General features: G+C 38.2%; 1 long non-coding RNA gene across 1 annotated transcript; it reads right to left on the bottom strand.

The window, feature by feature from the left end:
* Positions 1-32579: 32579 nt before the first annotated feature.
* LOC124168267 lies at positions 32580-35025 on the bottom strand. Its single transcript, XR_006866888.1, has 2 exons — positions 34205-35025; positions 32580-32931 (listed from the first exon to the last, which is right to left on the bottom strand). It is a non-coding gene; the product is annotated as an uncharacterized LOC124168267 (long non-coding RNA).
* Between the last annotated feature and the right edge of the window lie 37064 nt (positions 35026-72089).

Below are 72089 nucleotides of genomic sequence, written 5' to 3'. Positions count from 1 at the left end.
GTCCATCCGTAATCTTTCACGTGCACGGCGCGCGTGCGGCCCGGAATGAGAAATGCGCCTCCTGCCTAAAAAAAATTCTAAAGACGCCTTCAAAGTTTTCTTTCCAGCCCTTTTCCCCCTGACTACGAGGACCGGCTATCTCGGCAGCTACATGCTTTGTTTAGAGATGGAAAATTCGATTTCGATTCAAATCGAAAATCGAGTTTAATCGTCAAATATCGAGGAAATCGACATCGTGCCGTAATCTTCGAGATTCGATCAAAACACGATTTTCTAACTTCGATCTTGACCATTTCTTTTGACCTCAGCTGCGTCACTACCGGCCTATGATAATAAAGCATTCGTCCCGAGTAGAAAACTATAGCTCTTATCTTTTAATTGGTTTAATTGTTATATTTTTATTTAAGATTAGTTAAGACTAGTATTTAAGATTTCTTAGATCGTAGTCTAGAATCACATTTTACACTGTTTATTGCGGAAAAATATGACGTTAATGCCGTTTTACACGGGGCACGTACTCGCACAATCTGACGTGTGTACGAAGGCGCAGTCAAAATAGCGTCGTGTAAAGCGGTGAACTGCTGGAACACATCGAGAATGCGTGGGCGTGAGATGGCAAAATAGCCCCTGTTCTAATTTCGTTCATATTTTCGCACAATTCCGCGCCATTTTAGAAACTAATACAGTTCTAACCTGCACAATTCCGTGCCCAGTGCAAAACGGCCCTTACACTTGCCAGGACCCCCCCTCTCCCTCATGTGGAATTGTGTGAGAATCGGCTGGACCCCCTTTCCCCTAAATGCCTTAAAGAATTAACGGCTGCCCCCAAACAAGATGAAACGGAACTATCCTGTATTCACCTGCGCACATGCACATAATGTTACCATGCGATAAGCGCTTTTAACAGGATATTTACGTTCTGAGGAGTCTCCAGTTAGTTTTCTGTTAGATCAGGTTACTTACTTCCTCACCCCCAGCCGGAAGAAAACCCAAGGGATTGTTACTCGAAAGATTCACCGAGAAAATTGAAACACGTGCATCTCTAAGATCTTTTTCAATGGGAATAAGAAGGCTGGGCACGTATTGCACCGCTGGATGCACCTAAGTTCGGTAGCAGGCCCAGAAGCATCGCAAGGAATTCTACCGCAAATACCGGATTACACCTTAAAGAAAATCATTCACTGTTAAACACTTGACTACGATACGAGGCCCCTCAACCAGAAACAAAGAACTTGGTAAATTTATTTCTTAAAATTTCTTTAATGTACTAATTTTGTGACATAAAATTAAGGAGCTTTAGGTAGCTTATGTGGTTAAAAATTATAGTGTAGAAGCTACCACCTTAAAATTCAACGCAATAATAATCCCACAAAATATTAATTTTTTATGCGTTCTATATTATTAAATATGACACGTTATAAAAACATATCATGCGAAGAAATGCAGATAAAGTAAGAGATAAAGACGAGCATACAAGATTTTTTAGTTACATGTTTATCTCAAGAACTGAAAAATAGACAAAATCTATCTTTTAGATATAAATTTTAATGCGGCTTAACTTTTAGCAAAAAAAAAACTTTTTTTCTTTAGCTGTCGGTGTTTTTTTTTTGGGTGTACTATTTGTTCGATTTTGGCCCGACTTTTTTTACTATAAAAATGTGATTAGAACACAAATCAATTAAAAAAGAATATGACATGACAAATGCCCCTGAAAATGTCGATCTTGTCTTATCCCTAGAGCTGTGAACCTAACTTTCCTTAAATTTCCTCAAAAATAAGTAACTTCAGATATTTTAATGTAACGCTCGGGAAAGCGTACATCCAAAGGCGCGTGGTTCGATTCCCGATTTGAGTAAATTTGTCCTTTAAATAATTTATGGGAATTATCATATATTCTAAACAACTCGACTATTACACCATTACATAAGTGATTATTCTTTGCTTAGTAATTCCCCAAGTTTCCCCAAGTAATATACCCTCATTGAGGCATGATGAAATTTAATTTACGACAAAATGCAGGACAAAAGGACAAAGTTAGCGAAAGTATTCCCTACCCATCACAAAGAATACGAAATGCATTGTAGCTACTGTCCATAGAAATATTTTGGCGATACATCAACTTGTTTCTTTTGAATGACCCGTAGTAATATAGCTACATAATGGTAAGCGTACAGCCTCCAAGTGTCTGAGAAGAGACTGGAAGGGTGCAATATGAAATAATTCCAATAACTTACCATCAAAAATTTCTAAAATATTATTTTAAGATACTTTAGGGAGGGTTATGTTGAAATTATCATTTAAATTATGCTTATGTGATCGATATTTTGGGTATTTAGTTATCCATTTGAGGGATACTACGATATGATCTGTCCTTAAGTGGCCACAGATACCAGGGCGAACGTGAGCCAATTCAAATTAAAAATTAGGTCTAGCGTGCGCCTGAAATAATGTCAAATAAAAAACGCTCTTTGCTTATCTCACGTAAGCATTAATGTGAGAAATGTATCCAAAGTAGCCAGACGTATCTAGCTACACTGGATGGTTACGAAGTCAGAATCTAATGTTGTTCAATTTCCTCGAGTGGACTTGATGAAATGGATGAATCTTTAGCGTTGGCTTATTTTTGGTTGAAGGAAAGTTAAAATAATTTATACATTGCCATTACCTGTTTACTTAAATGATTATTTACTAGTATGTAATTTACATGCGTTAGGCAGCTACATTGAAATTCCGTTTCGCGCCCGTCTCTTTCCGTCATTGGGGTCATTTCAACCGGTTTTCAAAATAAACTTATAACTGGATGAAGTTATTGAAATCTTCAACAGCATATATGTGACAACTTGGAGGCAAAAAGGACTGCTGGTTGTCTTCAAGAGCCGTGTATGCTGAGAATAGTAGGACGTGTCCATAGCTACGGTGGGCGGAAATGGTTTAACCAGTGGATTCCATGCGTTTCGAAATTTCAAGGGAAATAAAATTGGTAATCCGCCGCGGCGAGACGCAAGTGTCACGGTTGGAAGATTCATTAGCAATCGGCAAAAAGACGGAGAGAGGGGCTGTTTCCCATTTTAGAACTCCAGTTCGCCTCCCTGCTCTTTTTATTTCAACTTTCACCGCCACCCCCTGAGTCCAATTCACCCCTGAGGGAGAGCAATAAGAGGAGGCATCTTCTCTGACGACGCGCTTTTTATGACGGAGAGGTTTAAAAAAGAAGTAGACTCTGAATCCAGAGTGTCTTTCCTTTCCACCTCTACTCATTTCTTCGTTCCTCCGAGACTTATGATCGCATTAAGTGCTCCTCATCTACCTCCAATTCCGTCGCCACTTTTCTCGCGAAAGATTAATCTCTCGCCGCCAGCTCGTCTTTTTTTTTATTTTTCTTCGTCCACGACTGTTGTTCAATTACTTTAAAAGGGCGTGGCGTTTTTCGAGTGATACTTCTTTGCGCAGAAAGGCTTCTAGGGATTGAAACAGGGTGACAGGGTCATCGGTGGGTCGTCTTTGATTACCTGCTCCCTCTCTTCTCTACTCTTTGGGGATGGGATTGGTGTGGTGGCTAGAGTGTTGGCTTCCTATCCCGTAGGCTCGCGTACAAATCCCGGCGGTGGCAGAGAATTTTCGGAGACTGCCCTAGCCTTCCGTAAATGTTGTGTGGAGGACATTTCAAGCATAACACTCCGTCCGTCGGATGGGACGTTAAGCCGTGGTCCCCGTGGCGCATTTCGTTTCGATAAGGCTAATGCCGACGCCGGGTTTCTCTACACCCTTCCTTCCTTCTCTTATGGCACAAATGACCTCAACTGTCGATTGCCTCCATTTATTTTACCATCTTAGCTCTTTTTCATCCTTCTTACGATCGGATTCAAGGTATTTCGGACTTTGAAGTCTGTGTTCCTATTGATGTTCAACCAAGGCTAATGAATATCTTAAAATTGAAAATAATATATCGATGGTAAGTTATTTAACAACACTTATCTCAAAAATAGCAACTTTTCAGGAAAGCAAAATAAAATATTTATTTTTTTAATTGTTTAATTGAAATTAAAAACCAGAAATACATTAAACTGAAAAAGAAGCATATATTTGTGAAAAAGTTGTTTTTTGCTTGAATTTTATTTTTTATTAACAGTATTAACTCAGACCGGCCAATTTTGGGATGCGTATTGTTAGAACTAAGCCATCGATGTACGTGATGTAATATTAATCGTTACATTACGAGGTAATGCTTACGAAAATAATGGTTGGTGTCCAATTGAAAATGATGGGACGCGATATAGATTTCCTCCTTGCGCTCGCACGCAAGGAGGAAACCGTAGAACTGTTACGAAAAATTACACCTACGGCCAGTGATATTCCGAGTCGGTGTTTCCTATCGATGTCACGCGCTTTACTCTGGAGACTTTGCCCCATGAGAATTGAAGGAAGGAGTACTGGGACAGGAGGCGGGTTTTACGTTTTGACGACATATTTACGTCCTCCAGGCGCACGAGCATTAAAAAAATCCTTTCATAGATGACTCCTCTCGTCCTATGATGTCATCTTTTGTTTGCTTTTCGATCGGAATCCGTGGAAATTCCAAAGAATATTAATCGTGCGTCAAAATTTCCATCCTTTATTTAACAAACTGTCTGTCATGATCAAATTATAAAGGTTTGATGGATTTTTTCACTTTCTGCATCCTTCTTATCCAGTGAGGACATGCTGGAAAAATTAGAAAGTCTCCTAGAAAGTGGCGGTTAGCCAATGAACGAGCAAATATTCATGAGTCAAGAAGAAATATATCGTGCTTTCCCGGTGAATAGATTTAGTGAAGAATTCTCGGGATCGCCACGGGGACGGCCCTGAGGGCGATGACCGAGTCGGACACCGAAACGTCGGCAGTTAAGCAGTTCCTGACCCGGTGGCGATCCCGAGAACTCTTCACTAAATTCATGAGTCCCTTGCCACTGCTTGCTACGCCATTTCACAAGCGCTCTTCCCTATAAGTAATAATAAATAATTAGCCTTCCTACCCCCTCGTCCCAAATCTATTCTTCCACATCCCATTCCTCCCAACGCGATAGTATACCGGGTTTTTCAAAATGAATAGCGGGGTGTCTGTCGATGTGGACAGGACCCTTTCTAATATTTATCACAGTAATTTTTCAGCTATCAGTCATGCATCAAGTGAAAGAGCAACTCAAACTGTTTTACATAACAGCCTACAAGTGTTCAATGCGAGCACCGTTCGTCACGCGGCGCACGTCAAGGCGTTTCCTATGTTTCAATTGTTTATCATTCCTCAGAGTTTGGGTCGTGAAGAGTTTATGTTATATTGAATCATATGTACCTACGTACATACGTTCATTCCGAAAATTTGTGCCATTAGTACCAACAAAATGAACCCTGGTAATTTAATACGTAAGGGCAACATGAAAGACCCTTTCTGAAGAATTTGAAAGTGCACTTAATTGTTTCTTACAAAAATTCAGTCCTTCTCCTGCCAAAACTCATCACAGTATCGGCAGATTCCGTCAAATAGAGTATTAAAATATTTTAAACGAATTGAAATACATGCGAATGTGTACACCAAATCCAAGAACACAATTTATTCCTACTCTATTACGCTTCTTTAGGAGATATCAACGATGATGAAAATTGACATTGACCTCGGTATGGCTGTCTTTTAATCGATTTGATGGGCGTTGAAGAAGACAGCTTCTGGTCACCCCAATTTTTCACAGTATTGCTATAATTCATTCGTGTATTTAGTTACAGAAAACGAAAATTTGGTCGGAGGTGTGGAAATGAATCATCATTAAAACAGGAATTTAAAAAATATTAATTTCTTTGGTTGGAATACGATGTGATGTGTACGAAAATGATATAGGGTTGAAACTGTGCTAGAAATATTCGAACTAAAAATTATTTAAAGCGATATAGTTACGTATGATTGAGTCGGGAATAAAATACCCATCAGCAAGCAAAAATTCTTACCGTTAGTCGTTCCCTGAATCCATTTTTTCTGATGGTTTCTCGTGCTCTTGCCATCGAGGTATCACCTATGAAGAAGTAAAGGAAGGGAAACTTAGAGATTCGTCACACATCACGGATATACGCCAGATTTCCGTCCACCACACGCGTGAGTACAAAAAATCGTTCGTGGATGGTTACTCTCCTATGGTGTCATCTTATGTTTGCTCTTTGGTCAAAATCCGTGGCTTTCTGTAGTAATGTCAATCGCTTGATTTTCGGTAAAATTTCCCCCAATTTATTGAAAGAATTATCTATTCTGATTAAATTATAGGCTGATGGATTGTCAAAATTTCTGCATTCTTCTAATGATATTGTTTTCTTGTTCCTGGAGCTATTTTAAGTTCTAGAAATTTCTCGTGGGTCAATTTTCGAAACGCTGAGTTCATCATCATCATCATTATTAATCAACAATCACAAGATAGGTTTTACGCAGCTCTCTATTCCTCTCTCCTATCCGCTAACCTTTTCATAGCGACGCATTTCTTCTCTTTTACATTTCAGATCGCGGATCATTTGCACCCGTAGACGGGAGCTGGAACGCGCCCGAAACTGTCGTCCGCCAGAAATGAATCGACGCGGAATCAAACCGGAAACCAATCATCTATTAAACCTAAGGTTTGAGATATTCCGGTGCTTTCTATTCCACGTGATTTTACTCTCGAGCCATCGCTCTAGGAGAATTGAACGAAGAAACTGCTGGACAGGCGTCGGACATCACGTATTGACGTCAGATTTCTGTCCAGCCCTGGATATTAAAAAAAATAAATCCTTACCTGCACGTCTCCTCTTCTCCCATGGTACTATGTCTCCTTTTTGTGTGCCCGATCGAAACTCGCGGACGGGATGCGAGTCATCGCCGCTACGGATTGCCCGTCATCGCCTTCCGTGTCTCTCTATATAGGTACGGATCGACGCCGCGAGCACGGTGGCCTCCTCTTCTCCCTCACCTGTCACCGTCCACAGCGGTGAAATATTTGTGTACCCCGACCGCCTACGTCGTCCCATGTGTTATACTGCGCCGGATAGTAGTACAGGACATGGCCCCGGGATATTTTTTCTCGTGACGTCCAATTCGCTGTAGTCGAAGACTTAAAACTTAAAGTACCCGAAGGATGGACGCTTGGTTGTCACTCTTTGTACGCCTTCCATTATTTTATACCCAGAAAAAGTTAAGTACACGTACAATTGTTGCAGATATTATTAATTTTTTGTCGGAGTTTATCGAAAATCCAAGTGATAGAGTTTATAAATTTTGAATTATATGCTTCCGTTGAAGTTACGTTTGTATTATGATTTGAGATAAATGATAAAGTAAAATTTGTTGGGTTTCATACAGTATTTATTGAAAAAATACTCAACTGGTTTCGTCCCATGTGTTGTACTACGCGAGATAGCACTGGAAGTGGCCGCCGGATATTTTTTCTCGTGACGTCCAATTCGCTGTGGTGGAAGACATAAAATACCTGAGGGGTGGACGTTTGGATGCCACCCTTTGTTCGTCTTCCATTATTTTATACCCAGAAAAGGTTAAGTACTCGTACAATTGTTACAGATATTATTAATTTTCTGTCGGAATTTATCGCAAATCTTAGTGATTGAGTTTAGAAATTTTGAATTATATGCCTCCGTTGAAATTACCTGTGTATAATTATTATTGCAGATGAATGAAAAGTAAATTTTTTTGTTTTCCACGGAGTATTTATTAAAAAAACTCAACTGGTTTCGTTCCATGTGTTGTACTGCACCAGATAGTACCAGAAATGGCCGCCGGATATTTTTCTCGTACGTCCATTTCGCTGTAGCTGAAGACTTAAAACTTGAAGCACCTGAGGGGTTTTATTGTCACTCTTTGTGCGTCTTCCGTTATTTTATACCCAGAAAAATTTGAGTTCACTTACAAATGTTGAAGATATTTCTCATTTTCTGTCGGAATTTATCATTAATCTCAGTGATTGAGTTTAGAAATTTCGGATTGAATGCCTACATTGAAAATTTCCTATGCATTATTTATTTATACACATGCGGATTTTTAAAAAATGTGCAATTTATGACAGCAAAATGAACATTGATATATTAATACCTTATTGAAACATGAAAGACCCTTTTCTGAGCATTTTGCATAGTGTATATAACTGTTTTATACAAATTACTTAGTCCTGCGCTTGACAAATTAGTATATCGTCAGGTTCCGTCAATTGAAGAACTGAATTATATAACATGAATTGAAACACTGGAAATGTATGTACCAAATATTCAATACACAATTTTTCCTAATTTTACTTTTGCTTCTTAAGGAGATATCAAGATGATGACAGTTGACATCCATATTACAGTTATAGGTCCTTTTTACATTGATTTGATGATTCTGAACAAACAGCTGGTCTTGCTAGTTTTACACACACTTCCTTAACCAATGTCTTGGTATGATATAGTCTCGCTGTACCATATGCTTGTGATGCATAATTTGTTCCTTCTACGAACTTGTTTGAATTTCCTTTCCTGAAACCAATCTGATCTTCGTCCAAACTCATTAGCTCTCGTCTCCATTCGTCTATTTATAATCCTCAGTACCACTATCGCCGCGTTCGAGATTAGGCTAATAGTGCTATAGTCTCTGAATTCAACAGCTTTCTTCTTTTTTTGTAAGTGAAATTAAAAATGTTTTCACGAAATTCTTCGGCCAATACCCATCCAAATGACCTCAGCTGTCGGTCGCCTCCTCCAAATACCATAGCATAATCAACAATAGGAGCGAGGGTAGCTAATTTCGTCACTAACTCGAGGTAGAAGCAATCGCTTGTAATAACCGGAGTATACGTTAAAGTTATCTCCTACGTTAGCTTCTATCCTTATTTGCGGATTTATTCCCGTTCCGACTATAAATGCCGGCCGCCTCTCTGGAGGTAACTGCTTTTACTTGGGTTATAATTTTTGAATCTCTCCGTCAAATAGACATAACATTGGATGATCTTTTGCTATAATGTTGGAAACTGTCGCGACGGCTTGTTTTTTTTATATTACCGTACTTTGTGTACCAAACAAAAAATTTGTCAGTCTTAGATGCGTTGTATTCGATAGTCTTTGGTAAAGCTTCGAGCCGGGTGAAGTTTATGTTCATTACGTAAAAACGGAGCTCTGTAAGGATCGTGAAAATTATTTTTGCAATCGGATACCGGGAAAACGTTTGAAAACTTGGAAGTTTTGAAATTTTGGTATTTTTGGGTATTTTTCGGACATAACTGAAGATGATGTCACTCTCGGATTTTTCTACCACTCCGCTGTTTTTTTTACATCGGCTCGTCAGACATTTGTAGCGTGTCACCTCAAAGGCCTTTCACTTTGCGAATTGGTTACCGGGATATCTCACCGAGAGTGAATGCGCGCCACCCCAGGCAGAAATTTTGTGTGTCACGCGGGTTGAATTGGGACATTATTTGTTGATCATTCTCACCCGTCGAAAAACCATAAAATTCTTAATAATACGTAATATATTCACTAGTATCCTGATCAAAGTATCTCCAGCATCTTCAAAAAATATTTTGGGAAAATTAAACAGAAAAATGAAATAGCCAATTATTGTTAAATACCGTACAGGAGTGGAATGAACGATCGATTAGTTGTTGGACTACCAGCTGTGACAGACCCACAGGCTTAAGAATATTTTAGAGAAAAAAATGACAAAATTACCTGTTTTGGGGTTAAAGTTAAGACAAGAATTAGCTCGAGAAAGGTGGATGAATCATTCCTACCTGGAAGAGCACGAAGGAATTTCATTAAAAAAAGCCACATTATCTCCGCACACAAATTGAATGTAGTGGAAATTTCGGCGAACAGATTTTTAATAACCGTCAAAACGACCAGTTTCGGTCTTCTAACGTTGAAGCTGTCGCGGAGGAAGTAATATTTTGCTTCACTAATCTTGCCGTTACATCGCAGTGGAACTAACCGTCAGCGGGCGAGGAAATGGGTTGCACTTGACCCGCGAACAGCCCAGGATTTACGGCGCACGGTGGTTACTCTGAGGGCAGAGTAGAGGCGGGTCCAGTCGTTTTCCATGCTTGTTTTCGTCCCCGTCAATAACGGGATAATTTAAGAGCTTATGGTATTGGATACGTCGGCAGTTAGCGCGCTTCCAGTTTCCTCGCACGGCTAGCTTTAGCATAAAGTGAACGTCGGAATACGTAAAGGCGAGAGGAATGAAATAGCCAAGGGAACTACATAGAGGAGACCCTATTCCATGCCAAAAAAGGCTGGTTTCTGTTGCCACTTCAGTCGCATTTTTATCGGTAAAAAAAAATGTCCGCGGCGCGGTGATGAGTGCGATGCGATCCACTTTTTTCCAATATTTTGCTCTATAATGTTTGAAATTACGAGAAATAACATTGAAAACCTACGGTCAAAGATAACATTGAAGAGTTGTGAATTTGATAAATAACATCATCATGCATACGAATTTCGGTTAAAACCCCAAATTATACTTATTTCCCCGTGAAACTCAGATCACTTTATCCGTCAGCGACGCGAGTGGCGACTTTTGCAAACCCATTTAAATGCGCGGTGGGTGACAACACCTTCAGAGGCCGACTTGAGGGTCCTTTTTTTGTAATATTAGTGGAAATATCCATCGAGCAAGGGGAATTCTTGGGAAAGGGCTCATTTTATTTATTTATTTCTTTCCAACTTCCCCGTAAACAGAAAGTAAAGGCCTGTACAACGGAAGGATTAACATCAAAAACATGCACGCCCTGGATAGGGACCACCTACCCAGGCGGGATTCGAACCCACACCATTTTTTGCCTGACCTGTTTTCGGTTTGGCAGGCGAGAACTTTACCCCACCGCTACCGAAGCCAGAAATTCTATGCTGTAGAAGCCTGGTGTAAGTTGTCTCTTCGGGCACATTTCAATCGGTTTACAGTCCGATCCGTACAGTATTTTATCCGCAGAGTTGCGATGAAAGCATAGCCATCCATTTTTTTCTGCAAAAATATTTGCGCTTGCGGAGATTGACACTGAGATTTTAATGAATTTCATAGATCATTCCGTCACGAATATTAATTTTGGTTAGCGCCGCTAATCATAGCTTATTTCTTTGCGAAAGTTGGATCGCTATCGCTCTACCGTCAGAAAAGCTAGCGGCAAAACTTGTAAATCCATTTAAATGGGCGAAAACATATCTATCAACTGGCTGGCTGCATCTCAAGCTTGAACATTTTTTACTCACCTGCCAAAAAAGGCATAGATTGTTTTTCTTTCGACTGAATCAACAATATGAATGTCCAGTCCTGTAACTTAAGTGGTACTCCTACTTCAATGGACGTAGAATATACTGAAAAAAGCCTCTTTTGATTGCAATTAATGGAATCTCCGTTGTGTGAGACCAACTTTTTATCCACTTTCAGCTTGGAACGATCATTGCTGTGCGATGTTATCACTCTCACGCTCAATTTTATTATCCCATTGCCCTCCTCACTCGTTCAAATCCTTCATGATGGTAATATTTAGGCTCTGATTCCAATAGGTCCTCTCCTCTGAAGATTTTTCCTACTTCTTTCAAGGTCCTCTCGTCTGATGAATTTTAAGCTTAGCATTATTATAATTGTAGTGGTATTATCTTTAGCTTCTTACAAGTTATGTCAATTAATTAATGCCGCAGAGATATTTATGACAGGCGGAAGAATGGATAAAGTTTCTTATTATTCCAATTAAGTTTCTTTTGCGATTCGCATTTTTCTGAAAAATAAGATTTTCAAATGAAGAATGTCATATTTGTCTGCGCCATCTTCAATAGCAAATTTCCATCACAACCAGTCATAATGGTGCCTCTATAATGATAATCAGTGTGATATTTATAAGAAGTGAGTTTCAGATGAGATAGTATTTCTATTCGTTTACCATTTACATTCTTTTTCCGTTGAGTGCTGCATTCTTACAGGAATGACTAAGGGGTCTCCATCAAAGGTGGCCCATGAACATGGCGGTTAAGCGTTATCTCTGTTGTCGTTTCGCGCGCATTTTATTCGGCGGCGCCACTAGGAGCGGTATCTCGTTCAGTGTGACTTTCACCATTAACTGTAGTGTAAGTGGCCTGTTTAAGTTGACAATCGAATCGCATGCTTTAAATGTCAGGTTTGTATGATTCAGTCGCTCAATTCATGCCGTGTATTTCTTCGTGTAAAGTGGATATCGATGACTGGTAGCGCCGCGAGTGGCGATTTTGAATTCCGAATCCGCACGGAGCGACAACAGTTCTAGCAGCGGAATTGAGAATCCTCTATTTGCGGTAATGACTGTTCCTCTTTCAATTTGTATTTTTTGCAGCTATACTGAGGTAAAGAAATACGTTGTGGCAGCACATCACGTGATCCAACCCTTTATGATACTAAGATGGTTATATTTCGCCCCTGATTCCATTCGCTCCTCAACTCTGAAAGGGTCTTCCCGCTTCCCTTTCATTCTAACCCAACTTCTCTATAGAGGGCGCCTTGGCCGTGTCATCTCTCGCCCTGAAACCTCTTCCGTGCCTCAATTTCGCCACTCCAAATCGTTCCTATTTTCGGCCCTTCGTCTCTGTTCAACCGGAACGGGAGCAATTATGCCGTCGGTAATCGCCAAGTCGCCCGTCCATGCATTCAAAAGGAAAGAGGAACTCCATCGCGGGAGAGAGGAAAAGGATTTTCGGCGGGAAACGTCACCCACATCTTTATCAGCGGAGGCCGCCGGATAGGTGCAATGGGCACAGATAGGTTAATGGGTAGAGATACGTGAAAATCGCACTTTCATTTTTATTTTATCGAACTTTCAATAACAGTTTATCGCATTTTGTAGCGTCTATTTTTTATTTTCATAATGAGGTAGATGACGATAAAATGTAGTGAAACACAGTGATATGACAAAATACAGAATATTTTAAATAATTATGTTGTAGAACAATAATAAATTAAGGAGTAAGACATATAGCGGCGGAGACGTAGCTTGCCCGCACCCACTTGTTGTTCGCGGCCACGTAGAGTCCCAGCCAACTAGCAGCTGGCCAGTCGCTCACATGCTTTAAGCGGTGAGTGTCGGCGGAGCATTTAAACTGCGCTCGGCACAAAATGTACGAATTTTGCCGTCGAAAGGGCAAATTTGCGTAAAAATATCATAAAAGTCCAGTCATCGCATCTATGTCGCATTTATTTGCGCTCATCTCATCTATATCGCATTTGCGATTTTCACGCATCTCTATTAATGGGTTGTCATCCACGTCGATTCATCTTTGTGACTATAGGCAGGCGCCTTCAGGTTTGCAGTGTCGGATGCAAGTTTTTGCCCGTCTTATATAGAACTTGGGTTTGACCTAGTGCGTCCTGATCGGTCCGTTTGTGGAAGAATCTCAGTGAATAAAAATATGAACTTGGATCAGTTTTCTATCCTTCAACTTCCATCCATCAACTGATGACACCCGTACTGTACGGTTTCCAAAATAATAAAAAAAATCGAATAGCTTGGAGAGGCGTTGGAGAACGAATTATTAGGCGTAACGATAGCGTTACTCAGATGTTAAGTGTATTAGGCTGGGAGCCGCTAGAGACTCGGAGGCTGCGAGCTAGGCTTATTGTTAGATTGCTTGTGCGAATGAGATTAGATATTACTTTAACCCTTTATAACCCAGAACTGATTATGGGAGAAATCAAATTTCAAGATTTTTCATTTTGAAAACTTGAAAATTTTACACTCAATGACAATTATCGTGGCAGCTAACTATTTCATCATTAAAATTTACACTACAATGGGTAGTTAAGATATTTCCGGAATAGAGCGGAAAGATTAAACATTTTTTATGTTGGTTAGAAGCAACATTGGGTTATATAGGGTTAATATTATAGATAATATTAGATTAAATAGGTAGAGCGACACGGAAAACATCATCTTAGAGCCCCACTACATTTCCAGGTCCGACGGAAGCGATAAATTAAGCGAGATATTTTGCCGAACGGATTGATGTGGGAATTCGCTTTTCCCCCGAATCCTAAAGTACTTTAATAAATGTTTGTCGTAATTTTGTTTGATTATTTTCTTTTTATATGTAAACGACTGGTGTTCTAACACCACCTGCCACACGCCTTTTTAGGCCGTTTGGGGGGTATCATGTAGATGTACATGAATAGCTGTCCCCAGTGGCCGATCCAGGATAGGGACAAGGGGGGCCAAGTTGGCGGTAACTTCCCAGCAGTATTGCGGGTCCGAGAAAAATTATTTTTCTTTACCATTAAGCGTAAATTGTATATTCAAGGGGGGGCTATAACCCCCCCATAGATCTGATACTGGCTAACGTCACTGTTGAAAGATGTAGATGTCTTGGCTACTTCGATAGCCTCTCGTATGATGCTAACGAAAGGCCATAGTCTATATTAGACGGGGAAAAAAACTTTATCCGACACTTTGAACCTGAAGACGCCTGTCTGTAACGCTGGCGAAACTGTCGTCACGCTGATGAATCGACGTGGAGGACAACCTGGAAGTCTAAAAGCGACCTCGCTCACACAAATGCTCGTGTATTGAAATGAGACAAGAAATTTAGGTAGAGCCATGAAGAGAGAAAGAAACGAGGAAATATTTAATCATTTTCATGAGCACAATACTATTTAAGAGTCTCATTTGGGGTTCAGAGCTTTGCGGCGTGGACACTTTGGACGGAGGACGAGATAAGACCGATGGTTTTAGTGATGTGGGTATGGTGAAGAATGGATAATTATGCTATAATATAATAGGGTAATTTCCTTCATCAAAGAAAACGAAAGGAATTGACTGCGATTCGTTACCCACCATTAGTGTATTCATAATATACAAATTATTTCGTTTTAGAAATACCGGTTTAGACGAATGGCAATGGTCCATTTTTATCCTCATTTGAAAAAGGCCAGATTGGCGCCCATGCGATGCCACTCCACGTGACGTCACAGGGACCTAGTTTCTATACAAGAAGATAGGAGTTATACATTGTCTGAGGTTACCAATGCATGCATGAGGCGCAGAGCTCAGGGAAACATGTCTTAATAATCACTTATTAAAACTGGCTAAGGTCGGAAAGTTTTCTTCATTTGATAAGGTATTAATAATCCTATTTAAGCCAAGCGCTACCAGCCAGCAGGGTACTCAGCTACCCGCTAGCAGCCTGCGTCGTATCAGCGCTAAGCCTCGCCTCAAGGTCACCTCACAGGGCGGCAGCGGGAACCAGAAATACGTCACACGGAGAGATTTCCCGGCATTCATATTTACGCGTCGCGTTTTTGCGCGCTTGAAAATTTTCACTTTTCAGTTAATCGCGAAAAATAGATATCGTCATTTAAAAATCTAAAAGCGTGAAATACGTGCTCCAGGAGTAATAATCTTTCGATTTAGGCAATAAAATAATCATAGGAAACCACCCTATTATGGATTATTAGAAGAATTGATATTTTAATGAATAATTCGTCCTTCTTACGGGGAATCATACGTAACTAATCGCGGAAGGTGGGTAATTGCTCGAAATGTGAGGGTGCAGGTTTAGGGGGGTGATAAGCAATAATTGAATGGGTTCGGATAGGTTATGTCATTGAGAAGTTGGTTTCCAAGTTATCTCACGAATTCTTGGGCATTTTATTCAATGTAACTGAAGATAGCCGATAGCCGAAACCGGTTGTTCTGTGTTACATAAGCTGTGGAAGTTACAAAATCTTTATTGTTATGAGACATCAACTGATTATCCATTGTATTCTACTAATTTAGGTAGGTTTATAGGTTTCACTTTGATGACTACCCCGGCTTGTCTCACCTCCAACTTGTACTTCCCTCTTTAGTTCACAGCACTCCTTTAAATTTTATCCATAAATCTTATTGCCTTCCTTCCCCTCCCTTGCTCACCTTACACTGTTTCTAACAACCCCTCCGTACTCGTTACTCGTTCGCTCCTGCTCCTCCTTATCCCATCAAAAACTTCCTCCATTCTCCTCCTCCATTCTTCACCATTCCCACTTCTCGGAAGTCATCGGTCTTATCTCGTCCTCCTTCCGAAGTGTTGTCACCGCAAAAGTCTGAACTCCAAATCAGACTCTTCATTCTTCTAAATATTACTTAAATTACTTCTCATCTTATCATCTCCACTCATAATTATTATCGCCTCCTCATGCCAATTAAAGCTGGAAAAAAATTATCTTCACTGAAACCGATTTTAAAAAATCGACTTTGCTATCATCTACGGGGAGTAGAATAGGCACTGTCATCTACGGGGAGGGGAATAGGGGCTAACCCATCCGAGCTAAGCTAAGAGTGTTAGTGCCTCTTGATCTAGGTAATATCGGGTAAAAATGTAATAAACTCCCTGTTGATGATAAATGCAAATTCAATCAATGGAGCTGTTTCGGGGTAATTATTTTTTCTTACTTTCTAACTAGATCGCGGGTATTCATGTCCCAGGTTCATCCCTTTTAAGAGAACGTAAAATTCCCTCTCGTAGTCTGTTGTCAATTTTCATTAAGAATGGCTCGTCTATAACAGAACTCACCGTATAGAGATTTTCAGGGTGCATGGTGTAAAAAACTTTGTTAACATTTGATTGATCTCTAATATTAAAATTTTACACTGAGAGAATTATCAGATACACTTTTCAAACTTGAGATACAGGAAATTTTTGACTTAGGTCTGCACATTATGGTCTGAAAATTTCAAAATGATAGCCGAAGTTTATAAATGAATTATTCGATGAGAAAGAATAACTTCAAGCGAGAGTAATACGTTCTCCTAAGACAGCTGATTTTCAAAATCGTGGAATTATTAGATAGGACAGAGTAATAGACAGAGTTAATAGATAGATTTGGTAGAATATTTAGATCCTGAAAATGCGAATCACTTACGAAATTCATGCTATATTTACCCTAAATAAATCTACGTAAAGATGATGATTGTTTTACCCTGGATAAAATTGACTACGATGATGTTTAACTGATCTACATGAACATTTGCAAATGTATGTAGTGTTTCTAGATGATGGTTTGAGCGCCAGCTAATTTTTTGGCTCCCTGGGGACCCCTCGTTTGGAGATATTTGAACTGAGCCTTTTATCCAGCGTAGTGGTTTTATCGTTAGCTTCATAAGATTAATTTCAATTAATATAGACAGCATATAAGATGTATACGCACAAGTATCAAATAAATTATGTGACAAATAAAGAAATTAAAGATCCAAATCGTTGGCATGAGCTGTATTTTAATAACTAAAACAAATGAGAAATCTATGCTCCAAGAGTTTATCTTTATGTTCATGTAATTGTACTGAAAAATCGCACAAGTACCGAAACGGTGCAGATATGTACGGAAAAGATGCGCAGTGTGGCGCTGGAGAGCGGACGGAAGAATAAAATTGGAGAGTCGACGGTGCTGCTCGGGGAAATTGTCTAATTTTCAACTGATCCGGAAGATCCGGAATGAACGGCCGAGGATAAGTTGATGGGAAAATTTCTTGCGCCTCGGGGAGAGAGCAAATCGGAAACTCATTTGAAGAAAAATATTAGACAGATGATGGGAAATATCGGCAATATCTCCGGGAGGCGGCGTAGTGAATGAAGTTGTTCGGGAGAAAAATGGCTGGATGGTGTTCAATATGTCAAGAAAGAGAGGGAATTGGAGAGAGGGAAAAAAGATAGGGGATGGAGGAAGTACAGAAGGCAGGAAGGTGAAATATAAATGAGAGTTTGAATTAAGAGTGATGGATTGTTTTCATTACATGCGATCTTGAACGAGGAAATTGATTTTAATCGGGCGGAGAAGAGAATAAATCACTATCCGCTTCGAAGCTAAATGCGTAAAAATATCCCGTTCCACCGGGAGTAGATTATTAAAAAAAGCTATTCGATTTCTTTTATTATTTTGGAAACCGTACAAGACGGGTGTCATCAGTTGATGGATGGAAGTTCAAGGGTTGAAAACTGATCCAAGTTCATATTTTTATTCACTGATAGGAAGACTGATCGGAAGAAAATCGTAAATTTATAGCATTAATTATTTACTCAAGAAATGTAAGGGGTCTCTTAAAACGTTACAATCAATTAATTGGGCAATTTTAAGTCCATGTATTTATTAATCACCCCAATGAAACATGAAATGATTCGTTTCATTATTAATGCTCCACAGGTAGGCTGTAATGCCCCTCCAAGATTATCGTACAATGTTGATATTACGACCTTATTTGCTCAATTTTTTTTCGAAAGGAATTTAATTTCATTTCAATGAGCAATTCATTTTAAATCGAAAAGAAATGCTGGCATTACCACCAAATTCGATATTTGAGCCAAAAGATCGTTTCATCGAAACAATCGACGGCATTAAAAAAAATAATTTTTTTAAAAGACGTTTTTTATTAATTCTAAAAACACTCTTACATACATTTCATTGGTAGAAAAAATCTCAAAAAAATCTACGTACTTGTTTTTTGTAAGAAGTAAAAATTTACATGTGCTCGCACATTTAAGCTTTGGGATCTCCTCTTTGAATACTCTTCACTAAAATTTTTAAGAAAGATGTCGAATAAAATTGTAAAATTGAGATTCTTTATTGATGATCGAAGGGGTGCCTTTCCAAATTTAGCGGCCTTTACCGAATTTTACCTTTTACCGTCGCATGAGAAAAGTCTTTCACATGCGACGATGACGTTTTTATACTACCTACAGTGGTGTTTGCCTGCGCTCTGCTCGCGGCAGGAGCATGGGTGACCACTACCCGCCCTAGCGCTCCGGACACGTCTATTTCCCCTCCTTCTTGCAGTATAAAATGAATTCTGGCTAGTTTGGAGATGGCAGTCTAGCTTGAAAATTGCTTAGGACACGTCGAAACCGGTCGCAAAATATTAAAATTATGTGGAAAGCTCAAAATGGTTTTACTCCATTTTAACGAAGACAGATTTGTAGGGAGCGAGTGCTGAGCGGGGAGGGAGTGTTGAAAACAATGTTGGAGGGTAGAATGTTGGGTAAACGAAGGGGAAGGAAGTGAATAAGGTTTTTTTGAGAGAATATAAGCGAGCAGGCCACATAACTAATTGAAGAAGGAAGTCCATAAAGACTGCCACAATAATTCTTAAATACTCTATGAAAACCTATGGTAATCGCTAGAATATTTTTATAATGATAAAATTTCATAGGAAAGTCCTTTTTGATGAAAATCTGTCTACATTATGGGGAAAATCCCTCCCTGATTGTGAGTGGTAGAAAGTAAAGAAAGGTAAGACGACGTAAACCTGAATGAAATTAACGTAGTATCTGAGGAGCGCCTTCTCCTAGTCGACTTCCTTTTTCTGGGGTCAACGACCTCGTTCAAGTCCCTTATTTCTCTCCGAAACGCGAACTAAGTCCGCATTACGGGAATGAGCTAAGGAAATACTGCTCGCCCGGGGAGCGTGCTCTTGAGTTTTAGAATTATGAACGCTTTGTGGGAGCGTCGTCTGGGAGAATGAGATGGAAGAGGAGGCATTTCCGCAATTTCTGACTGCTTGCAGTTATCCTCGACTCTCTTGAAATTAGTTCTCAGAACACCTGTGACGAGGAATTATTATAATAAATACAATTTCAATTCACCTTAATATTTGCCATAAATATTTTTGAATGGGTTGAATTAGGCACGCCAGATTATCATATTTTTGATTTGGAATTCACATTCTTGGGATAAATTGGCCCAAGTTAATGCCGTCATCTATACTTAATACTTCACTTATAAATATGAATTACATTTTATGGATAAAAAGATTCAGTATTTGATCAAGGTCTCCCTTAAGGACATAGGGTAATTTATTTATTTTATTTTTTATATATTTGGTTTATTTGCTTCAATTACGAAGTTATGATGCGTGTTGTAAGATAGCAATAAAATTCGAATTAGATGCGACTTAATAAATAGTAGAGGAATGACTTGCATATTTTAGTGTCGATAAATGGTGAAAGTAATTTTGTGCTTCTGGAACATTACCAAGTGTACTATAACATATCTCCAAATTATGTAAACTTAAAATTTTCACCGAGAAAGTAATTATGGTTAAGTTGGAGGCTGGTGCGATGGAGGTGACGAGGATTGTTATTTTTTGTGGTAACCCGGAAAACAATTCACTTATTACCTCATATATGTCACTCTTTATTTGTGCGATGATCTTCTGTATTGATAGGAATTGCAACTCTGTAGTTTATAACTGGGAGAGTGCATTTATGTCATAACTGTCACATATGTTGGACCTATAGTCCCAAGGACCAGGTTCTTGAAATAAATACTATCACAAGATGGGGTTAATTTGCCTCACACACTAAAAAGAGATTTAATATTTTCAAGTAGTTTTTTTTTCAGTCTACATATTGTAATAGTGAATACTGTTACCATTAGGCGACTGCACTTACTAGAGATTCCTACGGTTTTCAAGGCTCCAAATTATCAAATAAGTATGAAAGTGTAATATGAGATGCAACCTTACTTATTGGGGTTACATTGACCCATCAGTGTTAAAAACCAACTTCATCATGAAATTTCATGCGAGGGACAAAGTAAACCCCTATTTGGGACATCACTGGTACTACTTGAAAAAAATAATTACAAGGGAATTTCTGCATAATTTCTGCATCTGAAATTCATGCAACATATATTTAGAGTCCCAAAAAGTAATATGGAAAATATTGAACATCGCACAGCAAGAAATTTACTGATTTAAACATTTTTTTTGTTCGTACAATTAGTGAAGCGGGGCCAAGTAACACCGTCTTACGGGACTACTACCAATGAATATTTATTGCGCACAGAGCAGGGTTTTTCTGGCTAATACTTGTTTAAAAACTTTAAAGTTTGGCTGTGGTTAATGAGACCGAGTCCACCTGCCGGAAAAATATCTATGTTCCTTTTGTGCAGTGGAGGTTTTCATGTTTCTACAATTGAGCTATCCTGTGGGACATGTCTAATGTGTATTCTTTTGGAAATGTGTGATTATGTTAACTAATTCCCCTTTATTGCTGTGAGAGGTGGCATTTTTTTGTGTAATGGAACAAATTTTATTGAAATGCTGCTGTAGATTTACTGGGAACAAATCGAAACTCATCGTTAAGTTAATCGTTGATGATTGCATTTTTGTTTTGGCGTGGTATTTTATTTTTTCAATTTGACGTTTTCAGGTAGAGTTTATTATTCATTATTGTGCCGATGCAGTTCTACAGTATATATAGTTCATCACTGCGAATTTATTCAGCCGCGCAACTCATTCGAATTTTTTTTCTAGGTAGCTTCGGAATGATTTATAAGTGTTGGTTGTGGGGGTGGTGAAATTCTTGTCGTCCAAAGTCGGATGTGCTGATGAAATTATTCATGAAAAAGTTTACCACTCTTGGGGTAGAGTTTCAGCGAAAGACACCAAGCCATTGCGGGTACAATTTGAAGATAAGCTCTTCAATTAATTATTCAGTGCTGCCTTTAAACTTTATCGTGATTGCTGATTAAAGTTCCCCCTGCCAGGAGAGGATTTTTAAATGTAAGTAAGCCACTCGATACAAGTGGCGTGATTAAATAAAAAATTAATCCCAGAGTGGAAAAGAGTGGGATGAGGTTGTTTCGCACGAAAGGAAATGATAGACTTGCTGTCCCTTGAAGGAGTCGAGATACCAGAGTTTGAAGTACTGTATAACAGTTTATACTCGATAGGGTATGGTAAAGTAAGTTCCGTACAATTTTGTTTTACGTTTTCTCAACATCATCAAGAACTCGCCGTTACAGTAAATAAAATGCTATCTGTCTTTGTACGAAAAAAGATTTGGTTTGACGCATGGAAATCGTTAGCTCTGGTTTTGAACGCTACTTTTTCGAGAACTGCTGCATTTATTTACTTGAGGCTCGATGCAATGCAGGAGCGGGCTCTTATGCTTACATACCCGAGAGTAGAACATTTACTAATTGTATTATTATCAAAGCATTCTAACGATTATAACGCAGGTTTGCATGGAGTATTTAAAATTTATTCTAGCTGTCTACCCTTTCATCATTAACTTCCCTCTTCATTTCGCAATAAGACCTTTCAATCTATCTAAGAATCCTAGTATCTTCCTTCTTCTCCCTCGTTTACCCAGCATCATACCCTCTAACACTGTTTTCAATATCCATTCCCGGCTAAGTACCCGCTCTATCAACACCAACACCTTCTGTATCCTCCGTATCTCATCTAGAAGCTGTCTCTCCTCACTCACCATGTCCAGCACTTCGTTGTTCCTCTTCCTTTCCGTCCTTTTCCCTCTCACCATTCTTCTCCTCACCCTCTACCAATCTCGAATGTCTTCCTTCGTCCTCTTCCCTAAATATGAAAGAAAACTGTTCTATGTATCCTCAATAGCATCACAGACATCCTTAAATTGATATATTTTTCATTTGGCCTTTTTTTCTCGTTTTTGACGCATGACAAAACGGTAGCTCCAGTTTGAACGCTACTTTTTCGAAAATTTCTCCATTTATTCGTTCGATACAGGGAAAAAACGAGCTCTTAAACATCTGAGAGTAGAATTTGTTGTGATTGTATGAGTAGATTGTACCAGAAACTCTAGAAACTGCTATTTTCATTATTTGAAGGCTGAAAGTAAAATTTATAATAACTATCGGCGCCTCATGAATGCGCAGTGGATATGACTCCAGTATATTTAATTGCAAACGATTAGAAGTTACCGATATACAATACTTCAAAATCAATATCTCGTCTTATTCTAAGGACAGTGGTGGAATGAATGTTTGAGGATGTCTTTAAGGAGGCGAAAATATTTATAGGGGCAATGGGATCAAGAGGAATTATCGTTTCTTTAGACGTAGTCATTCATCTCGTTCCCGTTCACCAGAAAAGAACGGATTCATGGTAGCGTTCATTTATAAGACATGGCTGACGTAATGTGGACGGTTTCACATTACGTCATTCATTCCACTGTTCGTATGGAATTTCGGCTTTGGTATTATTTTCATCAACGATCATAAACAAACGTGATCTTGATGGGAGCAACCTACCTAGATGGACGTCGAACCCGCGATCTTCGGTTTGGCGGGTGAGGACTTTACCCTTACCTTGGGAAAGATGAGTTTCTTTGAGAAAGAAATCATCCTCATCATCGCCCAAGAATAATTTTATTGGCAAAGCCAACGAAGTAAAATAGTTGCAAAATCTTCTGTTGGCCTTCCATTTGCGACAATGAAGATTGTATATCAATACAAACTTTTTGGGCGGATTGAGTATGCTTCAAGAATTAATAGATACCCCGGGGATTGAAAAGAAATACCAGCCGTCCTAATATGAAAATCAATGACCCTTCGGTTTCGTAGACGATGGGAAAAATCTCACGCCATCTTCGAAAAGGCGATGTCTCTCCTCGTGCAGGTCGGAGGTCATCTTTGCAAAATGCAGACTTGAAAATAAAGGGAAGGATAGGTAACCTGTGTATATACCACAACCGAGCGAATCGAGCGATATTTTTATCTCTCCGTGGCCGTTCCGGGCGTAAAAGATGCACTTCCTCGCGCCTCCTCCTTTTGGTAAAAGAAGTAAGTTGTCGAAAAAAGTAAGGGAGAGAAGAAACTCTTTCCTCTTCAGATAAAAATATCCTATGGGAGTTTTGACCTTGGTACAGGACTTGGGCGGGAAGCATTTTACGTTGCCCTTTTTCTAACTTTGCCAATTCTAATACAATTTATTCTTTCGCCACTAAATAGTGAACGAAATAACTGTATCAGATTTACTGTTGAATGCTGAAACCTGGAATTATCCATGAATTATTGTACTTTGGTTGGCTGGACACCCAGAACCTGCTTGAAACCCGATAGAAACTCATGAAAAATATTTGCCGGGAAATCACTGAGTCATATTTCACGAAGTATTTTATTCCGATATGAACATAATTGACTTACACGAAATGGCGAGGCATTGAGGAATCAGTTAGATGGAATAACTTTATCAGGGAACTGTTCTCGGAAAATCATTTTATTTCCGATGAAATTAATTATTCCGCATGGATAAGGCGGTGTATACCCGGAAGGCAGCAAGGGATGAAATCCGAAGCTTTCCTTACTGGAGTAAATCTTACGGGCGGTATAGAGATTTGTCCTCCCTGAGCAAAGACCTGGCTCTGATACCGTTTCATCCCATTTTGCTGAGGAGAGAGGCACCCGCAGGTGTAATTACTGCCCTCCTCAATCATTGAAATTCTAGCCTCGGTCGAAAGCCGGACCGAGAGATATCCCTCGCGCGGCTCAGTTCGTTTGAGGACACGGTCGGAGGAGGTTAATAAACGCCAAGTCCCCTCGGGGGCGCGGCGTTGCTCCATTATGAAGCCGTGGGGGCGGCAGCTCCATTGAATTTTCCCGCTAATGGGTGAGCTTAACACTCCCAGAAAGGACCGAAATCATTCGTAATTTGGTGAATCCATCGGCTTCGATGCTGGGATTTCGATCTCTGTCGTAGAAAGCAACTCAGCAAGCTGCCGAATCCCCCCGGGTGGAATGATCAATGAAATGGAAATGGAGGAATTTATAAAATTTTGCTGGGTATACTTTCCATCTTGTCCGGTAGAGTTTGATTATAAGTTGATGAAGTAAGGGAGATATTCTTGTCAAACGGATCGGAATTCGCGTTGCCCACGAACAATAAAGGGCGTTAACAAATGCTAGGAAGGGCTGAGTATTAAAAAATTAGCAACACGCACGATTTTATTATTTTTTTAACGGCCGTTCCGTTGCCCGGACACGTATCGTCTATAGTATTAGATTGAGTAAACACAGTCATGCCATCTAATAGGTGAAGGCCATAATTCTGTGCCGCACTAACCATCACTGGGAAATACTCACAAAGGAAGTCATCGAGATCAGGCTGGAAAAGAAAAATATCGACCGTGACAACGGCTGCAACTGAAGTACCGTCTTGAGGCCGATTTCGAGGTTGATCAGTGAGGGAAGGGAAAATACAAAGGCGGGTAAATCGGACCAATCAGTAGCCATTTGATATTCACCATCGGCCTATATATTCTGGCCACATTTCTAGTTTGATTAAAAAAGAAGGGGAAAAATGTATAAAAATTAAAATGAAAAAAGTATCTTCGTTTTTATCAAATTTTCATGTGTATTGTCAACTAATAAGTTTTTAAGCTTCCATTTCACACAAACAACATTACAAACGGCAACGGTACATATGCGCTTTGTCATTTTCATTGCTTTTTGTAAACTTAGTGATTGAGGTGAGAAAGGAAAATCGGAACTGTATAAATGTACGCGAACATGTATCGTGAGGTAGTGGCGAGTTTCGTCTGGTGGACGGCCCGAATGCAACTACAAGACATCATTCGCCGGGAAATGAGGAGATCATGAAGTAATTTTTCATACGACACAACACAGTTGAGACTTCCTCGACAGTTTCATCAACAGTCAAATCCGCAGTAGGCCTTTAGCTAGAGGTGTTACAACAAGAGAACAGGCGTTAAAGAAAGAAAGAAAATGGTGCATGTTTTTGATTTTTAACTACTGTGCCCTACTTAGCAATTGTTAAAGTCCCTTTCTTGTTCGTAAGTAAAATGAATTCCTATTCGTTCATCAAAATATCTCACTTATATTTTCATTTCTGTCGGACCTAGAGACATGGCGGGATTATGGGATGAAGTTTCCTCTTTCGATCTCAATGATATCCAATCTTAATAGCTCTAGAAATCTAAGCCTAGCGCATATCCTCCGAGTCTCTAGCTGCTCATAGCCTCGTGTGAAAGTTGTGTCATGCTCTCTGTTCGCTCGTCTCTGTTTTTTGATGAATGGCACAACTTTCCTTCGTATTTTATAAAATTCACTGATTAAGTCTTTCTGCACTGGATCTCATTTACTCTACGCGTATATACTGATTCATCAGTCATAATATTGCCTATAAATTTAAATTAATTTATGTTCGCTCGTAGCAGTTTTTGACGTGTTTCATTTCCTCATCGCCGTTATCTAGAGGATATAACTAACATCGACGTGAAAAGCTCTTTCTCAATTATGTCATGCACCTGAGGGGGAGGTGTGGGGTTGAGTAAGAAGGTGGGGCAAGGGTCTTGACTAATGCTTATTTTCCTTATGGACCAATCCGGAAATGCCTTCGGTGTTCTTTCAGTGGAGTAATCATAGCTTGCCCAATCTCGGGATCGTAAACGTCGCCACATTCCCACCGGGTTTAAAAATCCTAGGGAGGCATTAATTCAACTATTTGTCGCACTCATTCGCCGTATAACTTTCCTGTTTGAGCATGATCGAATTAAATTGTATTTATCCATCATTTATTGTTATCGCTGTCGCTAAAGTTAACGCAAATATTGTAGAATGTATTTTAAAGACTGTGAAGTGTCAATCGGTAAGCGAACTTAATGCATACTTGAACGCAAAAAGTGAACATGAGTGCTCCTAAGTGATACATGGCGATAAGGTTTGGAATTGGTTTGTGTGGTAAATGTTTTAAACATGAGCTTACTTATTCAACACCGAGAGGGTATATTCTTTTATTTTTGCATGAAAATAATCATAGTATAACGGCCCAAGGATAGCGATATAGGTGCCTAGATTACGGTGTAATTTTATTGATATAAATATAAGTAAGGTTAAATTTTTAGTATAATTTTATAATTTTTTAGTATTGATATAAATATAAGTAAGGTTAAAATAAGTTTGGTTAAATTTTTTATCGAGTGACGTTGAAGGCAGTTTACCAAAGACAAACTGAAAATTATGCATATAAAGTTGTTTCATTATTTAACGTTTCTGGAACCACGACAAGCGGATTATGAGGGGTGATAAATAACGCCCGCAATTCTCTTTCAAACAAATATTTGGATAATCCCTGGCTACTCCATTACATTTCTAATGGGACATGTTCTTATCTAACTCCTTATTCAATCTAAAAGGTGTGTTATGTTCCACCGAGATCAATATTTTATTTCCCGCCGTTTTAATGAACATAAAAATGGCCTTTAAAAATATTTAAATGCATGTTATTCAAAGAGTTCAAATTATAATTTCTCGTTTAACAATTCTCTGAAGCTATGCTAGACATAACTCTGCTCACTACTTATCGCAATTCGCGTGAGTTTTCGTTGTAATTTATTTTGAAGATATTCTATCAAGCTTCGGTAGAAATTATTAATTATGTTCTCTCACCAGTATAGCTTCGGGGATCTTTTGAAACGCGTAACCCTCTCTCCCCATCCAGCCCGGCTTATATCACAGAGAGGAAAGGTTTAGTGCTGTGCCGTATCTCGAACTAATTTCACTGATATGAAGACTATATCTCCAACTTCAAACTATAAGCGAGCAAACTGACCCCGAAAAGAAAAAGGGGGTCGCCGTATAATTGCCGGAAAAATTGCTTTTCGTCGCCATGGTAACTCACTGTCGGCGGAGGCCTCAGGGCTTGACTTCAAAAAACCACCCCATCCCCTTAACCCCCCTCTGAACTCTTGCGGCCTTCTAAACCACCCCCTTCCCCCGAACTCATTCTTGGCCCCCTCTTTTCTCATACGCCGTCTTTCCAAAACTTTTACTTCTCGAGCAAGAAGAAGAAAAAAAAGAAAGAGGGGAACGGCCAACGAAGCGGTTTGGTCTAGGGGAAGGATCAAGGCTAAGAATCGGCGGTTTCATCATGAGAGGGAGCTCCCCCATCCCTTTGGCTCTCGGAAGGCAATTCTCTCTTGGACAAAAGAGCATCGCAGACCGCTCCACTCCTCCTCAGACCACCCTCCTTCCCCTCTGTTTAGAATTCCTTTTGGCAAGCCTTTCCGAAGTTCAATTTCCCACCTTTAACGCGTCCTCCGTCACGTCTGTTTCCGTGATGGCTTTACCAAAGTGGCGACGGTTGCAGTTAGTTCTCTCCCGAGGGCGAGGTCTTCAAGGAAAGTGAATTATGCAATGGCCGTTCCCTATTGCGAGCATCTGTTTGCCCTCGCACGTTGTTGCTGCAGTCTGTAGTTCATTGTCGCAGTTTTGCGCGGTTTTTAATTTTTTTGTGACTTTTTTTTTAATCTCTACCATTCGAGTGTACGAAAAATGGTCAATGCAGCATCTTGTGCAGAAATCTTTACAGGAGCGTAGTGCAAAGTAAGGTAAACTCGCCAAATTTCGTCCCCGTGCCTAATTTCGTTCCCCTAAGGTTCTCTGTTCTGACGACAGGGGTGCCGTCGGTGATGTTTGTCGGTAGTTGTGCTCATGGCCACCAGATAGTACTGAAAGTTTCTAGTCGGCTGCGTTCCCCTTTGAGAAAACCTTTTCTAATTTTTGAAAAGTTGAGCCGTCGAAATACAATTTGTAAATGCTCTTTCGGAATTGATTTAATGTGTTTTTTTTAGCTGCATGTTATATATGTGTTTAGGGGACGTAAGCTATAAACTGAATAATTTGAGAGTTTTGCCGTGTTTGGTTCATCTCCCGTAGTGTAGGAAGCCGTCATAATGTCAAGTGTTATGTTCCTATTTTCGTCTATATTATAAGATAAATTTTAATTGGTAAATTCGGAGAAGATTTTTTTCCCACGCGTCGTCAAACATATCTTTCGTTTACTGTCGTACTATGGTAGACGTGATCACGAGAAGAAAATTAAAGAAATAGCCCGGATTATCAACCATTCCCGGATTAACTTAGGGTGCATTAGGGTTACCTGCCTCATTGACCCGCTACTAAGCCTGTTTTGGCAATAAATAGTTATAATTATAGCATTAAAGGTTGTATTGACGCAGTTTAAAGTTTATCTAAAGAATGTTATGGTTTTACGATGGGTGAGAATGGTCAACAATTATTGAGAGTATGCAACTCGTCTTCCGCCTAAAATGTCTGACTGGCATGGCGCGCCCTCACTCTCGGTGCGATATCCCGGAAACCAAAGGGTCGATAGAAATGAAAGATATTTGAGGTGATACACAGCAAATGTCTAACGAGTCATTGTAAAGCACAGGAAAGTGATAGAACAATCCGAGAATGACATAATCTTAAGTTATGTCAGAAAAACACCCAAAAATACCAAAATTTCAAAACTGTAAGTACGATGCGGCACGTTTTCCTGGTATCCTATTGCAAAAATAATTTTCACGATTTATTTTGTCACCGAATAGAACAAACCTGGGGACGTCCCAAAAGAAATTCGAAAACTTTAAAAATAAGGACCACCCTAGTGTGCATGTCTGAACTAGTAAAATGCAAGGGAAGGCTTCAAATACCTATTTTCGCTTGTTAAATTGAATTAGAATTAGTTTAATTATTAAATAATTTTCTTTACAGGGAGTATTAGTGTTCCTAGAAGATCAAAGAATAAGATAATGCTGTGACAAGGATGTTATAATTTGAAGTAAAATTTGAAAATTCATTCATTATGCTTTTCTTGCTTGCATTAAGTTCTAGGTAAATGAATTGGATATTTTCGGACTCCCTTTGGATGTGCGGAGAGTTGAGAGGTGTTTTTCCCGTTTCTGCTTCGGAACCTTAATAATTCTGTGGACGTAATTAATCCTGGAACAGGGTACTATGTTATGCTTAACAAAACATGTATGAGGTGTGATTAGGAAATTATTATTCCGGTGCCTAAGGTGGTAAATAAAGCTCTCCTATTAGGAAAATTGAGGGCAAAAATTTAAGGATTTTTCGCCATGTTCACAGTTAATATTTCCGTGGAATATGCTTTGTAAATGGCGAAAATTGTGAATTTTTGTGAATTCAGTTCCTACTATTCAAATTGAAGAGAAGTTTATTTTCCGACGATATTAATCATATCTAATAGACGCCAACATACTACGATGGATCAGGTCATAAAGATAAAATAAGAGACATAATCTGTGTATGTATTCCTCAATGCATGTTTTTGAATTTTCATATTATTCCCAACACCTTGTTTTGTATGTTGCAGCTTCATAAGCAGATTGCCTTCGTAAGTAGGATATAGATTAATCCAATCCTTGTGTGTCATATGTAGCGTACGTGTTGCATGGTGCATGATAATGAAAGTGGAATTTTAATGTGGTTGATGGTCATGATGTTGTGATGATGGCTCATCTCCTACCAAAAACCTCTGCAGGTGGCTTACAGGGTGATATGTGAATGAATTGCAAAATTTTAATTTCATTTGACTCTCATTTTATTTATCATCATGCAAACATCGGTGTTTTCCGCTCGTTTTGCTTAAAAAATGATTATATAACATTGAGTTCATATACATTGTTTGTCGTCCATTGTTTATGCTTACAAATAGTTAACTACTCCGTATTCACTGCTTCTGGCCGGTATTAAACAACGCCTATAAAATGATTCATGTAATATTTTGTCCTGAAAAAAATTAACAACTCTTGTAATATTGATAAAATGGTTGGTTTTTTAAGGTCAAATCGTTTTACTTCTAATTTTTGAGGCAAGAACGTTCAGTCCCCGCATTTGAATTTTTTAAAATTCTCATTCTAAATATAGTGAGTGAAATATTTATTAGCATATACAAAAAAATGAAAAGTGTGTGAAAAATATATTACCATCAAATAGTAAAATAATATATTATAAAAAAGAATCGATGAGGAATGTGTACACAATTTTAGATATATTCAATTTCATGAAATAATCTCCAGGGGGGTTGTGTTTGAATCGCTCGTAATAATTCCACTCACTCACCATCACGAGCGGTCCATTACGAGTGCTCACCAACACGAAGGGTAATTGGTGTGTTTGAAACTTTTCGTCTCGAAGTCGTATTGGAGCCTTCGTAATGAGATGGATCACGAGTGGTGGTTGTGGCAACGTTGTAATTTCCTTCATTTGTTTACGAATTCGTCAGTAGCGCGGTGTAAATTAAAGTAAACAAAGGCGTAAATATGAAGTTATCGCTGAGCAGAAATATATGCTTCGGCAATTCATTCTGAAGGTACACTATATAAAATGAAACGTATTGCGACATTAATGATTAATTCATTATTAATGAACCATTAAGCGTATTAGTTATTTATATTTACGTTACATTAGCCTCTTATTCTTCCATATCAGATCCATATTTTTCGGTAAATGATCGTTTTCTTATATAGTAATTATTTTTTACAGAGTGAATAGGTTAAATGAAGCGTAAAAATAAATACTTACTCAATAATAAAAAAATACGTAGCATCGTATATGTTGCTGAGAAACTATGTTTCCATAAATTGCCATTTAAGATTCTCATAACATTTGTTGTGATTAATAAATTTTCCCTCAGCGTTGGCAAGATTTGAAATCTGCCGCTAAAGTAGCGTGTTACAATCGTGAGGGCACCCACACTGGGAGTGGAGCCCTTAAATTTAGTGAGCTTAATCATATTAAAAAACGTATGATAGCACTGATAGGGAAGAATGCGACACACGGGCATGAAGACTTGCAGGAAATACTAATCATTTTCGATATTGAGGTAATACTAACATTAGCGTAGCAGACCCCAAGTGTAGCTAAGTTGAGTATGTCACAAAATAGAATCATTGGTTATTTCAGCAACAGAATTCATCAGATAGCCAGGTAGATAAAGAAAAAATAGTGAATCTGTGGACTCAAGTGATCTTTCTTCCTTTGACCCGACCCCATCAACCTCAAAATCTCCTTTCACATCTACTAAGAGTGTTTCAACACTTATTTCCACTTCTAATCCACTTTCCATAATTATTCAGACCCTCTCAATTACTAATCCCCACTCAAGATCACTCACTTCCTCCTCAAATCAAACTACCACACCAAGCACCATTGTTTCAATTCTCAAGACGAGGCGGACGACTCTAAAGCAAGTCTTGCATAATATCCCATGAGGAAAAGCTTATACAGCCTGTATGTGCGACTACATAGTATGTGCAGTAAAATGGCCCAACTTATGTAGCCATTTCCTCTTGGGATTTTAGCCTGAAATTAGCTCTGAGCTCTAATTTAGTGTTTGTGTGAACTTTCCAGCCTATTGTTTTTCATTGAGTTATTCTGTACCATAAGTATTACCTACTACTTATGTGCTGAATCCACTTTCCATAACCTAACACTCATACATGTTTCTATCCCCTGCGCATTTTAATCAACTTTAATTATGCCTAGCACAAAAATTAATGCTGGAAGATAGGAGCAATGAGAGAAATGCCCATTTTTTCAAAGTTCAAGATGAAATAAATTCCAGTAATGAAAAGAAAATTAGAAGATGAATAGGAATGGAGGGAGGTTTAAGATGTGAAAGAGATAAAATAGAATTTGATCTACATAGGGGATTCAGTATCCAATAAGACCTGCAAGAATATCCTCAAAGCAATTCATATATATTTCATGCCCAATTCTAATTTCTTGTAATTAAATAGGGGAAGAAACACAATATAATTGTTACAAAAAATGTACTCTCCTATTAAAAAAAATTCTATAGCCTCTTGCTTAATCCTATTGGTTCAATCTACGACTCATCTTGGTTTCTAAAGGACGCTGTTATAAAATTAATGCTATTCTAATCCATTAGCTTTGTCACTATTATAGGTGAACATTTAAATTTATCTTATACAAGGTCAAGGTTATATAAAAAATAGTATCAGTAACATGCATCTTGGCATTGAATTGTCTTTATTTTCAAAGAAAAGTACAACACACAGTATCATTGATGCACTGCAATAGAAATAACGTTTTTTAAGGAGTTGGTATACATCACATTCATGGATCACATTAATGTAAAGTTGAGAAAGTACAGCATATCATAGAAACATAAAATGTTGTGTGCCATAATGGATTTATTATTGAATATTGAGTATTAACAACCATTATGGATGGAAAACCTATGATCCTCATTAATCACTTTCATAAAAGACAAATAATGCAAGCAATCATCAAATTTATGAGTAATTCCATTCCCATTGGCAGAAAGTAATCTCCGCTGCATACCATTGTGGACATACCTACACCTAAGTAGGGAAACCAAATAGAAAATGAAGCAGAAATGGTATAAGCTGAGGAAAAGTAAGAAAAAGTAGCAGTTGAAGGAGTAAAAACATTGCTTTTACCACATGGTGATTAATTTTGTCTACCATGGTCTCATTACAGCTAACCATTATAAAGGTCTCACCTTGAACATGTTACACTGTAACGAAACCATGGTCAGACACAATAAATCACCATATGGAATTAATAGTTTTTATTCATTCATCTCCTATGATAAAGCATTTCCACCGAGTTACACCCACTACTATTAACTATAGTAAATAAACCTAGACCACACATGAAAGACTGTCATTCAGACTCCTGCTTATTGTACAGTGGGTGTGCCTTGGGAGGCTCAGTATGAAGAGGGCAAAAAAAAAATGTTTCAGCACATTTGAAGAGAAAAATTGGCTTGGACATCAAAACTGTTGGTATTCAGTGGCGCCGACTCCATGGGGCCTGAGGGGGCCCGAGCCCCCTCAAAGATTCTTTTGGGGGGGCGGAGCCCCCTCAATAATTCAAGAAAATAATTAAGTTATATTATGCTTTGTGAAATCACAAAAATATATTGGTAATTTTTTTTCCCATGTTTGACGATAGTTACCTTTTAAAATAAATTCAACAATGTGTTAAAACAAATAATAATAAGGTTAAGCAGGTTAACTGAATCAGGTGGTGTGAATCATGATAGCTTTTCGGTGCTGCGACACACTTTGAATTTAACCTCTTCCCGGGGAAAGACCTCCGATATGGGCCCCCCCCCCAATACTTTTTATAAGTCGGCGCCCCTGTTGGTATTGAAAACCAATGTTTGTTGGAGAACCCTAAAAATTGATTTAACTGTTTGGATTAGTTTTAGATTTTGGAAGATGGGTTCAGTGAAACAAGGTACATACCAAGCTTGTCGTGATAAAAAGTCACCAAGGAGTCAAGCAGTTTATCCTGCAATCTGAAGGCCTGGTTACACGGTACATAAACACATAGTTAATGAGTGAAATCATGAACGATTTTGGTGGAACAGAACATGTACAAATGCATGAACCACATTAGAACAGATTCTATTTTCTGCTCCTGCGTTCACACAAGTCTGGTGGTTATACAGTGCATTTTCATGTTCATTCACGCATTCAATCATTTAAGCATTAACTTGTGCATGTTAATGTATCATGTAACCAGGTCTTTACAGATGGTAGACTTCCTAGTAGATCTAAGAATTATTATTTATACAAAGATTGGTATTCTGAGAAAAATGCACACCAGAGTATTTCCATTGAAATAATTCGTCAACCAAACAACCACTGAACAGCATCCTTTGGATTAGTATTTTAAATGTTATGATTTAGTAGGGGTTGTCCAGAAGCCTCACCCAAATTTGAACCTGGGAGAATCTGGTTGAGTCAATCTTAAAAAATTAAAAATACAACAGTAACAGAAAAGCAAAATATCAAAACCTTCAGATTAAAAAATTGAACAGAAACCATTAAAATCAAAGCAAGGTAAGATGAGTCAAAATAATCTTATTCTAACATGCCTCCTAAGGCTATTCATAGCTATTTGAGGATCTATTGCTTTGGGGATATATTGCTATAGAACATAGCAGATATGCATGGTTTTAATTTGTATAATCATGGATATATAAAAATTATATTCTATTTCGGAAAACCAGTTAGGTAAGTCAATGTAAGAAGCTCATTAGGCTACTCATTGACACTTAAAATATCATTCAGCAGGTAATGGGTTACAATGTAAATTTCTAAAAAGTAATTGACCCTAGTTGCTTCAAAATAAAATATGATTAAATCACATGAACTCACCACTTGCATATTAATCAAATGATATATGTTATAATTTAAATAATCCCTTTCCTTTAGCACTACATGATTTTTTTGGAGATGCCACCATGGCAATGTGAGTTCCATCTATTACTTTGATTTTCATAGGGAATACATACATCACATATAACCAGTAAAAACCAACCACTTAATACATGACGCATACATACTTGCCTAAGAAATATAGCATTCAGTCTACTGCGTTCACTATTCACGGATGTTCATTAATTTTTAAACCAAGTTAGTATATACCTACGCCAGCGCTATGATATTGAATTTGGCCTATGGTCCACGGTCACCCATCGTTAAATAGATAATCATTTATATTTTTTGTCACCTCTTCCACACTCCGGCACAAAAAGCTTCTCTCCATGTTCATATATGCATCATAAGCTATGTATGACACTTATTGTCCCACAGCATTGACGGTAAGAGTAGCCAATACCTGTAATGAAATGAGTGTTTATCTTGAGGCAAAGTTGAACATTTGTCGACACACACGGTTACATGCGCGAGTGAGAAACAACCTTAATGTATTTTCATGGTTATCTACTCGGCTATTTTAAGTTAGAGATAAGCTAATATGTAATGAGGCCCATGTTACACAATTAAATACAAGATACCAATACTCGGAATTAGTAACATGTGTTTGTGCAATAAAACTATAGTAATGAACTAAACTGTCTAGTCTACATAAACTAATGACCGAGGATATTTTTCGCAAAACTACCGTTCTAATACGAAAGATCAAAGCCAAACTTGAAGAACAATAAATAAACTTATCCTAAAATAGCGAAATACGGTAACGGAAGGACATTAGCACTGTTAAAACACTTTTAAACGAATTATTTAGGATGAACGGTAAAACAATTCAATTGCACTTATCGAGTCTGAGTAAATAATCATTCCGGCAAGGCACAATTTGCTTATCAACAACCAGAAGTCGGCTCTCCACTAGGGATGGGCAAAAATAACCGGTTTTATTTATAACCGGTTTTTTCAGAAGGTTAACCGAGTAAAAACCGGTTATTTTTCGACGCCGGTTAACCTGAGTACTCGGTTTTTTTGGCATAACCGAAAAATAACTTAAGAAAAATAATTTGACTCCTGATTCCCGCACTCTCTCGCGAACCGTTGGAACTACCAGCACTTTTGCCGCTGCCACTGGATGAGGTTTTCCTGCGCCTCTACCGGCCACAGAGAACATTAAAACCGGTATTTTTTGATGCAATAGAAAAACCTAGTGGCCGGTTAAAACCTAGGCCACGAGTACTCGTTGGCATAACCGATGGCAGGCGGGAGAGAAAAAACCGGATGAGGGAGTACTCGTTGGGGAAACCTATCGCTGTGGGAAGGTTTTTATCAATGGAAAAACCTAGTGGCCGGTTAAAACCTGAGCGACGAGTACTCGTTGGCATAACCGATGGCAGGCGGTTATGGCAGGTTACAGTATAGGTTTTTTCAATGCATATCAACTAGTAAAAACTGTAACGAGTACTTGGTTATTCTCCGGTTATTGCAAAATAACCAAGGCGTTGGAGTAGCTATTGCGGAAGTTAAATGGATATGAAGTACATGAAATATTATATTAGTTTGCGAAAGCATGCCTGCCATGTGACCAAATTCAATAATACAAATATGAATATTGAAAATTCGGGGGGGAGCCGGTACCCCCTTAGCTGTTTATACAATCAGGATCGAAAGGGTCGTAGTTCCCCATAAAATTTCGGGGGGGGGGGGTTGTTATGGACCCCCTAGCTTTTAATAAACTTAGTTATATTCAAGCACAGTCATGGTTAGGGGGTTCTGTCCCCCCCGGGAGGACCGTAGTCTCGTTAGAAAATCTGGGGGGTCAGACCCCCTTAGATCTCTGTTATAAATTTAGTTATGTGAAAGAATGTCTGCGACATCGGAGTGGCTAGGGAGTCTCAGGGGACCCGGCCGCCTATAAAAATTCTGGGGTGGTATGATGACCCCCCTAATTTTTTGTTGATTTTGTTACTTTAAAGCACGGCTGTATCTGGAGGCGTCCTGGCCCCACAGAAGGGGTCGTAGTGCCCCTTAAAATCTCGGGGGGAGGTGGGGGGGGTTATGGCCCCCAAAACTTTTTTGTTTTAGACTCAGCTACATTCAAGCACTTTCATATTTAGGAGTCCCGGCCCCCCCTGGAGTACCGTAGTACCGCTAGAAAATCTGGGGGGCGGGACCCCCTTAGCTCTCTGTTATAAATTTAGTTATGCTATATACCTATGCTATATATAAAGCAAGTCTGCGACATCGGAGTACTAGCTAGGGAGTCTCAGGGGACCCAGCCCCCTATAAAAATTCTGGGTGGGGTCCCGCCACCCATATTTTATAGCGGGATTACGGTCTTCCAGGGGGGGCTGGACCTCCTAAATATGACAGTGCTTGTATGTAACTGAGTCAAAAACGAAAAAGTTAAGGGGGCCATAACCCGAAATTTTATGGGGGACTACGACCCCTTCTGTGGGGCCAGGACGCCCCCAGATACAGCCGTGCTTGAAAGTAACAAAGTCTACACAAAAAACTAGGGGGGTCATCATACCCCCCCAGAATTTTTATAGGCGGCCGGGTCCCCTGAGACTCCCTAGCCACTCCGATGTCGCAGACATTCTTTAACATAACTAAATTTATAACAGAGATCTAAGGGGGTCTGACCCCCCAGATTTTCTAACGAGACTACTGTCCTCCCGGGGGGGACAGAACCCCCTAACCATGACTGTGCTTGAATATAACTAAGTTTATTAAAAGCTAGGGGGTCCATAACAACCCCCACCCCCCGAAATTTTATGGGGAACTACGACCCTTTCGATCCTGATTGTATAAACAGCTAAGGGGGTACCGGCTCCCCCCCGAATTTTCAATATTCATATTTGTATCATTGAATTTGGTCACATGGCAGGCATGATTTCGCAAACTAATATAATATTTCATGTACTTCATATCCATTTAACTTCCGCAATAGCTACTCCAACGCCTTGGTTATTTTGCAATAACCGGAGAATAACCAAGTACTCGTTACAGTTTTTACTAGTTGATATGCATTGAAAAAACCTATACTGTAACCTGCCATAACCGCCTGCCATCGGTTTTGCCAACGAGTACTCGTCGCTCAGGTTTTAACCGGCCACTAGGTTTTTCCATTGATAAAAACCTTCCCACAGCGATAGGTTTCCCCAACGAGTACTCCCTCATCCGGTTTTTTCTCTCCCGCCTGCCATCGGTTATGCCAACGAGTACTCGTGGCCTAGGTTTTAACCGGCCACTAGGTTTTTCTATTGCATCAAAAAATACCGGTTTTAATGTTCTCTGTGGCCGGTAGAGGCGCAGGAAAACCTCATCCAGTGGCAGCGGCAAAAGTGCTGGTAGTTCCAACGGTTCGCGAGAGAGTGCGGGTATCAAAAGAGTCAGATTATTTTTCTCGGGCTATTTTTCGGTTATGGCAAAAATAATTTAATTCTCAGGTAAATGGCATCGAAAAACAACCGGTTTTTAATTTGCTTATCTAATAAAAAACAAGTAAGACTCTACGATAAACTACACCACGAAGAAGGAAGACGAAGTTCAAAATTGCGGTAGGTTTTTTTAAGAATAGAAGATATGCAACACGCAATGCTTTAGGTTATATAACCTGAATATAACCGGTTTTTTTCGTCCGGTTATTATACTCAGGTATTCTTATCACTCAAAATAACCGGTTAACCTAACACCGGTTTTTTTCTCATAACCGCCCATCCCTACTCTCCACCACATATCACTCCCTGCAGAAATGTTGAGAAAACAACAAGTGAACGTATTTATATTGTACGCGCTTTGCGTACGGCAGTATTTGTTTTGGGGGGAAATTCAAATACACCAATTTAAAATTAATGTTAATATGCCAGCACATCGCTTTCCGGAGTTCCTCATTACCTTTCTTTACATGAAACATGATCTTTTTTAATGATTTCTTAAACTTTCGCACTCCAACTTAGCAGAATAATGTTCTGAATTTATTAACATATTGCAAGTTAGAACAGCGGTAATAAAGTTAGGCTTATTCGCGTTTCACATCTTATTTAACGTTGGATCACCACCATAAATCGCTGTAAAATTTCTATGAATAAAAAAATATATATTCATGCATGAAACTTGTGTACTTACTTTGTTTACATTACTTACAGCTGATGTCCGTGAAGGTTCGGAGATGTATGGCGTCAATCAGATTTTGGGTTCAGCGTTCATTGAGGCGAAAAAGGTTTCTAAATTCCTTCTCACTCAGTTCAAAGGCGTCTCCTCTTCTCCTGAAATTACGCTGTGTTCTCTCCGCAGTTAAATCCTCGTCGCCAAAATTCTCATGCGCGTACATTAACATCATGAAATCCGCCATGTTGTTTACTTGGTATCCATCGTAGTCAATCCTTCGTAATCATCCCGACCGATAGCTACCGAGTGAGATAATTACGAAGGGTTTTTACGAGTGAAATTTTTACGAGTGATTCAAACACACCAAAATTCCGAATCGCTCGTAATTGTACCACGTGACTCCTTGGTTACGTGCTCGGAATAATTACGAGCGATTCAAACACAACCCCCCAGTATCGTAATGAGGTAGGTTATTCATTTTTTAAATTGCGATATGTATTTAAAATTATATTATGCCAATGGAAGTCTGTTTAAGTTGATAGGAATAATTTATCTCTGCAGTTTGCGTATTACTAATGATGAGGGAGTAATACTGCCGTATTTACCTCTGAGCTTAATAAATAACAATCCAATATCGTAACGAGGCAAGTTTTTCATTTTTTAAATTATGATATGCATTTCATATTATATAATGCCAATGGAAGTCTATTTGAGATTATAGGAATGATTTCTCTGCAGCTTGCGTATTAGTTATGATGAGGAAGTAATATTGCTTGATTTACTTCTCAACTTTACTTAATAAATATCAGAACAAACTTGTTGCGCGCGTACTACGTTAAATCCTTAGCTGTTAATGGCATTTAGCGGCGAAGTAAGTGGTGGTTAATGGAGGTGGCGCAGCTTGGGAAAGGTCTTATAGAGAAGGGATGCTACGGTCAGTTGACTCAATCCGAGTACCCCCTCTGGTCTATTTTTTCATTTCCACTCTCGGAACCCTTCGATTGACCTTTGAAACAGTCGAAGAGCGCTTTCCGAAATCGCCTGTGAGTGCTTGTTATCTCCTCACGCCCCGAAAGGATTCTCCACGAAATCCTCAAGCCACTGGCCATCCCCAAGGCCCCTTACGTATTTTTTTTCTTTTATCTTCCTTTTTGGAGTCTCCTGTTTCTTTTTATTTCGCCGAAGGTCGCTGATGCTTATGATTCTGGAATATTATCGTTTTTGAGAACGACGACTTATGGACGTGGTGGGTGAGGAGAGGCAGCTTCTTGAGTAGATAGAATGCAAACAGTTGTAATAATTTTCCACACTAAATAGTGTAGAAAAAACTACAGCCGTTTGTACCTTATTACAATAAATTTCCGCGGAGTGAACTCATCAACTAACGATCTGATTCTAGATGAGATACGGGGGAGAGAGAGGTTATGGATGGAGCAGGTACTTAGCGGGGAAGGGATGTTGAAAACAGTAGGTATAAGAAGGTTGAATGTCGGGTAAACGACGGAGAGGAAGGAAAAGAATAGTATTTTAGATAGAATGATAGGGAGTAGGCCTTACTATTAATTGAAGAGGGAAGTCCATGAAGAAAGAGGAGACTGCCAGAATACTTCTTAAATACTCCATGAAAACCCACCTTCATCAGTAGAATAGTGTAATAATAATCATATTGCAAAATTTTATGCCTGATTTTTGTTAGATGCGTTTTAGCGGCCCATTGTCAAATTGACGCACGACGGGAATATTACTGTTGAAGATCCTCCCGGCTAAGGTAGTTTTACGAGAAGCATTTTGCAGATTACCATGGGCCTCTCTCACCTCTCAACTAGGAACTGCCTCGTAAATTTTGCAACCTAGCCTACTCGCTTTCATTCTAACTAAAATTACATTCTCTTCGCTCCCCTACTTCTCTTTCCTATATTTTCCTAAAAGTCCTTGGAGATGTATACATCTGCAGTTGGATTTCTTCGCTGGGAATTTAGACTAGTTATTCTCGCTTTGATGGGCAATGATGAGCCGGGTATAATGAAAAGCCAGATAATTTTAACATTTGATAACATTGAAAATAAGAGCTGTAGAAGTATCGAACTGAGAACTAATGTGCAATTAATTAACTACCAAATAATTGAAACGCTTGATTCCTGAACAGCTGAACTTTCTCTATCTGTGTACTCTCCAGTGTCTGTGAACTGTTGAACATTTTAATCATGGATTATTGTAATACTGAGCGTTTTGAGTGTTTTCCATTTTTACGTGATTTTTTATATTTTTCTAAATAAAAATCAGAATGAAGATTTGCAAAGGGGAGGGATTAAAAGTTTCGAATACACTCCAAATATGTTGGATTATTTTTATCCCTTCAATTTACTGCATTCATTCGAAGGATTGCGATTTAGAACCTGAGTGAATGGCCCCATATGTTTTTGTATTTCCATATCTTATCCGCTATCAAGTGTGTCTGCGGTTTCATGGGTCTTCGTGAATACGAAAACTTCCCTTGCATAGACAATATTCATGCTTGTCCCAGTTTCTGTTGGCAATTCGACGCCGTGAGATAAACTCACCTCAAGCTCGCAAAGAAGGAGGGAAATATTCGTAGACTATTTTTCTGCCCTTTACTTGAAGTTTTCCCTCCCGCCTTCGTTCACTTCGAGAAACTTCAGGGCCTGGTTGAGTCTCTTTACTGCTTGGGCGGGGAGTGTCAATGGTTGCGGTGATGATATGGAGTGCATGAAGTGGCACCTCTTGGGAATTTCACCGACCAGACGCTTTTGGAGCCATCAAAGCTCTCTTTCCGTAAGTCCACAAGTAAGACATCTCCTTGAAAGATCACTTGGAAAGTTGGTGACTTGTGTACGATCTTTTCCTCCAGAAAAAGGCCGAATTCCGTATGTACTTATATGGCATGATGCTCTGCCTGATCCCTGACGTGAGAGCAGAGTATGTCAGGAGCACTTTACTCGCTTATCGATTTATTTTCTTTGAGATAAAGTTCCTCCCATACTATCATCCGAGAAAAGTTAAGGTTACTGTCGGCGTAAGAATGATGTGCCGCTGCACTTTGCAAATTTATATCTGGACTTCAGTGCATGCCATAATAATGAATAATATCTCCTTTTAAATGAAATTTTATTCTCAATTCTGAATTATTAGTTTTATGAAAAGCTCAAAAATTAAGACTCAAGTGCAATAAATGACTCCGCGTACCGTAAAATTAGCCGTTTTGTCAACTTCATGGACTTTGTAACTCAACCTAGGAACAACTACTACGTCTACATCATTTATCTTCCACAATAAGTGGCAAACCTTAGTGAAAATTAATAAAACGGCTTTTGCGTATTTTTAGAAGGCACATTTTGTTGAAAAACAACGAAAATGTTTAAACACTATGTAGTCCTACAGTTTACCCCGAAAGAAAAAATACAATTGATAAAAACACGTCTTAATTTATTTGAAATTTTTCTATGAAGTGTGAATTGTATGAAGTGTTATTTTTATGTAACGATTCGATCGATACCAGTAATGAAATAAACGAAAGAAAATTTATTTCTACGGTTCCTCGATATCATAAAAAAGTATAGCATTAAAAGTTAAGTATTTGGCTTTAGGTGAATAAGATACGCTTATTGAAGCTCGAAAAATGGAAGCTCCTTTTTGAAAGGTATTTTTTCACTTACTTTTCCATGTGTAGATAAGGTAGTCCATTCCAGGGCAGAACTTTGTAGTGTTCGTATAATTTCCGAATATTGCTGTTATGACAAGCTAGATATTTTTGTTAATGAAAAACTCACAGTCAATTTAATAGAACTGTCGGCTCCGCATAAACGCACAATTGACGAAAATTGGAGTTGGATCATTTTTAGGATGTTCATAGGCATTAAAACGAAAGCTTCAGTAATTTTACATTTGATATTTTGCCTTTTTTCATCCATGAATGGCATTTAATTGATCTTGAGAGTTAAATTATCTCTAACACTTACTTTCGAACGAATCGGTGTGAAGGATATTGTAATTAGGTTTTTATGCTAATTAGCCTATAAATATTATTCATGTTTACTAATAGGTGTAATGTCAAAAGCTAAGTGTATTATAAAAGTTAATGTGTAATAAATTTTAATTAGCTCACATAAACGACAGGTTTGATGCTTAAAAGGATGTAGGTCAGCAAAATATAGGTTTCTATCACGTCGGAGAATCTTACTGGTGATATTTTCGACTGCGACGGAAAATAATATTAGAATTTTTATTCTCTTTTTATTGTATTTTTAAAGGTTTCTAAAGAGTTTTTTTTTCATAAATTTGATTATTTAACAAGATGCTATTCAAAAGATTTTTCCTATGGTATTATGAGATATCTTTGTTGAAAATTAATGGTAAGAGAAAAATTGTTTCAGAACAGCTAAATTTTGAGTATCGGTGAGGACGTCATGGCATTTTATACATTTAGCAACGGACAGTTTTAATTTACCCCGCGGCAAAGTTTATCTACTCCCTGCAATTCCTCCGGAAATGGATTTTTAAATAAAATACGTGCATTTTGCTTCTATGTTAAAGTTATTGGAACTTTCTCCTATATTTAATTTTAGCTGACTGTGTATCCTCTGAGATTTAAGTATTCGTTTAGATTTCAAAGTCAGAGTAATCACCAATTTTTCTGCTGAAGAAAATTATCGTATTTTAATACTGAGTTGATATTATCAGAAACTATCTGCTCGATGCTATCCAATTCCTTCGGAAATCGATCTATGAAAAATAATTCGTACATTTGCCTTCTCTGTTAAAGTTTTCGGAACTCTATCATATATTTAACTTCAGCTGACGCATGTTTTTAGCATGTAAATATAAACTTATAAATTTCAATAATGAAGACTTCTTACCCCGTTAATTTTTCTGAGGTTCAGTGCTTCATGAGATTCAAAGCCATAGTAATCACCAATTTCGTATCTTATTACGAGAATGTATCGTAATACCACTAATGTGTTCATTTTGTGTGCTGTGGGCTGTGTTCATTTATATATGTATCCAAATATCAAACGATTTATTTCACACCCTTGTGGGATACCATATGCCTTTTTCAAAGACATAGTCATGCATACCAACATATGAATGGCGATACAAAGAACAAAAGTGGGCCCATTACGCAACCTTGTGGGACACTGTGTGTCACTTTTACAGCATGAGAGCCAATGCCGTGTGTAAATAAATTCTATCAATAACATGTAATATATAGGAGTATCGATCTTTATTCTTTGTTCCCTTTTCTGTGGCTAACATGGAGTGTGGTGGGTTGGTTACACCTTAGTCTCCCTTTTGTTCTATCTTGTAGCTCCTCTTCTTCACCTCGCCCATTGTTCTTCTTCGCTTCCCTCCCAAGGGTGTTCGCTCTCTTTCTTTCTTTTACCCCCTCCTCTTATCCCCCATCCGCCTTTTGACCTCTCTCAACCCCATCCACAAACACTTAACCTTTCACCCCAAAACTCCTTGCTCTGGCTCTGTTAATTAACTCCACAGGGAATTGGTTCCACACCCTCCCAGATCTTTACTCCCTTCCCGCATTATCGTTCCCCCTCCGTCTTTTTATCCTACCTTTCTCATTCCATCGGCATTCTAAGCATTATTATTTCCCCAATTGCTGTAAAATTCCGAGTATGAATCATCACCTGGGTGTTTATTATGCTTGTTTTCAAAGGTCTCTAACTCAAGTCAGCACAAAAATTTGTACCCCTCGCTACGATTGTTGTGGTATCTTCTTAAAGATAGCTCTTGTTTGCTAAAGTTAAACCTTGGCTGGGATAGAGCAGGAATGAACATAATCGTAATCTTACAATTACGAATTTTGAGTTATTCAGGGTCAAAGTTCACAGTCACCTTTCTTTCCATAGTTCATGCCAGCAGGACATGATGAACTGAAATTTAAAGATCAATGTCTTTCATTTTCTACTATTTATGCGTTAATTCTGTAGCAATATTACGAATGGAATTGTAGTCGTGCATATATAAGTGGTAACGCTCAAATTTCGCAACATTTTCCGACTTGGATGACCCATAGATTTGTTCTTAATAGTAGCAAAACTCGAGTTTTTTTTTTAAATCGTGTGAGACACCAGCTCGAACTTCCCTCGTCAATTCACAATAATGTCTGTTATCTTTCATTCTATCTATAAATTCTATTTTATCCATTCCTTTCCCTCATTTACCAAGAATTATACCCTCGAACAACGTTGTCAACATCCCTAAGGAACAAAGTACTCGATCAATACTAACCTTACGTCTTAATTGTATCTCATCACGAAACCATCTCTCCTCTCCCACCATATGAAACACTTTGTCAATCCTCTTCATCTCCGTTCACAACACCCTCGTTTCTGCACCGCAAAGGGTTCTTCTCCAGATCATTCTCTCAACCAGCCTATTTTTTAATTCTTACTTAAATATTCAGTCTTCAGAGCTTTCATCTTCATGATAGCCTTCTTTACTGACGAAATTCTTTTCCCGATGTCCTTGCTATCGTGCCCATTTTCCTCATAAGAGATACCCAAGCAGTTGAACTACTCCACCTGTTTTATTATGTAGCTATCTTATTAGATAAGCAATCGGAAGAATTGATTGATCCAGCTCTCGTCTCCGCTCTCCTATTTCCTACCTTTTCACATTTATGTATTTGTTCTCTTCTACATCATTAATTACTCGTCTTTTTTTAACTTATTCGGGACAATTTCCCCAAACTTCTTTTCAGAAAAATATTTTTCGTAATACGAGCCCAGTATCACGTCCATGTAAGTTTTCTTTCTGTCTTCATCAGGACGTTATGCTTCATGATGTGGCCAATTAAGTTATTGCGTATTCTTATTAGTGTTTTTAGAAGACCTTAATTTTTTTTCTAATTCTTCCTACCATTTCCTAATTACTTACTCACAGTTCGTGACCACTTACTTTCGCTTACTGCCTCACGTTCCTCGCTCGTGATGCTTTATAAAACCAAATCACGGTCGAAAATTGTGTATTATATCCCACGCTTTCCTTCGACTTGGCTATGTTAGCTATTTACCCATGTAACATTTCGTTGACTCCGGCGTGACTTCATGGAATCGTCAAAACACAATGAAAATTAATTATATCTTTATAAACTTTGTAATTCCAATTAAATTTAGCAATGGACGACCTAGATTTCGATGTGGTACTTCATCATCATCTGAATGACGTGCCACGTGAACTGCTACATGTAAACCTAACTTAATCGGAACAATACCTTCCGTAATACCAACCCCGTATCAATTCTATATAAGTGTCTTTCCTTATCTACAAATTAGTGAACTATCTTTTTCATTGCTCTTTATTTTAATACTAGTGAATTTGATAGCGGTCTAATTTGGGGAGACAGATGATGTTGGCAAGACAAATCGAAACGTATGTATGCCATCAATAAATTATTTGGAATTAAAAGTTTTACTTTTCATTTTGCTACTTTCGGCTGGTATGTTTATCCATTTAGAAGTAAAACTATGGCAAGTTAAGAAATCAAGGATTTGCGAGGTTACTTCGTGGAATCGAGACGTAATAGGTTAAAAGTAAACTTTGTTGTATTCCACACAGTTTTTATTAAAAGACCCGACCGGTTTCAACCTTTTCAGGTCATTATCAAGAGGTCTGTTGGTGTAAATTGTTGACCTCTTGGTAATTACCTGAAATTATTGAAACCGGTCGAGTATTTTAATAAAAGCTGTATGAAATGCAAAGAAGTTTACCTTTAATGTATAATGGCAAGGTAGTTCACCTATGCTTTTTCGCTCCTTTATTCATATTCCCTGTCTCTCTCTCTCTCTCTCCCCTGACTCATCCCTTTCTGCCTCGCTTCAACTATTCCTTCCGTGTTCATTATTCATGTGCATGCAAACGCCATATAGTTCCGAACGTACATCCGCGATGCGGAACTTCTCCCGAACGGAAGTCGTGAATTATGACGGCAGGATTTCGTCATCCTGAGCATTAATTATCCACTTACCCTTTCGGAATATTTGCCTTTCCTCTCTCGCGCAATCGATTTCTTTCCTCTCTCCAACATGAAATTGTGCACTTCATCGTTTCGGTGCGATATGCCCGATAATTTTCGGCGATAGAATTTCATTCAATAGTTAGTAGAATAGCGCAGGCGTAGAGGGCTATCTATAAAAAAAGCATTTTCTTACAGCCGAGAGTACAAGCATGAAATTAAGGAAAAAATTCATCATATGTATGGAGCATCTGATGAATTGTTTCTCTTATGAAATCAGATGAATTCAACAGACGAATAGAGCATGTTTCTCCTTGAAAGTGAGGCTTGGACGTTGGCAGCAGCAGATAAGTCGAGAGTGGAAGGATTCGAAATCTGGTGCTACCGAAGGAGAATGGAGATAAGATGGATCGATCGTATAAATAATGAGAAATTGCTAATAAGGATGGGAGGAAAGAGAAGTCTTCTAAAAACCTTAAGAGTAAAGATGGGACACCTTAGTTTGCTACATTATGAGGTATAATGGCCTGATGGAAACAATCGTAGAGGTGGAAAGGTAGAAGGCAACGGACGGCCCCGAATGAGTTACATAAGGCAGGTTATATAGAATGTAAAAAAGAAGAAATTCATCGCTATGAAAAGGCTAGCAGATAGGGGAGAGGAATGGAGAGGTGCGTCAAACCAATCTTAGGATTTTTGACTGATGATGATGAGAATTTTATTCATCTCTCTCTGTTAGTCTTCAAAACATTTAGATGTTCAGGATAAATTGAAAATAGAGATTATAATGTACCTCGTACATATCGTAACTTCTCGCAAAAGTCAATTTAAATGTGCAGTACTTCACCCAATATGCAGCAGATTCACGCAGCATACGTTTACAACCAATCAATCTAACGCATGATGAGTTATTTTAAGATTTATGGCATTTTTTCGGGCTAAAATCTAAAATCTTGGAATGTCAAGCCAATAAAGTGTGGTAATGTAATTGGTAGCCTACCTGAACCGCATTAGTGAGATCATGGTTCGAATTTCGACTAATTCAAATGAATTTGTAAGGTTTTTAGTTGATGGTAAGCCAGGGAGGTATAGGAGTGGAATATCATTTATAGATTTATGGAGAGCAAATAAGAAATTAAATATTTTTTTAAAGCTTTAGTTAAACGTATTTTTTAAACTTCAGTGATATGACTTGCAATTAAATGCAGCAGTATTAGCTGCTGCAACGGGTGAAATATGACGTGAAAAATTCATTTGAATTAGTCAGGATTCGATCCTGGATCTACCGATTGTGGTTCAGGTAGACTACTAGTTACATTACCAAGCTGTAATAGTTTTACAGACCTAGATTTCAGACTTAGGCTCGATAAAAATGCCAAGAATCTGTAAATCACTCACTATGTGATAGAATTGTCAAATAAAGAAACTTAGAAACTAAAGTGGCGGTACCGATATGTCGGTTATGGCTTTCCAGTGAGAAAGATCAAAGTGTGATATTTTCCGTTTTGTACCAATTTAGTGTTCTTCCTTTCGTTTTATTCTTTATATTAGAATATGGGGCATTGGGGATTTTGGCAGCCGTTACCAGCTGGCCTGTCATATGTGTTATCGTATCATCACTAAGATGATACTAAGGATGTCTTTTATAGATTGACTTAAAGGATCGTAATTCGGTTTCGGAGTCCCATGAAGCTTGTATTAGCGGTGGAGTGTGATAGCAATTTGGCCGAATTTATTATGCATTCCACGTGCTAAAATTCGTTTATTTTCTGCGCAATTGATGCAAGCAACTTCTTTTGCAGAAGAATAATTAAATCGTTTCACACATCCGCGATATTTTGAAACGACATTGTATTTATCAGGAGTGCGGATATTCGTGGCAGCATTATATGTATTTTGTTAATTTTGGAGTTATTTTATGGAGAGTAGTAAAGGCTTTATTGCGCTCAAAGTATTTGAAATATTTGGACGTCCTAGCTGATTTTCGATCTGTACCCTTGCCACTAATTGTCTCCAGTTTTATGGATGTAAAATCCAAAGTGATGCATGAGAATTTGATTGACCAAAGTTGAAAATTATTCTCAAGACCTAGCAGAGGTTGTTTTGTTTGTGTATTAATTTAGTGTAATTAATGTATTTATTAAATGTCAAACAGCACTAAGGCCTTTGCAAATGCCAAACAGCGTGGTACCAGTACTCGGTAAAAAAATGCTAATCGAAGAGACGTATTTATCATGCGCAAGTTGACTTAAAGTGTCTTGCGTCGTTTAAAGCTTTGCTTTTTCGCACTTTATATGATGAAATTTTTGGTAGCCTCCAAGGCCTCACTTTTATAAAATAAAATTATTATTAATGTCGATTAAAAATCGATTTGAAATTCACTTTTATATTCTAATTAAAAATAAAATAAAAGTAAGAACACGGTTTTTCCAAAAACAATATGATAGGCATTCAATATTAACAAATAAGTTTTTCATCACTCGGAGAATAATTCGTGGGTGCCAATGTTTACTCTCCCATCTGGCTATTCTGAACTTATTTTTAGTATACCGCTAAAAGAAGTAAAAAAAAAACTTTTTCAAAAGGGTTTGAAAAAGCGTTTTTTAATTCTTTTTTTATCCGTTTATTATCAAAAGAGATTTTTTTGTCTCTTTTTCATGGTGTGTTAGAGATTGGTAATATCTCTCGTCTTGGCATATGGAAAAGTATTCTCTCTGGTCAGTGGCGTAGCCAGGAATTTCGTGCGGGGGGGGAAGGGTCCAAAACCAGGGGGAAATTTTTGAAAAACAGGCTTCTAAGTAATGGATTTTAACAAATTTTTATACTTTTCATAATCGAAAAAACTTCATTTGTCAAAGAAATATTTTGTGAATTCGTGATTTTTTTTAAATATTTCGTTTTCTTTTATGTAGGAAAATAATTCTGTCTTTATATTTCGGGGGTTGTCCGGTCCCCCTGGACCCCCCTGGCTATGCCACTGTCTCTGATACTCTCAGGTTTTTTTTCCGATACGTCACGTCTAGGCTCTCCATTTCCCAAGGGGAAAATGTCTTCTATGTCTATGCACCGTACGAAATTTGTTCGGATGTCTGTGCTCGGATGCTCTCCATCGGAATATACATGCATGCCCTCTTTTCCTTTCCGGTCGTGCGTAAAGCTTGCGGTCTGGGAATTCAAAAATGGCTCGCGTTACTGCTGCAACGGAGGCGGCCCGCAGCGTCGTAATCATGCGGAAGAGAGCCGATGCAAAGTGACACGGACGGCGTAGGAGGCTTACGAGAAATGCCCGGTGGAATCTGGGGAAATGGGGACGCGTACTGTGAAGTAGCCCAACTTACTTACCTTCAGGGCCTTGGCAGAATACTGTCCCGGCTCCCGTGTCCATGGGGCACACTGAGGGCCAGTCAGATTTTGATTGCACATTAATTTTATCCTGGAAAATCTGTATGAATTTGCGAAATTTCGCGTTGATTTGTCAAGCTGTGTCGAAGTCTACTGATTTCGGATGAATCAAAAAGAGCGAGCGAAACATTTTAACCCATTTCTGCTTATAACGATATACAATACGTTGCTTCAATGGTCGTCTTCATTTTTGTCGTCTTCGTCTTCTATTTTGGTGATACATCAAGTCAGATGCGTAACTATGGGGGGATGAGGAGGAAAGGAATTCATAGTGATTGCCTTTGGCAATCCTTTGCATTTTAAACCTGTCAGCTGCGGGAAAGGTATGAGTGCACCAGTGGCTGGCAGAAATACGTGGAAGAACGTTGGACCATCTCTTCTTACATTTCTCTCTTCCAAGCGCTCGACCGAGCCCTTCTATTTATTAAAGAACGACCAAGTATCCCCACTCAAAGCCTCATAGAAACAAAATAATATTTCGAGATATCGTCTAGTTTTGACGTATAAAAACTGCATCTAGGGGTTGATGCTCGGAAAAACATGGAGACATAAATTTTAAAATGTAAGCCCGAAAAGAACCGTTGTCCTTAACGACAACAATTGGATAATGTTACATAAAAGGCCTACGACATGAACGCCAGTGAAATTGAAAAAAAATCGCGGAATTTACCCGTAAAATAAGTGCACGTACACATTCTAAATAGCAAAAATTGAGAATGACCAATTGACCATGGACTCATCATCGCACTGTGGACGCTTTCGTAATCGACTGAGATAACTGATACCGTTGAAGCAATGGCGCAAAAAACCACGGGCGATGTAGGTTCCAATCAAGTTTGACTGTAGATCCTATCTAGGGATTCATAATGATTGCCTTTGACTGTCCTTTGCATTTTAGACCTGTCAGCTGCGGGAAACGTTTGCGTATGAGTGTACCAGTGACTGCCAGAAGTATGTGGAAGGACGTCGGACCATCTCCTCTTGCCTTTTTCTCTCCCAGCCACTTTACCAAGCCCTTCTAACCCTAATGAAAAGTAAAACCCTGTAATGTAGGTTAGAAGATTCTCGCGGCGTTGATCAGATGATCTTTGCATTCTATTCGGGTTTTCACCGCGTCCGTTGGGTTTTGGCGACAACAACCTTAAGACGCTGACTGCAATGTCGCAAAAACCCAACGGACGCGGTGAAAACCCGAAGAGAATGCAGAGATCATAAAACTCTGTATTTTCACATAACTTTATGAATGGACGACCTATTATTCGACGTGCTAAGTCATAATCTGGTGATTACCACATGATCTGCTGATTCATCAGATTATGAAATGTCACGTCTTGTAATAATTAAATTTTGTTGGTTGTCCATTAATAAATTTGTGTGGAAATATATTAAATTTTACTTTTCATTATTTTAAGTCTTTTCCATGTACTCACGCCCGAGACAACGTATCCTTCTTACATTATGGCCCAATCTCTTTTCATACATTGGTCAAACAATGGAAACCCTCCTTTCTTACCTAATCTAGACCTTTCTTCGCTCGTTAGTGTTCGTATTCCATTCCCTTGAGAGCCTACACTCTACATTATCCTCGCAATGAGCTCTGGTGACAGTATCCGAGACGCTGGATGTTCAGGAGAATTTTAACCAATGTGATCGAATACATCATACTTCTGTGGTCTTTGGTATCACGTTAAACATATGATTACGATCGAAATTCTTATTATATTTTTGTTATCTATTTTTGTAAATGAAATAACTTCATTAAGGTATCCAAAATTATACTAACCCGTACCTCAGTGCGTCGAGCCCTCCGGAAAAAGATGGGGCGGGATTTACAAGGGTCTTTCACCTGCTCTGCTTCTCCCGGTAGAGAAAAGCCTCTGGCCTCCGTGTCAAATTTATCCGCACAGGGCGAAAGACTTGCCATCTAGCTGCTGCAGCTGGAGGGTAAAGCCCCTGAGGGAAAATAGGTTTTTAATCGAGTTTTTCCTTACCTAGAGATTATATCGGAGAATTTATACAGATTGTATTTGAAAATATTTTTTAAGTGCTGTAATTTGTAGTTAGGAATTCAAATTTCGACATAGCTTGTGTCAAAAGAGAGGAATGGCGTCTTTCGCATGACATTATTCGGATGTATTCCTTGAAGTGTGTATGCAACTATCAAAGCAGTTACGCCGTGCAAATTGCCTATTCATGTGGATAATGAAACTCCACCAATATATCTTAGCCTCACATTATTACAGTCTTATTAGGCTCAAATAAAATTTTATTTTATTGAGTGAAATAGAAATAAAATCCGCAATGATCAATTGTATTTCCGATGATATTTAATACATCAACTATCGGTTATGTTCTGGGAAAAAAGTAAAGATCTATGGGCTAATGGGACACATTGTTGGTCAACATTAACCTTGGAAAATAACCCCTTCCCTCCCTCCCTCTCTCCCCCCCCCCCTTACTCTACCATAAAAAAAGAATGTCACCCAAGGATATTACCTTGATAATGGCACCAGTTGCCGAAACCATGGTCGGTTTAAATAAAAGTGTGTGGAAACAGACAAGTGGTTTTACTAAGCTGAAAGCTCTCCATGTGAAGATAGTAAAAAGCCTATTCTTACTTTCTGCTAGTCGTAACGACCAAGTGCGGTTCTGGCGAGGAGATTTTAGGACATTCTGAGGTTCATCCTGAAAATTATTTACACGCCCTAACATCATTGTATACTGAGATTTTATACTCAGGCCACGTCGTAATTTATTCTCATTTAAAACGTCATGTGTTGGTTGGCAATCAGTTTACACGGATTTTACTCTCGATGAGCGCGTGAAATTTGAATTATCTACCTAAACTTGTTAGTTTATTTTTTTACTGTCTGATTATCTAAACCAGTTAACTTATCTTATATCAAGTGTGAGGTGATTTATTGATATTAGTCACTTCGGTTCAAGGCTTAGCAATATTCATGCCTGTGGCGTGCATATATTGACCTTAAATTATACGTATATGCATTCGGTTAACAATATTAGTGCCCTTTTGGGTATAGAGAGTATCTTTATTTAGTCATTGATGTTCCATATCATGGCGTTAATTCGATTAACTGACGTGAATTGGTTCACTTAATCCGCTCTATATACGCAGAGTATAATATAATGAGCCTTTGTCAGTGTTGTGCATATATTATAAAATTATCATATTTTGCAATTACTTGACCTCAGTCATAAATCAAAGTTATGCTGTGTTTGATCACCTGGAATAACACGGATACGGTATAAATGCATGGGAATATATTGAACGACTAACACATTTATTGATTTTAACGCTCCACAAATCAAGTTTTTTTAAATGTTGAAATTCGAGAGAGGTCAGTGTTCATAGTAAGAAATTTATATGCATCTAGTTGCCTCGATGGGTTAGGTATTTACTTATTCGCCTTCTCGGCGTTTTTATCTAGAGAAAAAATGTAAGTTTATCAGTATTTTTCATGTTATCTCGCAAAACAAACATTTAATACCTTGTGGTTTGAAAACAAAGTGATAAAATCAGAATTTCACATAAATAGCATTGTCATAACCTAATTATTCTGTCACCCGGTATATACTGCTGTTGTTAATGTTTAAATTCCCCGTCCTTCCTAAGTAATAGCGTAGTACGAGTATATAATAAAGGAATACCTAAATATCCCGTATATCGTGTAATCCCCTATCGTGTAAAGAATAGTGTTAAGTTTTGTGTATATTTGTAAAATACTTATATTTTCATCGGTTAGATGTGGCTGTATTGTTGGTCAAACAGCATATTATATGTTTTTATGCGTATATATCCATTGTAAGACCTAAGGGTATTAAGCTATATCCAATAGGAATTAAAAGGTCAACACCTGCTATCCAATTCAAAGCTTACTTCTCATTATGGAGGGCAAATAATTGGTTAGTACGTCAGGGCGGAGCAGTTTTCTATATTCTTGGGTAATCATTTTGCCAATTCCAGAGAAATTTGTGCAGCCAAAGTGTAATTTTTTTGTGTCTTCTTTTAATGACAACAAATTCACGGAATATTTTTGGGCGTAGTAAAAATGGCAAATTTTTCAATAATTGTTTTATGTATGCCCAGTATATTGTTTTGAAAAATAAACGAGGTGGCAGTCATCTCTAACGTGAATTTGAATGGAAATTCGGTGCATTAAATAAAATGTTTTTCCTCTACCTTAATTCAAGAACGACCACATTTTATAATTGCTGGAGCAGTTCTTTAGGGTTTCCGTAGTTAAATCACATCTGTTTCATTTAAAGGGGCGTATAATGGGTTCTCCGGTTTTCCTCATCTTTCCCCTATTATCTCCAGAGCTTTTAAGCTTCGCAGACAAGACGCCGGGATCTCTCAGCGACACCCACGTTTCTCTAAAATACACATTTCTTGACCTCAAGGGCCATTATCCACCTTTTAATTATTATTTACATAAGAATGCATTTAATAGGTCGTTACTCTTCATATTGTTTTCCCCGGTGGATTTTGTCTTACTCCAAAACCATAAGGATAGTAGGTTTTCGTTATGTCATCCATGATGTTTCCTGATTTTTTCTTCTTATTTGTTTACATTCACTTTTTATTTTTTCATCACGTTATTCCACCAGCCATAAATTTTCACCTAGAAACTACTTATCTTGCCCAAAGTAATTAGAACGGACACTGTTTAATGTTATGAATGTATTCTTAATATATATTAAGACAAATTAATTCGGATGAAGTTTTAGTTGGGGAGCTTGCGTTCATTTCCTTGTAATTTTTATTGTGGTTTTAGATGCGTAACATGGGATAACATTAAGTTCTCTTAAATACCTCTCTTTTTTTATATATGAATGGAAATATCCTTGTCATAAGTACTATTTTTCCTACACGGTGTGTAGGAAAAATAGTACTTCCTGTTTTCTAAGCAAATACTGTTATTCCCGAAACTCAAAATTTTGCTGCAGATATACTTGCAGTTGGAGTTCTATGTGAGTCTGAAAGCTACCTGGACCACAACTCTCGTGTTTTGTAGGCCTTTGGTTTTTTTGTGTGTGTGAATGGCTGATTGAAGACGATATTTTTCGTCTTAGCCTATATTTCCCTTCCATGCGTCTAATATTTAAAAGTATTTGGAATTTGGGTCCATGTGAACGACCCCTTTGTTGTCAATTTAATACTATTACCCCCGAAGAATTGCTTTCATCGTAATTATATTTTCGAGCTGTATCTTATTAATGCGATAGCAAGGGCTTAGCTTCTGGCACCATTGAACCTCAATAAAATTGCCATCGGAATTGAAGAACCTGGCTAGCGTAGTGGTGTGTGCAGTGGCCTTGAATGCATAAGGTACGTGGTTTGATTACCGGTCCTGGGGAAGTTTTTTTTCATGGTAATTCATGTGGAGCACACCGCTGTTCAAGCGGCAGGTTTGAAATATAACACACCAGCTGAACCGACGAATTTCATATCGCCTAATAATCAAATAACACTTCAGTTACACCATTTCTAAATTCAGAGCGGCTGTACTAATTTTAATAATTATTTCTTATAATAAAATGAGACAAAAACCACAAAAATAAGTATTTCAATGGTTTATTATAAAGACATTTTCTTTATTCAATCTGCACAGGGTAGACGTTTTCTCGGATTTTTTTCAACGAATTTTCTAATTTTTATGATTGAACTTAGGAAATTTTAAACATTGTGGTCTTACAAAGCACTCTATAAAGTCAAACTTTTAAGCATTCAGTTGTTGAATTCTTGTGTTTTTAACCGTAAAAATTGTTATTAGCTCCAAGTCTGATGCGTAACCAGTTGGGCATTGGTCGGCATTGGTTTTTATGGTACAAAGGTTCGAAGGAGACGAAAGGTTTGGATGGAGGGTGTCTCAAGTTGTACTGAGAAAGGAGAAGATGCTAAAAGCGGTTTTATAGAGAAAAGTATTAGGTAAGCGAGGGAGGGGAAGGAAGAATATAGGATTTATAGATAGAATCATTTATAGATACAGTCTGGGTGCACCCGTAACAGTCATTCATGAATCGCGCCGTTTCCCTTGCATTTTATTAAGTCATAATAATGGAGGCGTTCGAGATGTGGGTGTGGAAAAGAGTGGAGAAGGTGAAGTGGATGTAAACGAGGAGAAATGCGAAGTGCTGGACTAGGTGGTTGAAGAAAACAGCGTCTAGCTGAGATAAGGAGGAAACAAAAGGTATGGATGTATGGAGTATTGAACGAAGAGTGGACGTTGAAAACGTTGTTAGAGGGAAGAATGTTGGATAGAGGGGTGAGAGAAATGAAGATAATAGGATTTTTAGATAGAATGAAAGGGAGTAGGACTTATTGTGAACTGATGCAGGAAGTTCACTGTAAGAGTGGAGTCGACCGTAATAGTTAGCAAATTCTCCATCCAAACCTACATCAACCTTTAGAATCAAAACTCGCTGGTAACGACATCGTATGTAACATAATGCAGCCTATAACGAGGTGAATTTACAATCTCTTGGACTTTCCTGTTGTCACCAGTGTTAATTTCCCCGCGTGTGACCAGTGCGGATGATACGAAATCCCCGCTGTAACGAACTATTCTTTTGTTCCCTTGGGGAATTATTTCCTCTTATATAAATTAATCACGGCCATCTTCGCTATTTAACCGTTCCTTCCCTCATCACCAGTTGTTCTTACGTGTAGCCATCGCCACATTGTTCTACTGTTAATTTTAAAATCCTTCCCTTTAGAGCCGTTTGACGGAAAGGGTGGGAACTTGGTTAATTTTTTACTTATCTGCTGCTTAAATAAAGAGAATTAACGGAATATTAGCTGGAAATCCTGTGATGTATAGGGCAAAATCCTTAATTATAGATATAACGAAATTCCGTTTATAAAAAATAGAACTTGAGTCCCGTGAAATTCGTTATAAGAGAGTTTTACTTACTTTAATGTATAAATCAACAGGGGTAGATATATATTTCAAGCGTCGCCGTAGCAGTTAGAAGCAGCCTATGACCCTGGAAGTTAAATGAAGATCCGGCTGTGCTGTTTCCTCAAGCGCCGTTATGAAATGGAGGAAACATATACGAAGGGAAGTAACGAAGTCATTTAGACTGCCGGAAGATACGGCTTTATTTCTTCTTGCTATTAATTCTCCGCGTCGAGCATTTGGGATGTCTCGCATTTGATTCATGCATTTCCTCATATTTTTTATTAAAGGAATTATTAAGAATTCATATTTAAGCCCGTGGAAGATGGAGCGAAGGAAGTTTTGGGAGATGAAATCCGAGGGTGGGAAAAATTGTTGCCTATGCGAAAGCCAGCATCGATTGGCGGTGTATTAAAATTGAGCTGGAGAAATATTATGATAATCAAGTAAAACCGATCTGAAAGAGTTATTTTTTGGTTATCCCGCGTAAAAATCTAAGAGTCTCCAACGTTTCGTCCTCTTTGCCCGAGACCTCGTCAGGAATAATCTTTCCTGTTGTGTGTCAACATGCGAGGTGGCTAGGTGTAATAAATATGTATATATGATCGCTTGAGACGATTGGCTGAAGGTACAAGCGCTTACGTTGTGTTTTGTTGTATGCATCAAAATTCTTATATAATACTGTCTGTATGGTGTTCATTTCAATAAATTTGTGCTTTTAATATAGAATTCATTCGTCTTTTTCGATACCTACTTATAAACCAACCACTCTGTATAATCGAATATTAGTGTGGATTTAGAATATTCCATATCTTTTTTCATCATCTAAAAATTACTGGTAGCCACTTATCGCTAACCCATTGTCCGTTATCTATGTTAAAATTGTTTTTACGGTTCTTTATCTCAACGGCTTCTCTATAATTTCTTGTTTTGTAATACTTATCGCTCCCTATGATTTAGGTTTCTAGATGTCCTCGTGAAACATGTTATTTAGGAGAATGGAATTTTTTTGGAAAGGGAACACCAACTTTGAAGTGGAATGTTCCAAAAAACTAGAAATCGTGCGTACGTGCGTGTTAGGTGCGGTTTTGTCACGCTTAAACCTTCTTGTGATGAAAAATATGGAATTTAAGTAATTTTGAAGTCGGTATATTAAAATATAACTAATAACTTCAGGCTTTACATTGTGAAACCTCTCCATATTGGAAGTAAGGAAATAAAACTTTGTAAGGTTCAATGTTATTTAATTATGGGCACGACCCACCCTCACCCCCGCCCTTTCAACCAGTCCTTTTCCTTTCCGATAGATGTCCTCACTGTCACTTGTGTACTTTGTGTATAAATGTATGACGCATGCCTGATCAGTCACCTGACGATGTAACCAAGTTACGAAACCCGGGTCGTGCCCATAATTAAATAACAGTGAACCTTACAAAGTTTTATTTCCTTACTTCGGCATATTAAGTTTTAAACCTGTTACGAGTCGCGGAAATAGACCGATAGAGCGACAGGGGATCGTCCTCTAAATTAAGCTTTGCCTCTTACTGCTGAGCACTCCCTTTGCTGTGTTACCTGCATACTAATGGTTATCCTTCTTCAGCATGGAAAATATTTCTTGCGAGATACTTAGTGATTTTCTTTGGCGATTTGGGAGAAATCCACAGCTGCATACCACCCTGCAAGCCGCCTCAATTAACGTGTAGCGAGGGGTGTAAGTACACCACCCGTAAACAAAAAACAGATGCGGGAGGAATGATTTGACTACTTGGATCCACATGGCCATTATTAAAGTAATTAATTAATATGTGGCAAAACGAATTGCTGTACCTATTTGTTAGGTAAAACATCTCTCTTATTTTGTCGTTACTGGCGGTCCAGAGATGATGTGAGCTTCTAAGGTGATGTTGTCCGTGCCATTCTGAGCGACGTATGTTTTTAATTGGTCTAGTACTCCAAGCATCGTTGTAACGAAGCTCCAATGCGTGAGGAGGTATCTTCGATGTAGAAAGATGAGATAAATGACTTTTTTACAACATCAATTTGGTATAAATTAGTTTTGTTTTTAGAAAACCAAGGTTCTGATAATGTCACGTGGTGTATCATTGTTTATACTCTATCGCCAAATGATTTTTTCTTGATATCGACAGCTTGATTTGGAAGCAGATTTCTCTGTTACCCAGTCAGTCTAGCAAAGTTTTTCTCGCAGAAACAAAACTGAAATGCGAGATACTATATTTTCTCAAGCAGCGATTGAACATTTATTTTTTTAAATTTCATTAAAAACACTCGTGCATTATTTACAGCAGTATTTTATGGCAAACATTATTGTTATTATCTGCTGACTCAATTCTGATCTTATAACCTTGGAGACCACCTAAAGCTCCCTCTCCTTTGTGAATATCAGCTGTACAATAAAATTTGTGGCAGTAAATCAATCAATCCATCAATTAATAAACTGAGGGAACTGCAAAGCGTAGTACTTTAGGGAAAAAGTGTTCATACCGTCAGTTTCTGCTGCTGCTTTGGTTTTACGTGAAAATCGGTTTGTTTTGGAACACCGTCTCTTCCGGCATCTGGTTTTCAGACCTACGTGATCATGAGGGAAATAATGGGCGAAATTAAAATGTAAATTTAGCATTACACCGTGAGCCGCGCGATCAATGGTTTTAGGGTGCCTCCTCTTGTCATCTTGTCTGGTAATACGTTTTCTGATGTCATTAAGGCCACAACTTTGATCACAGGCGTGGCACCTTGATGGAGTTTTTGCGCAACACTCTCTCGTCACTCGGCGTTATGCTTGCGCCTCTAGGGAGCTAATTCTCTCTCATGATGTCCGAATCTACATACACGCTTCACCTTACGTTGGCCGCCCTCCCATAGGGAATATGGTCAAGGTTGTGGAGAGGGCGGGCCATGAAAAGGGGTATGAGGATAATGCTATCAGGAAGGGTCATTGATGAGAAGGGTTTTATAATGCAGTTATTCTCGTGGGTGGAGAGTACAGGTATCCATGGGAACGAAAGTGCCATCAGTGCCCCAGTGGTAGGTTATTAGAGGGTGTCCTGCCACCGGGAAAACCGTGAGAATCGAGGGCTATGCGTATATTTTTATTCCCTGGAATTATGCATGAATTATTCACGAATATTTTTTCCAACCGGGAATTTAAAATTCATATATTTCGAATTAATTTTTCGTAAAATTTTGCCAGTTTTGCCAGTCCAACACCCATTTTTTTTGCCTAAATCGTGTTTTCCGTTGTTAATTTTTATAGCAGTAGCTTGTTAGAATTATCTCTTCCCACAATTTTATGAAAATATATATTTAATAATACAACTTTTTAAATGATAACGAATGTTTCGAAGTTCCAAGTGAGACGTTCTTTAGTTAAGTGTCAAAATCCTATTACTAAGTGCAAGTCTTTAAGTTAGCCACGTAAAATAATGCAATTATGATATTATTTGTAAGTATTGAAGTAATTTTGTGTGTTTCAATATTCTTATCTATCACAGTACTCCGGAATCGTGCGTGATTTTTTTGCCCTGGAATTATGCATGATTTGATCATGAGTTTTTGTTCCAACCTGAAGTATAAAAATCATGTATTTTAAATTCATTTCACATAAAACTTTGAAAGTTAAACGCCAATTTTCTGGCCTAAAATGTGATTTTCGTAATTTTAAGCTCCGTAGTCTAGTGAAATTTTTATAGCCGCATCGAGACGTGGGATGTCAGATAAGACAACAGAATTGAAATGTCTAGCCTTCTTGTCTCAAGTAAGATTCAAAGACACGAAGAATAGACTGTGGCTTCAAAATCTACATACGGAGTCGAGGCAGCTTCTTTCCTAACATTGAATTAATGTGAGTAGTGTCTATGCATTAGGAACGTAAAATGATACAAAAGTATAATGTTATTTAAAAGTATTGCAGTAATTTTGGGTGTTTTAAAATTCTCGTATCACGTAGTAATCACTTAAGATTAATCTGGAATGTTGTAAACATTTCCTGGAAAACCGTTAGTTATACATTTACGTAGTTAATTTTCTGCTTTTATTATCTGGAAACCTTGTTTAAGCGTATACAGGTCGGAGAAATTTTGTGTCATGTAGTTTTTACCCTGAATTGCTGATGCCAGCAGGGACCAAAATTACTGATATTTTTTATGTTGAAATTCTATGGGTTCGATAGATTATTTCGACACCAATAACATTTATGGTTGGTAGAATTTAACAGTGACAGTATCAGGAATATAAAGCTATGCAGGGTAGATAAAACTTGTGTCACTTCATGCTTATCCTATTTATCTGATGCCAGCTGGAACCAATGCTACTGATGATGTTAGGTCGAAAACGCACCATTTTTAAATTACAGAAACTTTCCCTGTTGCCGGATGCCTAGGATATATCGCTATCTCCGGCAGGCGATGCATTCTAAGTCATGAGTTATCCAGAACATACGACAACAGGGCAAACACGCAGCCAATCGGGGAGCTTGGCTCAAAGTTTCTGTAGTTTAAAAATGGTGCGTTTTCGACAAAAATATCATCAATAACTTTGGTTACTTCTGCCAGCATCAGCTATTCAAGGTTAAAATTTCGTGACAATTTTTCCCTACCCTGCATAGGTTTGTGTTCATGCTGCTGTTACTTGTCAGGGCATCAAAATAATCAGGAGAAAGTTAGGGTATTTTAATGGATCAGAGAAGTCGGCATAATGAGAAATAGTGGCGTAGAAATAAGCTATTATTAAGCCTGCAAACAATAATTATTATTGGTGACAGTATAATCTATCGAATTCATAACTTTACAATATATTTCTTGCGAATTCAAATTATACATTGCAAATATTGAGAATGAATGGATCGCTCTGGATTCATGGCCGCGATGATCACTGTGTTTGTATCCCTGTTGTTTGAAAATATATTTATTGAGTAATAAAATTATGCCAGTAGCGCTATTATTAAGTACAGGCAATCTATTCAAAAGCGTTAGGCAGGGAAAATTTATTTCATGACGTGAGAATCTAATTGACCACAGCGCTGTCACTTCACTGAAGTGTGCTATCAGTGCCATAGTGGTAGATTTGCTGCTGAAGTTTAACATATGCCAGCGTCAACATATGCTGCTGGTGGTGATACCGTTCAGAGAAATCAGAATATTCAGGAAAAGGCCATGGTCAAGAAATCAGAGAATTTACGGGGAATCTTTAACAAAGTGACGGGGAAAATTTAAGTCATGACGTGAGAATAAAAAGAACCACAGCACTGTTAGCTGGCTGAAGACATGCACCATAGATTTAGAAGTATGAGGTAAATTTGCTTTGCCATGGCATCAATTTGGTGTATAATCATTTTACTCGTTTCACTAGGAAACATAAGGTTCAGTTAACGTCATATTGCTGATCTTGTTTATACTTAATCCCCAAATAATTATTGTTTTCTTTATGCCAACAAGTTCTGGAAGCAGATTTCTCTGCTCCTTGATAAGCCTCGTCTAGTTTCGCTCATGGAAAATTTAACTGGAATTGGAGCTACTCTAAATATTCGATGCGGGCAATATTTGCGAAATTTGTTCAACTTTCAGGCTATGTATTTCGTTTAAAAAGTAACCTGAGAAAAATGGTTTTCCTCAAAATACACACTAATATATTTAAAAGAACTGTGCAAAGTTTCAACTTCCATTCTCAAAAAACCATTTTTAGATTTTATCCAACTTTTTTCGATTTCAGCCCACTGTGTGGTGGCACAGAATTTTTTGGGATACTTTTTTCCCCGTGGGAAAACTTGAACGACGCGTAAAGTTGGCCCTGATATGCCTTGCCAAGTGAAAATATTAATTGAAAGTAGAGTGGAAAAATGTCAGGGGAAATTAAGATTTTCATCAGGATTTAAATAATCTAGGAGTTAGAATTCGGAAATATTGTTAACGACACTGATGAAGAAAGGTGCCGAAGGAGCAACGGAAATCAGATATGACGGCTGAAGCCAAGTAATTATATTTTGTTGCGTAGTATATAACTGGAATCCTCGTTCGTTGGTAATGCGTATTGGATGACGGTGGTAACACATATAAGTGGCAATTGGGAGATCTGGGTTTGTAATCCGGCTAGGGCAGTTTTTTTCAATGACAAATTTCATCCTTTAGTGTTTATATTGTGGTTATTTAAGAAATTTTCTGATAATGTTGTATATTTTTAATGTAATTTATTTCTGAAGCAATTTTTCCAGATGAGTGAAGTCGGAGGACGTGTCTGCTCGTATGTTTCATGTTGTCTCTCTTGTTGCGTTTTACATTTTCATATCCCGTCCATATTTCCTTCGCCTACTCTTTTTGAATGAGAAGATGGTAACTTTTTTCAATGGTATTTGAGCCATCTGATGGAGCTCAAATATCATAATTTCTCATAACGGCTTTGCGGAATATATATCTCTATAAAATAAATGTTATCCTACCCAAAGGTTGTGTTCACAGATCGATCGTGAGCTTCATATTTCTATTTTCCCTTCTTTTTTATCCCATTAACATAGGCAAAGCAATTTTATGCGAGGTAATTTTCTTTTCCTTCATTAGAAGTTCAAATTACGGATGCCCATTCATCGAAAATTTCGAAGCCCGTTAAATATGTACTTAATTAATATTTGATATTTTTATTTTGGGGAGCTTAAGGATCGAGGGTGTAAGTTGTTTTCTTAAATTAAGTGATCATGATACCTTAAGAGTAATATTTGACTCGTACGAATTTTTGGGATCCGGTGCAGAAAGATTTAATATCCGTGGACTTATTATTAAACAAATGTACCGATTAAGGAAGGTTTACACGGAGCATTTACGGTGTATTCTGACAGTCTCCCCTCATTTGATGAACTTCCCTCTTCAATTCACAATAAGGCCTACTCCCTTTCAGTCTAACTAAAATTCCCAATCCTCGCACCTCCCTTGATTACCTAATATTCTACCCTCTAGCACTGTTTTCAATAGCCTCTCACCGCTAAGTACTCGCTCCATCCATACCTCCTTTCTCCTCATCTCATCTAGAAGCTGTCTCTCCTTACCCTCCATGTCCAGCACTTCGTCGATCCTCTTCCTTTTCGTCCAATTCATCTTCTACATTCTTCTCCACATCCACATCTCGATCGCCTCCAGTCTTCTCTTGACTTCTTGGGCACAATAAAGAATCAGGAGCAGCCCATGAATAACTGTTATGGGTGGGCACAGAGTGTTATACACCTTCTTCGCGAATTAGGCTGTGATCCGCTACACTAGGAGGCTGCGTGTGAGATTTCTTCAGCGATACACAGACTGTCCCTCAGGTTGTGTGTCATATTAGATCTCTGTTTATTGTAACTTTGTCTCGAGCAATATTCATGAAAATAGGCATACTTATGGGGAAAGGTCCTAACTTTTGTTGAGCGTAAGCAAAATTTTCTAATTATACTCTTTTGACTTCACAATGTGGGTCCAAATCAAAATTTTGACTTTGCCCTATGGGGTTTCAATGTTAAAAAAATCGAGATAGAGAAAGTCTGAAATTCACTGACCAAGATGTCAATTCTTAGGTTTTCGGACTGGAGAAAACCGAAAGCAACACTTTTATTTACGAAAATTCAACCGTTAACCCAGTTCATAGTCAAGGTCATAGGGGTGGCAAAATGAATTGCATTCCAACAAAGGCGTCGATTGATAGGTTTTAAATGGTGTCTAAGTAATTGGTATTGTCCAAATACGCGTATTATTCACTAATTGACATCTTAGGGTAACAGGGAGGTCAAAGGTCATGGAGTTAAACGTCGGGCCATCATGACAACCAACGTTTGGAACCATAGGTTTTAAACGGTGTCTGTACAGGCGTAATTCAGAGCGATATGGAAGGCGTGGTTTTTGATCCTCATAATCTTTCTTGGTTTGACAGATACAATGGAAAAGAGAGAAATTTTCCGAACGGGTTGGTATAAGCATTATTTCTCGCCTCGAACTATAAAGGACTTAGGATAAGTGATTTCCGGGTGAACGCCGCGTTGATTCTTTTTACCTAAAATTATTTTTATTTCGTTCCAGTTAAGATATCTAAAGAAAAAAGACTCACGTCCATATTCAGCTAATCGCTTTTGATCATAGAAGCCACGTTTCTGAAACATTCTCCAGAAATAACATATTTATGTTACCAGAGAATTTGAACCACGTGGGCACACTCTTCCACACACAAAATGAATCAACTAGGCCGTAACCGGGAAAACATCGATTTAATCACTGCGGAAGCTTACTTATCAATAAAGGATTTTAACCAATGCCGAGTAAAACTTCTGCCATCAAATATTTCTCGAGGCGTACCAAAATATTTGTGTTTTCGTGAACGTCTGCTCTCCAAATATCACACTCCCATTAAGGTGGCTTGCGAGGTGCTATGAAGGCATTTGAAAATCCTATTTCTAATATTCACCAGTAATGGGGAAATGATATTTAAATTTTGAATACAAAACCTTCGTGGAAAGTAAGTCGTCCCACTAATTGCTCCATCATCCTCAACTCTCAGAAGTCGTGTGTTTCATGCCGATCTCGGATAATAGTTATTTTTTACATCGTGCCCATGTGGTTCTAATTCTCTGTTTACATTAATATATTAACTTAGGAGAATATTTCAGAAGCATGGCTTCTTTGTTCAAAATTGATTGGGTAAATATGGACGTGAGTCTTTATTCTTGAGATACATTGCGTAAAACTTTATGGAAAGAATGTTAGGTAGGTTTTGTGAGAATCAATAATCCTCATATTATGTATGATCCTCTGAAAAGAAAAAAAGGAAAGTATGATGGAGATGGATAGTGTTTAAGTATGTTAATGAAGATTGAAAAATTCTTCATTAACTAATAGTTTTGATACGATTAGTTATTTCATTTACGCTGACCAGTACTCGTGGTCCTTGTTGACTAATAATTGAAGAGGACTTTATAAGAACTACTTTATTAGTATTGTTAAGGATTTGAAGGAATGCAATCTTACCCGCTTTTAAATCATGGTTAGTGTGAAAACAGTGGTAGCTCAGTTGGTGCATCTATTCACATCTCCATTATGTCTGAAGGATCTCGGAAGACTTTTTGGTTTCATTCGCTCAGTTTGGATTTTAATTCGTGTTCCGTGGAATGCTAGATCCTGTAGAAAATCTCAGGATATTTGTCTACTTTTCTATTATTTCTAAAATTCCTTTTAGAGACGTTAGGTCAAAACTCAAGCCCAATTTGTTTACATGTTTTTGTAAAGATAAACGTTTTCTTGAATGATGAGTTATAGTTTGACTTGAAGCGTTTTTTTAAATTTGCAATTTGCAAAGAAATGTGATGTGACGTAAGATCATAAATGCTATTTTTGGATTCAGCGCTAAAAATTACTCAGGGCATAACTAAAAAAAATTGAAAATTATAAACAACGTAGACTTGTTGATTTTATAATGGAGTAGGAGGCATTTAATGGAGACGGCCGAAATAAAGGCAATTTTCAAATGGCGCTATAGCTATAAAACTTCTTGGGAAAAAAATCTATGTGATGAAATGTGTCGCATACTATTTGTACTCCACTTTATAATCGATGAGATATTTTTAAAAGATTGTATACTTTGCTTCATGGACTAAAAAGCAGAGAAGTGGCAGTTTTGCTATTTTTTCAATGTTGCGTCTTGAAATTTAATAAATAAATCCCTGATCCGTGTTTAGAAGACAGGAAGAAATAAAAGAAACCTCCATATCTCTCCTAGGGAGAATATTGCTGAACACCTATTAATAGGACTACAGCTTTCAATAAAGATACCATATATTTGGACAGTCATCGTTCAAAAACTTTATGGAAGTGTTCGTTCCAGTACGGTAATAACCCGGCCACAAATAGGACCAACTTCTGTTTCGTAGAAAGTCCTTTCACAAAAAAATGTATCAGAAAGTATTAAGTGAAAAATATCGAGACCTTATAATGGACGCAATTTAGTTTCGCAATTTTTTAAAGAATGGATCTCCAGCTATAGGTTCAAAATTTTATCAAGGTGGGGGCGGGAACTGCCAAATGAGCTGCGCCGAAGGGCTGGAGCGGTAATTTTTGATCAGGAACCTCCAAACCTTTTTTTCCTTTCCAGAAATTATGCATTTTTCTCATCTCCCCCTTGACAAACGAATGTGGACCACCCAGGACATTTTATTTTTGACTCCCCTCCTTTGGAGTTCATTAATTCGCTTTTACTGCGAATTTAGTCCTCTGTCCTTCTCCGTACGCCCATTTACTTCTCTCCTTTTATATTTTCATCCCTTTTAGCACTCGCAGAAAACTTCCCCTTCTTTACGAACACATCTCCCTTACTTCCTTCATCTCTTACTCATCATCTCCGTGAGAGAGAATGATGGACTTTTCCCTCAAAACGAACCGGGTTCAGGTCCCGACGGAGGAAGAGATTTTTATAGGCTGCCCGATTCCTGTTTGAGTATAAGGGCACTTCAAGTGTAGCACATCGTCCGTCAGTTGGGACATCAAGCCGTGGTCCCCTTGTTGCCTTTCGTTAAGAGCAGGCTAATGCCAACGCCGAGTTTCTCTCCACCCTTCCCTCCCAACCCTTCCTTCATGGAGCAAATGACCTTAGCTCTCTGTCGCCTTCTCCAAATACCATACCACCCAGAGGAACTTTTTGTGAACTAACGTATTCCTACGCGGCCAACTCTGTTAATGTAGCAACCAAAAGAAATGCTTTCGACTTTTATTGTAATTAAAAATTAAATAGATCCTCCTGTATGAGTCTCATAGGTATTTTTCAAAAGATTTTACGAAAAGTAACTGTAATTGTACTTGTAACTGTAACCAGTGGCTTTATGAAACTGTAACTGATGTTTGTGAGTGATTTAGAATTTTCATAAATAACTAATTCTTAGTCCCGTTAGTTTTTCTCTCTGCCGACAATAATTAAAAAATGGTGAACTAGCGCATTCATTCGCATTTTTCATTCATTCTTATATCGCCCGTCAAATGTTTTCCTCTCTATTTTCCGCTAACGCCGCAAGCCTTTCCGTAACTTTTCCCTCAATAGGATTAGATCTTCTAGTGGATCCCTCATAGTATTGTAACTCTAGCTGATCGCCATGTCCTTAATGATAGGAAACTTCATATATGTTCACTCGTAAATATAGATCATCTGGCCTTCTTTCTCTTTTCCCGCTTCGTGTTCCTTCGTGCACGATAAGGTCGAGTAAACTATTTAATTGTTTCATCCCCCGCTTTTCATTCTCTAAACCTTATTTTCTGTTCAGACTGCTGTCTTCTTCCATCAACTCGCATTCAAAATGGGTTTGATTTTTGATAATCTTTTTCATCCCTACACAATCCCCATCGTAATTTCCCAGTATTCCTCTCACCATTCCATAAATACCACTATTTCTATGTTTTTTTCAGAATACTGTTGAATATGATTTTATTACTTTTTGTTTACGTTTTGCTTACCATTTTTTTATGTTTTCTTCTTCTGACATCTTCAGTCCTTTGCTATTGACCCTTTGTTGTTTTTGGACTGCATTAGATAAATAAATATTTATCCTCAACTTTGGTGGTACAGTACTGCATTGAAATAGATGCGTTAATTTACTTCTCATTTCTACTATTTTACCGTGAATATGGTCCTCTGTCGCTCCTCCTATTTGTTCCCTTTTTATATTTTCAACCCTTTTGGCTCTCTCAGGGAACTTCCCCTTCCTTATATAATTATATCTCTCCTTTCTTTTCTTTATCTTTTACTCATTATCATCGTTCTCCTCCTTACTTTCTCATTTTTCGCCATCTCTTTCCTGGGTCCCTTTTCCCAGCCCTTCGGCCGCTCCTTTCTTTTGTCGATGTCAACTTCTTAATTGAGAAATTTCGTCCCTTCTTTTCCTATTTTCTTTTTCATGGGAACCTTCTTCCATTTCCCCGCACTCTCCTTATGTATTTGTGTGAGTGACGTTTTCGCCTTGTTCTTCCGAGTCTAGCTCTTAAACACGAGTGGTCTTTTCCTTATTCCTACTACGAGGGAAGGCTGCGGAAGTTAACTCCGCTATTTGTCTGCCGTATTTTTGTTTGATGCAGGAGGCAATGAGAAATTGTTATTGGGTAAATTTTCGGCGCAGTTCCTCCTAGTTTTACGCTATCTAGATTCCTGAATAATCATGGCAATCATATGCCTCGTACAGATCACGATTGTTCCAGCAATCTTTGAAACTATCGTGCATTCATACAACGATGGTTGAAACCTGTGCTGCCCTCTAGTGCTGACATCTAATGTGAATGAGAAATTGACGGTTAGCAAAGCTGTTGAGGTATGCAGGGTCAAGATATTACTTTGTTCGACGAATTTTTTTTCGGGCATTTGAGGAAACGGGTATTTAACGAATATTTTTTCTTCCGCCCATATTCTGCTTGTACATATCCATGAAAAAAATAGAGCGAAGGGAGCTTCACGAAATTTTCGTCTTTCTCTTGTCGCTTCCTCTTCCGGTCTCCCAGCGCCTAACCATCGTAAAGCGGCAACGTTAGGAACTACGTGAACTGTTGTCCGGACATGCATTCACACAGCTAGCTCTGGCAACTTTCGTTAGGACGATCACTCGGACAATCGTAATGTGAACGAGGGAGTACCTAGGCTCATGGTACTAGACGTTAGGCCATCGCGTTTCGTTATATTACTAGTTACGTCACTACGTCATCTTTTATTGCATTTTTTAACATATTATTAAATTATATGTGAAAAAGTATATTTGTATACTATATATAAATGGACGATGGAGAGTGTTGCCTTGAAAAATTTAAGGTCATAAACGTTAGCAATTCTTTACCGAAAATACAAAATACGGCCGGTGGAACGCGAGTCATTTGGGATTTAGTTAGAAGAGCATTTTTTCTTTCGCTCATACTCCATGTTGGTAGTTTTTTTCTTTAACTGACATGGAAGCAAATTGCCTATTTCCCTATAAGCCATAGCATCAAATAGTTATTTTTCTTCCATTGGGCCGTTATTTGGCGAGAGTAGACATTTGCTTGTTATGCACCCGATGTTTATTTTTTCTTAATGTTAATTTTTCTAAATTCTGCTCAAACCTGCGTAATTTTCTACGTTTTTTTCGAAAATTTAATCCCGAATAGATACACTCCAAGGTAAATCCTATGCATTTAATATCCCATGCCTCGGGTAATTGTACAGAAGTAGTTTCCATGTATGAAATTTGAAATGTTACCTATAATATGATATCATGCTGTGTATGCTTTAGGAATCTTTTAAAATTCACTGGGAATTTTTGAATGTAAAATGTAAAAAATCGAAATTATCAGTGGATTTATCACTGCCCATTAAAGAATTCATTTGTCCATATGGACAGATTAAAAACAGCAAATAGAATTCCTTGTTCATCCATTTTCTCTTTAAATAAATCTCTCTCAGTTAAAAAAAAGTTAAAGTTATCACTCAGTGAAGGAAGGAATCCCTCACCATAGTTAAAGTTAACAGCGTATCACACAAGTATGATACAAATGGAAGAAGAGTGACCTCATGACGTCATCAACTTTCATGTGAAAGGGTTAAAGCCGTAAATTTTTCGCCAGGATTGCTTTGATAATCATGCGAGGAATCTTAAAACGTAAAAATACGAGTCCCTTTATTAAAAAAAACAGTCCACAATAGAAAATACGGTGAAGGAGCCTAATGCGTGTATTGTTAGAGGTGGAAACTTTGCCTAAGAAATATCTCATAAATTATTATTGATTATAAACGTTTGATTAACACCGTATGAGGAAACTAGTATACTAATGCGTAGTTTGGTTTAATCTCACATTTTTTCGTGTGAACTTCAATTAAGGAGCTCATGAATTATGCTCTAAATTGCCGAGTGCTCTTCGTAGGTTGAATGCTGTGCTTTGCCGCGGCGAAAAAGAACATTTTTAGTCGTGTAATTATCGTCTAAGGCATCGGAAATGCTGATGAATGATGATTTGTGTACCTTTTTGTTTCGTCGAACATTTTCAAACAAAGGGCTTCCGGATAAAATAAAACTAATTTGTTGTTTCCGCAGAGGTAGGAACAAAGAAATGCAATTGGTAGGCATTTTCAGGTCGTGCCCTGATTCGGTGTCGAAAAAGAAATTGATGCCGTGTTAGCAAACTCGGCTCGTATTGGACCAAAGGCTTCGGACCTATGATTGGGTAATAATAGTTGGTGGTTTTATCGTGCCCCTTAAATAAAAGATGTAAACTGTGTGGCGGTCAATTATTTCGGAGATCACAGAGTTTTTCTTGATTCAAAGGTCAAAATAAGCAAAGGGAGTACTGAAGGATTTTTATGTTGCGATTCGGGAAATAGAGAAAATACGAGGCGTCCTTTTTATTCGCTCCGTAATAACGAATACTTCGCCGCTCTGTTGTAATATGCGAGTCGTTGACTAAGAAAATTGGAGGTTTGCACCAGCATATTTATGGCCCATTGACCAAAATTTTGAACGGCTTGTTTGAAGTTAATGAATTATGTGGAAGGCATTCATTTTGGTGGCAAATTTACTGGCACCATTGTGTTGAAATGGGGTCTCAGGTCCCGTTTCATTTGCGTGAAGGTCTTTTTTCCGTGTATAAATCTCGCGTTGGATTAAAATATTCATCTGGATAACACAAAATTGGCTTCGCAATCATTTTTGTCCTTTAATTTTATTAAAATACTCGAGAGTCAAGGTATTAGTTAATAGTTGTGCTTGGCTATACAGCATTGATGATTTGAGCATTGTGATTAAATTTTTGATACTGACCAACGAATGGGTTAAATAAAAATAAAACAAAAATCCAAGTTAAATGTCATAAAATAAACGATCACCCGAAGCATAT

This window comes from Ischnura elegans, chromosome 11, assembly GCF_921293095.1.
Source record: "Ischnura elegans chromosome 11, ioIscEleg1.1, whole genome shotgun sequence".
Classification (NCBI taxonomy): Eukaryota; Metazoa; Arthropoda; class Insecta; order Odonata; family Coenagrionidae; genus Ischnura; species Ischnura elegans.
Note: the sequence above shows the minus strand (reverse complement) of the source record. Positions and strands in the feature narration are given on the sequence as shown.